Raw genomic sequence first — 58,171 nt, 5'->3', positions numbered from 1 at the left:
CCGTCCTTCCTCCACACGCCCTGAGGCCTCGCTCGCCCGGGGCCTCTCCGCCGGCGCTGGTCGCGGCGTGTCCGGCATCCCGCGCATGGGCCCCGCTCGCCCTGAGGGGCCTTGCCCCCCCCCCCCGCGCTGTGTGCAGCTGCTGGGGCCGGGCAGGTGTGTCTTACCCTGAGGCGCCGCGTCCTTGGGCGCCTCTTGAGCGGGGCCCTGCAGCTGGGCCACCCCCGGTGTCGGTGCAGGCTGGGGGTGAAGGGATGGAGAGCGGCCCTGCCGAGAAGGACTTGGGGGTGTTGGTGGGTGAAAAGCTGGACGTGAGCCGGCAACGTGCGCTCACAGCCCAGAAAGCCAACCCTATCCTGGGCTTCATCCCCAGCAGCGTGGCCAGCTGGTCGAGGGAGGTGATTTTGCCCCTCTGCTCTGCTCTGGTGAGACCCTCACTGGAGGTCTGCATCGAGCTCTGGGGCCCTCAGCACAGGAAGGACATGGACCTGTTGGAACGGGTCCAGAGGAGGGCCACAAAAATGATCCGAGGGCTGAAGCGCCTCTCCTGTGAGGACAGGCTGAGAGAGTTGGGTTGTTCAGCCTGGAGAAGAGGAGGCTCCAGGGACACCTTACTGCAGCCTTTCAGTACTTAAAGGGGGCCTACAGGAAAGATGGGGACAAAACTTTCAGCAGGGCCTGTTGCAATAGGACAAGGGGTAATGGCTTTAAACTAAAAGAGGGGAGATTTAGACTAGATAAAAGGAAGAATTTTTTACTATGAGGGTGGTGAAACACTGGTACAGGTTGCCCAGGGAGGTGGTAGGTGCCCCATCCCTGGAAACAATCAAGGTCAGGTTGGACAGGGCTCTGAGCAACCTGACCCAGTGGGAGGTGTCCCTGCCCATTGCAGGGGGGCTGGACTAGATGACCTTTAAAGGTTCCTTCCAACCCAAACCATTCTATGACTCTGATCCTCTGGGTACAACCACAGCACTACAGAAGTAGAGAGAGCAGATGGTGCTGTGCCAGCCGTGGAGATCAAGTGCTAGCAGAGGTGCAGCAGCAGCACAATGATGCCGATTTTTCAGATGTTAACAAAACCGTAGAATTGTGATGCAGCCTTTATGCTGGAGATACAGGGTGTACAGCAAGCAGCATTTAGTCATAATTATTTTCTACTTACCCAAACAGTTATGTACAGTTCTGTATTTCCAGAACAACATACCTTTTAATTTTTTTTTTATTTTATTTTTCTGCAGGGCTAGACTTGAAAGGAAACCAGGCTTAGAATCTCATGAACTTTTCAGCCATCTGCATGAAGGGTGGCCTTTAACAGCTTAAAAGGGTAAGGTCAAGAACAGCTTAGGAAGCAGGTGAGGTATTAATGTTCTTTCATAACTATGTATCAAATGTTTCTGGCCCTGCTCACCAAAAGTGGAGTCATACACACTCAAAATCAAATGAAGGCTTAGTCTGCAAAGACCCGCACCCCCCACTTGACATCACTCTGCTGATTTGTCTGTGATGCTCACCTGCCTGAAAGGTGGGCACTAAGTGCTTTACAGAGCAGAATCCCCAATGGTTTCGGCAGCAGAGGCCATCTCCTCTGTCACATTATTGCTCTTTTGAGGTCTGCACCCCATTTAGCACAGAGCAGCCTTTTGTCTTCAGGCAGATGGAAACCTGTTCACTCTACAGCGCACACCCCGGGAGGGGGCTGGGTGTCCAAGGACCTGGGCTGTTCAGTCTAGATTTCAAGCCCCCAGAGAACAAAGGTCTTTCCAGGAAATATGTCAAATAAACAGTGATTTTAAATAGACAAGGTTTTTACATATGGACTGTGAACCCTCTTACTACTCTTTGCTGTCAGGCTCCATTTCACTGCTCTGGCCCATTAACAGGAAAAGCTCACTTGGCTGGTGTGACCAGCCATCCACGCGGGCACTTTCCTGGCCTTTGAAGCTTGTCATGAGACTGGATCATAAGAGTTAGGTATCCATCAAAAAATATTTGAAGAGGCTCATGGAGAAGAGAGTTATCAGCAGGTTTTAGATTTTCACGTATGCGCTCCTGAAACTAGGTAAACATGAGTTCATTCTTTTTTTAAAACAGTATGTAAATATACTGCTATTTTAAACCTGACCTCACGCGAAGTTTCAGTGTTGCGTGTTACGGATGACTGTTAGAGAGTACCCCTCAGCTCCTGCTTGTCTGCTGTGTTGTGGTAAGTGGGTAGGCGTTTACTAGACACCCATGATATTTTACTGATACTGGAGACTGCAGTGTTCTGTAGGCATAATATTATTTGGAAGTACAAGAAGAAAGCAGAATGGAAATAACTGCAATTACTGATGTAATTAATTAACGCTATGATGTAGATCTCAGACAGACTCTGATGATCCTGCGTCACCCACTGGTTGGTCTCCAGAGAGCAACCAGTCTCTGAATATTGTCCTAAAGGCTTCCCAGGTCCCTCTGTAGAGTTGCTGCTGTAAGGGGAGGTCTCCACAGTGCCCTACAGCAGATTGTACACAGAATGCTTTTTCTTCTTTTTCAAGTGCCGGTTTCCTCTATTTACTAGAGTTCCTTCACTTCCAGAAAGATTATTTTATTTTTTTCAGATTGAGAGAAGGAAAGAATAGGTTTCCTAAACTCTGGTAATAACAGCTTGGGTATTCATAGTCATCTCTGTATAAGAGGTCTACCAGGACAGGAAAAATAATGTTTTTGCAGTGATGTTGTGTGTAACTTCCTGACTCTTCTGTCAGAATGAGCTATTCCCAGATTAGACATTCCTTCATAACTCAGACCTATATTTATGCTGACAGATGTTGTAGTTCCTATTTGGTGTTAGTCTTACAGGCTTACAGAGGAATTCCTGGGTTGTTTGTGAATAAAGCAGGCAATAAAACATTTAGCAAATGTCTGTGTTTTAAGGCATAATTCATTTCAGTTTAGGGATTCTCCTTGGAGAGCTATTTGCAAACCTCCTAGCATCCAAAAGCAATAAGTGTGTATATAATATATATAGGTGACACAGCTTTGAATTTTATTAAAATATTATGATAGGATGATTATTTTAGAGACATAGAGGCAAACTTTGAAAATGTTTTGCTAAACTTCGGTAGATGCTGTTCTTAAATTGGTACACAGCTAGGAGAAAGGAAGTGACTGGCAATAGCTGATTCAAAAAACAGCTTTCCAGAACAGCATTATCTCCAGCCTTTAGTGGTTTTGGGGTTTTTTCTTTTTTTTTTTGCCCTTTTTTTTTTTTTTTGTAAGCGTATGTGTGGGCTGGAGGGGAAGAAACAATAGAAAAAAGAGAGAGGAGCTGATCTGAGAACATGAAGCCAAAGTGAAGGAGTAATGTAAATGAGACCAAAGGAGAAAAGAAAAAAAAAAAAAACCCAATCCTTCAACAGTGGGTATTTTTGTTCTCTTATCCTCTCGAGCCGAAATGAAATGTGTATGTGGAAGAAGAAAAATGGTCTGTTATTTTGCCTGAAAATTCAGAGCTTTAATTGCCAAACAATAGCCATTAGTTTGCCTTGACACAAGGTTTTTTGTCAAATACCACAGCTCAGCCTCACTGATGGCACAATTCCAACATGATCCCATGTGAAGCTGCTTTCTTCATCCTTGTTTTAATTGTTTCAAGTTATTTATAACAGATATTGAACAACACAACCAAAAGTACAAAGAATTTTTAATAGTCTGAAATAAACCATCCTACAGTATTTTAATCATCCTGATTTATATTTTCTTCCCTTAAAATCCTCAGTTTGAGCTTTTATTCTAAATTATATTCCGTAACGCTTTGTCAGTGGTCCTGTCCAAATGCATTTTGTTGCTATGGGCTGTGAAATAAGGGGTCATAGGAACGGTGGTGCGCTACAGTAGAATTAACTTGTGTCTGGCTTGGGAAACGCTAACCTCGACCTCAGCCTCTGCTGACGATGCTGGAGTGTGAGCATCAAGCAGGGCACCGAAAGGCTAACCTAGGGCTCGCTTTGTGTGCGCCTCCCAAAGTAAAAAGGCCACCGTTACTGTCTTACTGTTATCGTGGGGCATCTACGATGAGTATTAAAGGTGCTTGGAAGGTCTGGATATTTTACTTCACTGCTTCAGAGGCTGAAATAACTTCTTGACTTATGATAGGTTTAGGAGAGACCACGCAAATGTAAACTTAGTTTGTACCAACACACCAAAGCAACTCTACCATGCAGTGATCTTCCTATATTTATTGTTACTCTTCCCTTTATTTTGCGTAGTAGCAACATTTTGATTTTGGCAACGCTTAGACCTTTGGCCTTTACATCTTTGAGTGTTGAAGGACTGCAGTTTTTTTATGTAGTGGTTTGGTATCAAATAAATACTAATTCTTTGGTATTATAATGTACTAAATTTTGGGCCTAGAAGCATATAATTTATAAAATGTTTGAGAAATGAACCACTATAGATTTTTTTTTCCTGCTGTTTTGAGATCACAGTTGCTAAATTACTTCCTTTCAGAAATTCCTGTTAGAAAACAGTCTGTACAGACTGTATCAACCGCAGTATCAACTGACTTTAAACTTTATATAAACTCCTTTCATACATTAAAGCAGACTTGGTGATTTTTATACTCATTCATTAAAATAGAAGACATTCCTTATTGGAAAAGATAATCGATACATTCAGAGCTGTAAGTGAACGTAAATAAGATTTAATTTTATTTGCTATCTGAAAAAGCTTTCTTCTGGTAACAGAAAATGCTTATTATAGTCCACTTGCTTGTTATTTGAATAGTGATAATTTAGATTAACTTTATCAATGCTATTGACATCTGGAAAAATGTATGGAAGGATATATCAGAAGTGTTCTGATGCAATCTCTTAAAATAACTTTTTGTTTTTGAAGTGAATATATAGTCACTGTTAGCAACAAGTGTCTGCTGAGCTCTTTGATGGTCGCAAACAGATCCCAGAAGCATTAACTGTACAAGAAGTACAGGTGGCACTTTGGTTTGTGCCGCAGAGGAACAGGGAGGCAGAAGGGGAGGTTTCAGGGTTTTCAGCCAGTTCAGAGCCTGGGCTCTGCTGCCTGCGCCAGCCGGGAGCAGCAGGCAATATTCTGCAGCAGAAGCTGATCATCTTTCCTGGCCACATTGGCCTTATTTTTACTGGCAGGCACAACGGGTCGTACGCCCAGGGCTCCACTGCTCACTTGCAACTGCACCAGGGTGTCCCACCAGACTAACCAGTAACAACACGTATGGAAAGTAATCCATGTATGTAGTGCTGGAACTCTATATTGGTTTATTTCTGACTATTGCAAGACACCTTCACTATATAGCTTCTGTCTAATGACACCAAGAAGTGCTTTAGGCATTTTTCTAAAAAAGAGAAGACAATTTTCTCACAACTATATTGACTATAAAGTTTGGACTGAGACAAAGTCCAAGCAGCTGTATTCTGTACCTGAAATGGAAAACAAATTAGGAGGACTTTGACTAGAGGACTCAATATTATGCAAAACATACCAAAAAATTACACATTACTTTTTTTTTCCTTCTCCAGTATTACAGAACAGTAACCTGTTAAACCTATAAAGTAATATATTTAAAATTAATCCTATTAAGTTACTTTTTAAATTGTAGATTCCACTGCCTAGGAAATAAAAAAAAAAAAAAAAAGAAAGGAAAAAAATAAAGAGAAATAAGTTAGATCATTCAATACATGAGATTTGAGCCAGACAATCTTTCATAAGCACTCCTTGTCTGAGAAGATAACAGTATAAATTGTCAAGGTCTTTTGGTTGGTTATCTGGTTGGGTTCCTTTTTGTACTGGATAACCTCATGCACCAAAACTCAAGTTATTCAGATAAATATCTACATTAAATACAGTATCTTTATAGAGGGAAATAATTTGGCTTCCTTAATCTCAGATGCTTCATGTTTTATACAAGATATTCAGTGTATCAGTATTTAATATGCCTTACTGCATAATCTGTTGTACCCACCGGGCCTGTCCAGCAGTCCAAAAACCACCACCACCCCCCAAAACAAAAACACAGCTGGGGAGAGGTACCATATGGAGATGATCATCCCTGCTGACAGGTAACAAACAGTTAGTAGAAAACCGTTGTTCATTTCTTTGTACAACAGACAGGACCAGAGACAAAGAAACTTCTCATGTGTTCATTGTCTGTACCACTTTTGGCCTATTTTTGACAATATCTATCTTCTCCACCCCAGTTTTGGGGTTTCTTTGCTAGTGTTAGCTACAGGCTTTCTGTAATAGCCAAAAAAAGTCTCCCTTTAAGTCCAAACTCCAGTCAGTTAGTTTATAAAGTAAGTTAAGTTTTTTTCTCGTGTTTTTGGGATTACTCATTGTTGCAAATACATGACTAAAATGTTTTTAAGTGCAACATTTTCCATATTTGTAAACTATTCCTCCCATAAAATGCCATGGAAATAATAATAAAATCGCATTACAACTTTGATTTTATTAGTAGTACTTTACTATCAAAGACTGAAAAATTCTCATGGTGTTGAAACAGGGCTAAAGGGAGGTAGGATGTAAGGATGTCCCCTTGTCACGAGGGAACACTCCTGGCTACCACAGAATATCAACTGACAACCAGGAAAATATACCATACCTCAACTGAGGAGTTGAAAATGCTGTGTTTAGATTTTCATGGAAATCAGCATCTGTTCCTGTGGTGCATAAATACAGCAGCTGATTTTGAGAAACGCGTTAAAGCATGCTGTTGAGACTTCACTATTATCATTATAAAACTAATTGGTAAAGATGAACTGATTTGCAAAGTCAGGATCAAACGTCACTGCGCTACCTGTCCAATGGTCTCATGAGCTCCTCTTTAATTTTTGACTTGTAACAATTGTTTTATCTTTGTTAAGAAAAAGCTTTGCTAATAAGAGTCTTGCAATGGCTCACATCTGTCGGTAAAATGGAGCTCCAAATCAAATTAATTCAAAGCAAGATTTTATGTTAGAAATGCAATCATACAAGAGCTGAATAGCAAGACGCTTTGAAATTCACTTGAATTTGTTTCCACTTCTCCTCAAGAGCAAGGAAAATTTGTTCCTGCTTCTCCTTTCCTGCTCCTATTTTTAGACCTAGAATGACAAAGACCTGATCTGGCAGCCTGCGCCCCATTTAAATTAAGGAATGTAAAGTTGAGAAGTATTTACTGGATGGAGTTGAATAGTTATAAATGACATTTTTATTCTCTTTTTAATTTAAATTTCAAGAATGTCAGTTACCAGTTCTTTGACTCTGCTAGACGAGCAATGATTTGTACTATTGTGAAAAACCAAACCGTATCTATGACGGTACAAGCACAGAGGTAAAAAGTTTTTAAAATTGACTGTTTCTGCAACTCAAGCATCTTAGAAACTGTATGCAGGCTGTGTGAAAGTTACTGATGTGCACTCAAAACTTGAGGATGTTCATTACAAATGCAGAGAAATGCAAATTATAAAATTTGGTCGTGTGTAATAGGTGAAAAAAATAATTTAACCTGTGAGTGCTGTCAGGCTGCTGATAATTTTGCGTATGTTCGTGTCGGGGTGAATGTCTAAAACTCTGACCTCTCAGTCACAAGCCTGCTGCTCGATAGCTGTGACTGGTACAGGCTGGCTGTGAGGATTGACAAGACCTGGGCTAAACACAAGCAGCACATAATGAGTCCTCCAGTTAATAAGGAGATGTGAGGCAGAACAGGTAATTAGGATGGCGCTCGCTTGTGCTTCTACACTTAGGCTGTTTACACAGGGGGAACTCAGCGGGGCTGGGGTTCTGGAAAAATGAGGTGATGCCAAAAAGAAGGGGTCCTTGGGCATCCCTTGAACTGGCACAACTTTCTGCCCCAGGTTCCCAGGCCAGCAGCATCCTCCCTGATGTGGAGGGAGGTCGGGGCACAGCCAACGTTAGTGCTGGGGACAGGGAGCCACTGAGGGACCGAGGAGAAAACAAGCAGGTTAAAAACTCTAATCTCAGTTTTCATCTTAACTCCAGTATCCACATTAAGTAGGGACTGTTATTTACCTGTGACACATGAGGAGGTGCTGCTTAATTGCTGAGAGGGATGTGATATTTTTGTGTGCTTTCTGCTGTAATGTGGATTACAGGTCAGTAAGCAAGATACAGTGCTGCACCTTCTCCCTCTGCTCCTTTGAGCTCAGTTCAGATCTTGTGCAGCAAAGTCTCTACTGTATTTTTGATGTTTTTATAACGATAAAGATAGTATGTGCTATTCGTGTTACTGCATTTCAAGGTCTAATACTATGAATAGTGTTCTGTTATGTGTTGCCTAATATACAATTATCATTTGAAATGGTAACTATTATAAGTAATCTCTAGTTTAAGGCCTAGCTTTTCAAAACATTCATTTGACATTTTGTAATGTTAGTAAACCATAACAGAGACTCAGTTAAGCAAGTCAAAATGATTCAATAAACATTATTTTTTTGTTTGGTTAAAAAGTTGTCTCTGATGACAACTTGTTGCAACCTAATTTGATTGCTCACTTTATCTTTGTGCATTTAAAAATGGTGATAACTGTCTTTCAATATAAATTAAAATATTCTCAGTAGTGTTTTTACAAAAACCCACATCATCTGTTTCTGCTCAGTATTTAACAAATCCTAACAGTTCATTTTAATAAATGATCCTGAAAGAGCAACACTGGGTGAGATTTGCAACTGTAATACTTTAAAATAAAAATTGTTATAAACAGCATAAACTTAACGCCTTTCTATTTGCTATGTCTGGACCAGGCCACTGTTCAGAAAGCCTCTCTGCACAGGAAAAACAGTTAAGTAAGTGTTCGAATGGTTTCCTGACTCAAGGCTAAAATCTCTCTCAATTATGTATATACCCTGTAGCAGAAAGAATCATTCTTGTCTTCTGCTGTCAAATCAATCGCTGACAGTCCTGACCAGACAAAAACTATCTTGGAGAACAGTGAGCTCTGCTTGCTTCTTGCTGGCTGATTCTTGAAGCTGTGTTAAAAAAATGCACTATAAATCTGGTATCGATCTGGATATTTCTGTGGACTCTTCCTGCATCTCAGTCTACACTGCTCTTCCAAACTTTCAGTCACATTAAAAAGATGAACCCGTTACCAGTTTTCTCAAGAAAGAAGAGCAGCCCTTTTGAGCAGCCTCCTCATCTGTCCTTTCAGCCTCTGCTTACTTGGGATTCCATCCTTCTGACATTTTCCTCCCCAGCAGATGTAAGGGTCTAATAAAGTTACTCCAAATCTCTTCCTCATTCTTTTAGAATTTTTGTGAAATATGCTTGAATAAATTAAATACTATTTTTGTTATCGGTAGCAATTGGTAAACAAGTAGGATCAGTGTATCCTACTGTTTTACTGATTTGCATTGGACTATAGCTTGCTTCTTCAAAAATTTGAAGGAAGTGGAATTATTTTTTTCCCCAAAATAGCCTTAAAATTTCCCTGAGTACAGGCAAAGAAGATTCTTAGCAAACCAAATGCTTATAAATCCAGATTCATTTGATTTAGTTTTATTAAAAAATTTAAAATACTTCCATCCTTAAGCATAGTAAATTCAGACAGGAAATTGCATTGGCAGGGAGCTATGAAAATGGCACATGTTGCAAATGAAAATCAGTGCTCACATCAAACTCTTTCAACTACGATCATGTCAGGAGGGAAAGCCCAGAACAGCTGAAAAATTATATAAGGCTTTAACAACTACTTATGCGACCTGCAGGATGCAGAAAAATCAGAGTGGAAACTGCAATGTTTGATTGATATCCAGATCTAGGCTGAGTTTCTACAGGAAAAATCTGTTCTACATTCTACAGAATTAAAATCTGTGGCTATATCACGGGCTAAAAACTTCAAGTTTGGCAGTCCAAAGTTTCTTGAGTTGTTCTAAATGAGGCAGAAACGTGGGGAAATGTGTTATATCCTTCAACCAAACTTGTTTCATTTGCGTCTGAACACAGACTGGATCTGTTTCACATCTCTGAAGCCTCTTAAATATGCAGAAGGTTGATTTTGGCATTTCTAAACCTTTTGTTGCTGGGAATTTGTTGAAATTAAAATTCCAAGCATTTTTGGCTACTGCCAATTGCACGTTTAGAGCGAATCTTATAAACAGATTGGTTAACAGCGAGAACCCAGCGTTAGAAGTGCCAAGGGGTTTTAACAGACACAGCTTTTTGTGGCAGGGGATGCGTTAGCTACAACCCCACAGGATGATCTTAAAGATCTTTTCCAACCTAAAAAAATTCTGATTCTCTGACTCTATGTAAGGATAACTTTCTCTTTTCATAACAGCCTTAGAGCTCTGGACATACCAGTCACAAACCACGCTGTTTATTAGGTACCAACCCTACCTTGGCGTCAGAGGGTACATGTGCATTAACTTCTCAGTCCAGATCAGGACTATACTTTTGAAGTGAACCTCTGTTCTTTAGCTTCAGATTGCCTTTTTTTTTTTTTTTCATGTTGCAGGGTTTTTTATTGCAGGGTTTTTACACTGCGCTTCTCGGTGAGCCTCTCTGCGAGCCCTCACATGATATCTTCTGCATGGCCTGCAGCCGGCAGACAGGACATTTGTCTTCTGCCTATTCTGGCCGCTCAGTAGCTTGTCCATTCACAAGCTTCAAGAGTGAGAACCTTGGGAACCTCATCCTGGAGAACAGGAATAGAAGCGTCCTTGTCTCCTCACTATCTCAAATCCTTCTGTCCCTGCAGACTTCAGCATATGGAAAAGTCTCTTGTGGGCAAATCTCTGTTCCTACCTGGATCAGATCAAACGGGGAGTAAGGGAGCAGCGGAGTGACAGCAGAGAAGACAGACCACACATCTGCTTTTTGCAGTCATCTGTTGACTCCTTGTCCAACAGATGTAGTGCTAGTGTGGTATGTAGTGGCTCCAACCACATTTGGCACCAGTGTTAGGAAAGATTAAAATCTTATGTCCCTGCAGTATTCAATAATAAGTTATTTTGCAAACATAATTCTAAAACTAAGGCCCTAGATGTGTTGGCTTACATTCCCTTCTGTCTTCCAGTTAGAGGAGATTATGAAATACATAAAATCCTAGTCCCGCTACAATGGACACGCTTTCCAGCAGGGGACCTCTATTTCTCTTTTGAGACAGGCCAACATTTCTGAAGTTAAGAAATAATCATAATATCTGGTTCTGTTAATCTCTTGCAGGGAGGATGAGAAAATGAAGCTTTTTTTTCCCCCAAAGTCTCTAACTTTTTGCTTTATTTGTATGTTGTCTTGTAAATAGAGGAAATTTACGGTAAATGCTGGGCTAACCTAACTTCCCATAGGGCCTTCTGCTGGTACCGGGTTGATTGGACCTACCCTTTAACTACAGACTAGGCAAGAACAGTGACCGCTTTTACCTTCATACCCCACTCACCTTTTAAAACACACTATCTATGCACAGATATACTCATAGTTCTAACCATGCAAACAGTAGTTCTTTCCACTACATCAATATTGTGATAAAATAAGCATTTTTTTTATTCTGAAATTTTGAGATTTGCCTATTGGCTATACTTTCTCTCCATTAAAATCAGCAGAGGTTTATCAGGGACATAGTGGGGGGTGATCTAGGTCAAAGCTGAGTGTCTTGTGAAAACCCAATGCATTTTTATATTTGGGAGCCAATAAAAAAAAAAAAAACAAAACAACAAAACAGAAACACCTACTGTAAACATCACTATTTATTCAAAATATGCACATTACTTGCTATCAGTGTAATGGTTTAAACCTCTACAAACTTCTGTGCTTAGATGATTAAATGGAAAGCTTTTCTCGTGGCAAGGTAAAAATGCATTTAAACCCAGTTATCTTACTTGTTACTACACATTTGCTTATATCAGCAAGGACAGAATCAAACTCTTGGTCTGATACCGAATGACAACAATCATTACATTGTCATTGATTTCAAAAGTTACTATTTCTTAACTACCTTGAACACGCTTTTCTTTCATTCTCTTTTCTAATAGAGAAACCTGGAAAGCTATTTCTTGACATGTAAAGTATAATTGCAATGCTCTTAAATTATTCATACCATTATGGATTTGCCTGTAATCCATATGAAACAGCTTCCAGATGAGATGAAGTTGGATTTTTATGAAATGTACCTTATTAGCCCAAAGTAAGGAGCTAATTATTTCAGATGAGCTTAAGGGGAGGTGTACTTGTCTGTACTCAGGTAGGCAAAACCTTTTTTCTTAATTTCAGAATGTTATCAGCAAAATGAACTTTCATAACAGCTCAAAAAATATGTTTTTAGCAAGAAATTTGTTGAGATACCATGCAACCTTTTATAAAAACCAGGTAAAACCAAAAAATACACCATGAAAAAAGTATTCACCTTCTCAAAATCCATTAAGAGTATGTATCTCTCTATCATAACTAGCAGGTTGCTGTCCCAAAGTATTAAAAATAATATGAAATGCAGCTTATATGAACAACTTGATAAATACCGAAAAATATTTCATTCACTGTCTCTTCCAGATATACATTAGAAATATATTTGTGCTTCCGTGTCTTCTAAACACTGCTTCTAGATAAACAAGTTACAATATTGTGCTAGGGATGGGCAGACCCAGGCTATTGCTATTTTGTCCATATTTTTATAATATCTTTTTGTACTTTTGCTAGCAGACTATTGGGATATTTGATTTTAGACCAACAAATGTTTATTAATAATTTATTCATGAATGTTCCCACTAACTTCAGAGGGGCTACTGAAATTATATGAAGTTAGATGCAGTGGACCTGAACAGCGTACATTTTCTTATTAAGGTTTTAGATACTTTTACATACCTTTAGGGAATCATAGAGTTCTTTTTCAGTAAGACAGCTTAGGCTGAAAAAGTCAAACTGTTCAACTCTCTTCAGACAATCTGCACCGTGTTTATGGGGAACTTTGCCTGGTGCTACCCAGGAGCTGGTGCTGCTGAACGTGGTCTCTGGTATTTTGTTATAAATTTACCATTGTAGCTGCAGTGAGAGACACAGAGCTTTTAGGTGGGCTGAGTTTTGAAACAATGCATTTCAAAATTGTATTTTTTTTGAACTTTCAACAGTTATAGTAGAAAGATCCTTTTTAGATCTATTTTGAGGCTTGTATTATTCATATAAGATTGATTGTAAAACATCAAGGAATAGAAACTTGCTTTTACTGTATGTTTTTGAGAATTACTTAGGTCCACGTGAGTGTACCATAGAGATTCATGTGCATTTTGCATGACAAATTGTAGATGAAACCACATAATTTAAATATTACGTACCTCATATTCACGGGACAAGATTTTTTTAAAGTTCTATCACGTGAAACAGGCTAATGAGTGCAGATTAAAATCTGCAACTTCACAGTAGATTTTCTGAGTATCATACCTCTGGAAAGGCCTGTAGAAATATTACAGTAACTTCCTTGTGCTGCTGTAATGACTGGAAGGATACATGAGATTCACCCTCCCCCCATCTGTCACAACTCAAAGCACAGGCCAGGTAAACTGTGTCATCTCTGCGGATATTTCTAAAAATTTCTGCCAGCCTTTTCTAAAGCTATTGCCTGTACGTTCAGGTGAGTCATTTGTTCCCTTTGAATTCACTTTCCTCGGGGAAGCCAAGTGCGTAAGTATTTCTGGCACCGATGGAAATCATCATCTGCAATATCACTTTTTTTCCCCACACGGGAAATACATTTACTCTCTAATGGGACACTGAAACAAGATTGTCACCATCCTGACTAATGGCAACACAGAACAAATAGGAAACACTTCAAGGGAAATATTTACAAAAATAGCATACACAGAAGACATAAGAAGCTTTCATATTATGAATGAATACTTGAAAGCAATAATCTATTTCTTACCAACATTCATGAGCAGGAAGGGAGTCAAAATTAGTTGTATTAGGAAACACTTGTTAAGAATTTTTCATTAAGCTGCACTTAATGCAGGTAATTGTGTAAGGCAACAATAATTATGAACTACGTATTTTTTATGCAGAATCTATGTCCAGTAACATTGGTGACAATAACCATTAGTGAAGTTTTTCACAGGAATTAATGGCTGAAACAACACTGACTCATACTGGAAGCCTAAAATACACAATACTTTCTGCATCCACTGGTTATTTCAGCATCACTTACTATCTCGCTCACCTACCGTACAGCAATGTTGTCACGGGGCTTTTCAGGTTAGAAACTGGGCACTTCACATCTCCCAGTTGAACACTGTTGCTGAAGATAGCTGATGAAAAGAAATTCTTAATTTAAGGAAGAATAAAAAAAAAACCACCAAAAATCTTGACGCCTTGGTTGCTCATGGCAAATAAAGAATTCCCATTTACAGATATAAAAAATGGGAAAAGGACTGGAAAAATTTACCGTAAGTTCCATTTTTCTCTCCTTTTCTCATAGACCTCTCAATAGAAAAAAAGCCCATATAATGGGCTTAATTTTCAGTGCCATTTATTTTAAAAGTATGCATTCTGACAGTTGTGTCGTGCCAGTGAAGATGACCATTATGTCACAACTGAGCCCCCTCTACATACATAGCTATATCTCTTTACTGCACGTAAGCATTACACAACATGGCAAACGTTTGTACCAAGAAAAAGTCACTCTGTTTAGCGCTTGTCTGAAACCAGGACAGGATCAAGTATGACATCCAACAGTGAAGGTGTTTAAATTGCAATACAGCACTTCATATCCCACTTTTTGTAAAATGAGAATCTGCGTTTGGGTTTTGGCAGTCTGACTCTCTTGTTTCTGAAATCACAGACTTTAATGGAAACATAAAGCTGATACACAAAACAACATCTGAAAACAGCTAAACTGGATCGTAAGTGACAGGAGCAAGCTTTGGTAGAACTGGATTATTTAGAATAACCGTCACAACGCTAACAACGAGTCACTCGGGATTTACATCCCAACATTTGTAGCAAACAGAAAGTTATCTTTAACCATATAAGATTACAAATAAAGACAAAAGTAGTGCTGACCATTTATGCTTCCACACAGAACACGACCCACAGTCTGATCGTTCTCCCAAATACTGTCAGTGTTGTAAGCACAACATTTTTGTATTTCACCTTAACAAATTCTGAGGAGATTTTCCTTGTATAGTTTCATTAACAGTAGAGTTTTAGACCTATTTTACTGTGCAAGTGTTGTTTACACATGACTTTCAAGGTAATAGATTTATTTGGAGTTATGTCATGGCAGTGTCCTGTGCATGGCAGTGTATCCAATTTGGAGCTGAGAGGAGGACTCCGACTCACTGAACGTGACTGCAAACAAAATCTCTTTACTTGAATTCAGTCTAAAAATGCTCTACAGCCTATTTTGAACTCAGAAGAGGAATTACGATTGTACAAGATTGTACTTTTTAACATTAGTAAGATGTAGGTGATCGAAAGTAAATTGTGTGAGATGAACACTCGATTGCCATACAGCTTATCTTGTATCAAATTTCTCCCCATTGTGCTAAAGGTAAGAGAAGTTAAGACTAATAGAACAAACTCTCTTCTCATTAAGACAAGACAATACATTTTACAAGACTTCAAATGTTGAATCTCAAGTCCTCTATTGAGTTACTTAATGTTTGATTCCAACCCAAGATACAGGCTTTGGTAGCGCCAACGCCATTGTAACACTTCCCATTTGACAGCGAGCTCAGTAATTTGGGAGCCTGTTTCCCCTCTCCCTTCCATATATTTTTTGTGCTTCCTGCTTAGATCAAGTGGTCGTACGCTAACAGCCACTATAAAAGTAGCAGTTCAAGTACATTTTCCCATCCAAGAAAGCTGTAACACAGGATGGTTAGTCTAAAAAACAGCGAGAATAAAGTGTGAGGCCATTTGCAGTAAGAAGTTGCCAACTGGAACCATTTGCAAAATGGCAATCTAGAAAGAAGTACTGGAACTACAACTCTTATCCAGCTTGATATGTTTTCTGAAAGGGGAAATCACCAACTATAGTCTTCAGCATGAATAACACACTTTAGAAACTACCAATAAAAGGGTTTGCCAATTTAAAAGTCAGTTGTTGATTGTACAAAGAACGAGCCCATGGACTTTCCATTCTTTGCATCTTTGTTTCCCTCAGGAATCCATTACCTTTCACAAAGAAAATTTTAGCTATCAAACTTGTCCATAAATTTTGCCGCTGAGTGTGAAACCATCCAGTTAGCATATACACTATCATTTGCATATCTTGAAAACACAGAGTTAGTGCCATCGAATCTTGTGAGTGGAACGGGGCTCTCCTCAGGCCAGTTCGGGTATGACATGCCTAAAAATGAAAACAGATAATTTTTTCTGCACTGAAGAACCATAACTTCATGTGCAGACAGTAAGGCCCTTGGCAAAACTCCCTTCAATATTTCAAGCCAGTCCACTGGATTTTGTCCCAAATCAATTCGTATAAATGATGTTTCAAAATCCCTGAAGCACAAATTCAGATGTAGGCAAAAACCCTGAAAAAATAAAGTGCTTACTTGATAAAAAAATGTGTGTGCGCACGCACATGTGCATAATAAAAAACTAGTAATTTTTCTTCTGATGAGCCTCCAACTTTCCATAATTTTCTTTTTTAACAATCATGTAGCAATATATTGCTTTGCAAGAGGAAGTTCTTGCTGTACAGGAAGTGCTCCAAGAATTAATAAACCTATTTGGGACAGGATCCAAAGTCCATTCCAATGACTGAGAGTATTTCCATTTACTTAAACGGGCACCTTTCCTTTGGCTTCAGTGAGGTTTTGGGGACACTCTCACACCCTCACATGTATTTCAGGCATGTAATTATTTAGATTGAGTCCAGTAACTGCTTCTCAGTTGAGGCACAAGTGATCACCAAGACGGAAGCAGAGTGCTTAGCACCATGTTGATCCAGCTGCACAAGCAGAGAACCAAACCGGGGTCAAGATTTTCAAAAACAGAAATCTGATTTTGTTGCTTATTAAGCATTCAGCGTCTGCCATCAACCTCGGTGGCAACTTTTTCTGTTACTGCATTCTTTTAACAATCTGCCACTAAGTGCCCCAAAGTGAACGTGAGTTGGGGGAACCTATTAAAGAAAATGATAGCTAGGGTATAGATCAAAAATAGACCCAAAGCCATGTTGTAATGGCAACTTTTAAGCTAAAAGATGCAACTTTTCAGAAGTCGTACTGCTTGAAGAATGAAAAAAAATATCTGTGATGTTAGTAGATATCTAAACCCATGTAGAATATTTAATCAGGAGACAAAATTGCGGAGTTTTGGCAAGAACCATTTTTACTGTCCATCTCACCATCACAATATGAAAGCATATGTTCTTTTTAAAAACACTTGCTACATCATTCAATCAAGGTTTAGTACTGACATCTTCATAATAAATCAAAGGACGTGAAAACAGCTGAGTGTATTTTCAAAATGCCCATTGTTAAGTCAATTCTCAAAGAACTTTACATGTTGATTTAGTCTGTATATAATACTTATATACAGTATTTCTACCTTCTGTATATAATACTCTGGTTTCATTCTATGATACATTAAATAGACATTTCAGCTTATGGATCTGGAATGCATTAACAGCAGCTGAAATTTAGAAATCCATCTTGACAAATGAAAAAAGTTGCAGATGGGTCCTATCATTGAGCTATGGCAAGAAAACAGTATTTAAAAAAAAAAAAAAAAGTCTATTGCTTAAATTAGAGGTGCAGAATCTAACATACTTTAAATGTTCCTAGCCTCCCCCAACAGGATAGTTGAATTAGATACTCATTAGCATTTTATATTTCCCCTGAGAATACTTCCCTGATCTTTTGTTTTCTTTTACTGTATGATATCTAGTCATTTTACTTATTTTCACATCCTTTTAAAAACGTTTATTTTAAACACATCTGCAAAATGACTAAAGGATGATCCTGATGCAAACTTTGACATTTACCAAAAGAAAAAACAAACAAACAAAAAAACCCAAAAGAAGCTTCCAAGCAAATTTTGAGTGGCTTCATTCAGACAAGAAACACTGTAATGGGGTTACAGAGTCTGAGAACAGTGCAGAAGAAAAATCATTTTTTTTTTTTGTGTTGCTAGAATCTAGTAAATGCATGTGAAATTCTACCATAGAGTTTGTTTTCAATCCATGTGGAAGGGAGGGTTCGAGGGAGGGGAGCATTATTACAGTCCACGAGTGGTGTCTCCTCTTCTGAGAGCCCATCATCATAAAGTAAGGAATCGGAAGGTGTGGAAGCTGCAAGATCTAAGTAGTCCTAAGAAGTGGAGACAGAAAAAGCTGGGTTAACATAGGCGGCAGTGTTGCTGGTGAGGTATAGATGCTAAAGGTGCATCTGGTTTCTTGAAAACAAGTAACTACAGACCCCACTGCATTTGTCCTTTGATAGTACCTCTGGCACCTGAGCGGGCTCTCCCTTCCTGCAGCTGTAGCGTCTTTGGAAGTGTCTGATTTGCCAGAACACAAGACGTGCTAGAGACATATTAATACTTCCCTTAATTCTGCACCTCAGTAAAATAACCAAGAAGTTTAAGGGCTGTGCTAACTGATTGGTTTAACCTTCAGTTTCTGTTATGCCTGATACATATGTATGCCTGAAATATATATATAGATGCATATGTAACTTAAAGGAGAAGGTACTCTGATCTTCTCATCATTTTACAAAAACTATTGCATAATCACGTATAAAATTAGCTGCATAAATATTGCCAAATAAAGCTTTTGCTGCTGTTTTTCTACAACTAATTATTTAGGACAACCACAAGAATTCTTAAGTTTTCATCTATGCTGCTGAGTTGCTTTGATGTAAAAAAAACAAATACGAAGCATTTTCAACTAATCTAAAATATACTTTTTCCTTTCAAAATGGCTTTTCCTTTGGAAATTTACTGAAATTAAACTTTAAAGAGGCAAATTTACCCAATTTTATAAACTGAAAAATCTTCACAATTTTTCATTCAGAAAGCCAAGAAGAAAAATGACTAATTTGTTGAGCTCCATTTTGGATTGGCTTTGGTTCAAATTATGATGAAAATTTCAGAAAACTTGCCAGCCTCTGTATTACAAGTCTGGCACTGGACATGCAGATCATTTGCATACCGATTCTCAGCAGCTCTAAGCTAGCGGTTGATGAGTCAAAGTTATTTAATGTACAGCCTAGACCTTTCATTTTGTCATTTTTAACTTAGAACTTACTTTTAGATTCACATTCTGAATAAAATTATTCCCATTTGTTTATTAGTCCTTTTTGCACCCAATGCAAATGCCACCACATTCTCAAATCAGTGAAATCTGATAATGGTCACTGTATTTCCTCTGTTTTTCATTTGTAACTGCCCCTCTTCCCATAACTAGTAGATTTTTAGAAAAAAATATTATGTCTTTATATGCAAGTAGGTATGTATACATTTTATAAATATATGCAATTTCAAATTATTTTTAGACCACAGCATCCATTAATTCAAGGAAAGTCTATACAGAATTATAATAGTTCTAAAGTAACTCAGAATGAAGGAATCATACAGCTTTCGTATCTCTGTTGCTATCGTCATATAACTAAATCGGATTCAAGGAAATACTAGTTCTAGGCTTCCTAGGGTTATGTATTCAGGAATGCAACTTAGAAGTAACTTTTCACAGTAATTTTTTAATGGTGGTTTTTTTTTTTAATTTAAGGAAGCTAGACAGATAACACATCTGCATTTAGGGTTGAAGTCACCAACGCCACTATATGAAGTAGTACTGCTTTCAAAAAGCTGAATGCATTTGGAAGAAACTAGGTATTTAAATGCTGCAAAATTTGATGAAAAGTAAATTACTTTTATTTTATAAAAAAATTAATTACTTTTGTATATTGAAACTCAGATGATCACAAAACCTTTCAAAACCTCACACTTTCCCACACTTACCCTACTTTTCACCATCATTTTCTCTAGTTCCTTGCTGATCTCAGCAAATGTTGGTCTTTTATCGGGCTCTTGCTTCCAACAGCGCAACATCAGGTTGTACCTGTGACCCACCACAAAGTGAAAAAAATAATAAATTGTTAGAAGTGGGTCATGCTTCTGCTCAAATAATTTATTGCACTGACGTTGAACTGTGGCATGAAGGCCATCTACAAGTACATTAATCTTCGTTGTGTGTTGTGTTAAACCTTGCCTTGAATCAACAAGTGACATTCACAAGAACGGGCTTTTATTTTTATGAGTCTTCATGAGTTTAAATGATGATATGCTTGGCTGTCCTTGAAGGACTGTAGTCTTAGGTTTCTTTCATTACGTTCGCTTTCCCAAAGGCCCATCCCATGTGTAGGCAGCATGCCAGATTTCTAATTGATTTTGTTTGCATATGACGTTGAAGAAATTTGTGTATCATCACTGATGTGCATCTCTCAACATGAAAACTCTGCTGTTATATCAGAAAGCAGAATTCTGTTCTTCATTTGTTTAAATTCTGAAAAGTTTCTATAAAATTTTCTTCAAAGTGAAGCTCAACCTAAGACTACTTGCACAAACTAACATTCTTTTGATTACTTCTATTATTGTTATTTTGATTATGACTATCACTATTCTGTCTTTAACTGCCTTCTATAGCATGCAGCATGGAAATGAAAGGCAGCAGAATTAAAGCTTTATAGCTGAGTAACTGTCAGACAGACATTGGCCACATTCCAGATGTGTAACTCTCTGACCTGTGCCGTTCATGGTAGTTTGCTAGCTCAACTGTTTTCAGGATTAAGTAATCTAGTCACAAAAGTGCTCTAATTGTGGTAATAGTAGGCTACAAGAACTACAGCAAGCTATTGAAAAGCACTGCATTTTTTTTCCATCATCCATGATCTCTCTCTTACTTGAGTGGAGAATGAAATTTAAGAAAAATGGTCCTTAAAATGGGCTCTCAAAGGCTGTCAGAAAAATTTCCAAGTAAAACAGAAAAAATCTGAACCAGTCAGAAAACCATGATGTGGCTTGAATAAAAAAAAAGAAACTCAGGCATAGTCAGCTTGCCTAACATAATAATTATCAGATATAACATGTTTGAGGAATGAAGTCTTAATCCCTGTTGAGATGAAACAAAAAAAAAAAAAAGTATTTGCTAGAGGATGTTTGCAAGTGACTCTTGTAAACTTCTACCCTGCCCTGAGTTCAGAAACCCTTAATGTTTTTCCTCTGTATATGGTATTAAAAAAAAAAATAATTACATTATTTATACTGTACTTTCTCAGCCCAGATGTGGCCAAAGCATCCTTCATATTGAAAATCAATCGAAAGAGATGTCATAGTGATTATAGCCTGGTGACTTCCTAAAAAAATCTGACCATGGCCAGATTTGGAGGCTGAACATAAAATCATTCCTCATCTCCAAATGCCATAGAAGAACCACAGAGAGAAGATACTTCACATTGAGAGTGTTTTAATAAATCAGCCAATAAAATATGAACCGTCTCCAAATAGAAAAGAAATTGCCATGGGCTTATCAAGTCACAGAAAATTTGTGTCTTCTAGGGTATAGATTTCTGGGTCAAGGTATCATTTCTATATAATGCCAGGGCAACGAGCAGATAATGACTGTGGATGGAACATCTATCTCATTTGCAGAAAAGTACAGAAACATTTCCTTGAGTATTTCAGCTACCACTGCGTTTTGAGAAACTCTTCTCCTCCCCTCACCCTCAAAATTTATGAATATTCAACCTTTCAGTTGTTTGGCAAGTGTTTTATTCGATATCCTACAAATAGTTTGGATGTAGCTGCAACTGTTCACTGATTTCATTACATTCTTTTGAGCATTACATATTTTGATTATACCTCTGAGATATACAGAATAGTATTTACGTGGTATTTATTTAAACCTTTTTTGAAAAAAATGTATTTATACAAGAGATGTTTTATGACTCTAATCAGATCAAGAGCTACTTACATTTCTTCACTGCAGTTTTCTGGTCTCTCCATTCTATAGCCTGTTTTTAGGAGGTTAAAGAGTCTTTCAGGAGCAATACCTGGGTAGGGATTGCCTCCCAAAGTTACAATCTCCCATAGGAGAACTCCAAATGACCACCTGAAAATGAGAAAATGAGCTTTTAGAGTGGTAGGTTTCAAGAGCTGAGTGTGGCTTTCGCCCAACAAATCTCTTTCCAGTGTTTTGAGAACCCAACCAAATTCAAGACATTGCTGAGCCAGAGGGGCCATACAGATGCACACAGGGCCATCCTTGTTCCCAAATACCATTCATTAAAAAGATTAGCAACCAAGACAGTAGAGACAAAGGATACCTCTCTTTTATCCATTGACAAAAGCTAACTGTAACCTGGGAAGGCCCATCTTCTCTAGAAAGCAGAAAGAGTATGTCCTTCCCATGGTGACCCAGCCCAAAGGCTCGTTCCTCTTCTGTACAGTGCTCATGGAAGTGCCTCTCTTTTTCCTTTGGCTACAGAGGGAGTGTAACCTCCCTAATTAGCCTTTATAGTCCTATTCAGAAAGAATTGTCTAAATTTACACAGGGTCGTTCAACCAGTTACCAAGGGACTGGTTTACTGTCTTGACTATGAGGTTGTGTTTCTTTATATGTACAATGTGTTTATTTCAATCATAAGCAACACCTTTGATTTCAGCTTGTCTGTTGGACCGTTTCAGCAATTCAGGACTTAATTTTCTTCTTAGAGTTGATGAAAGAAGAGGAAAGAATTTATTCTGGAAATGCCAAATCCTAAAATATAGTTTAACACAGGACAGAAGAAACTGTTTTCTGAAATGAACAGCAGAAATGGTGACTTTTTTAACCTACTTTCTTGACGAGCTCAAACAAAAAGACCTTGCTCAATGAGTTGGAAATATTTAGATGGATTAAATTAGTCCATTTTTGGAGGGCAGGTCAGGAGAAGAGAAGCAAAAATGTTTTTCTTTCCTTAGTGGAAGGCTTTTTTTGAGACACAAAGAAGCTACAAACTAATCTGAATCTGCTCAACTGACAGAACTGCCAAAATTTGGATGTTCAAAATGAAGGAAACCAGCCAACACTGTTTCACTTGAAGGGGATACTCAATGGAATGCATCTGGAAGCAAAATTACATACAATTTAGGACAAATGTTAGCTTTTGTGCTCTCATCAAGGGGCAATTTCTGTGAAACCTCCACTTTTAAGAAGATTTTAGGAAGTGTTACACACCTAATGCCAAACCAAACAGCAGTGTCTAACTCCCTTTGAAAATTCCATCTCAAAATGTTAGTCACAAACCTCTCCTGACTACATTCCACCTGTGCTTCTCACATTTTAAAGAACAATTGTAACCTCAGAAGTCCAGCAATAAAACTTCCAAAATGGGCAGAGAAGCCAAAGTGAGTCTCACGCAGTCCTCAGCGGTGCGCTGCTGGTTTGCTCCCTGATGCCATTCATTGAATTAATTTTTAATCACTCTGCACATTCTTGAAAGCTAATGAATATTTATAGCATTTTCATATACTTTATTAATATACCTCTTCGTACCCTTTCTGAAGCCAATTATGCTGTGCTATCAGGTTATAATTCTGTCCATGATTAATTCAAATAAACTTCTTAGTGTGGCAGGTTTTATTTTTAAAATCCACCTCTTCTGCTTAAGAGGAATTTATAGAATATAGAAGGAGGGATCAGATGAATAATTTCTTAATTAAAGTTGTTTAGTAAATGGGCATATTAGAATAGAATGCTGTAGAATGCTGCAGAGCTTTCAAATCATTATACAAATTAAGTACTATGGGAGGAGAACTGGGAGATGAAAAATTTCCCATTGTGCTATGTTTATTGCTGAATAAAAACGTGAACAGAAAAAGCCAGGAAAGAAAAATATGTGAAGAGGAAGACAGTAGGCTAGCTTTCCACTGATGTCATCGACCTCTGAAGCAAAAAGGGGTTTTGTAAATGCTGGCAAGTGGTACTTCTATTAAGCACCGCTAACCACTAACTATACAGAAAGGCTTTAGAAGGAAGAGGCTGGAAAATAAAAACACAGAGTATCAGAAAAAGAGAGCATATGGTTGTTGAGTACAGTGACCCAAAATATAACCGCATCACCACAAACAACAAAGAATATTCATAAAATAATATTTTCAGTGAGTGTAATTACCTAAAATAAGAATAAATGCTGCAAAGAAGTTCTTCATTTATCAGTTTGCTGCTGTTGCAATGGCATTCGCAGAACCTAGTGCTGGAGAAGATTTGCTTTGGAATTGTCCTTGTGTGTCTCAGTACTGCTCTGTAGGGACTTGGCTAAATTAGGAGCTGCTTATAACACTCTTAGATTGCTTCATGTATAATGACATGAATAGTGAAGGTGACCTCACCAGGGAGTCAAAGGCACTGTGTAAGCATGGCAGATATTTAGACCTTTTATGCCATTGCATTGAAGTGGACCTACAAAGCACAGTGCAGCGCTCTGTTAACAGAGCACCTGATGCATCTCCAAGAAAGCTGGTAAATCAGCGTGGCTTTACATGGAGATACTAATCCACGTCTGGGAAGCAGCAAAGCTACACAGCATGGCCGTGCTGTCCGGGACTCTGACACCAGCTGGGCAATCTCTGCCTGACGTCGTGTAGCATGTACAAGAGACGGGCTCCAGGACTTAATAGCAGCCCATCAGGAAAACAAACAGGGAGGAATGGTGTTGGATCCAGAAGATCAATCAACAATCAAAGAAAAGGCAGTTATATGACAACACAATCTGTTCTGGCCCCAAAGCACAGTGACAAATCTGTTTTGCAGAAAATGATGAAATGAAAAATATGCTAAGAAGTTTTTAAAAGATTTTCAGCAATTATCTGGGAAAAGTCATTGTAGAGGAGCAGGTCAGCACGATGGATACTCTGAGGAGGATCAAAAGAGACCCAGAAAAACTTGTAGGCAGACATATGTAAAAGTGACATTCTCCCGAGAATTACCCCAGTCTTTTTTCTTGTCTTACTCCAAGTGCAACAAAGTAAATGAAAATAGTTTGGTAATTCATTTTGTAAGCAATCTCCAAGGCAAGTAAAATATTTTATTTCAACTAAAACTGCTCTGACCTGCAGAGGCAAGTGTAAAAAGTGAATGTAAATAATTTTAGAAGTACAAGAGGTTCCTATTTGCACATAGTTCTATTGTCAAAGTGTTTGCCCCTAAAGTGAAATGTCATTGAGATTGATATATTTTACTCCATTTGAGTTTAATGAAAACATTACTTTAGTCAGATCCTCTTTCAAGGGCAACTTGGAAAGTATCAAAATGCTACCTAGCAGAAAATTAGGCATAAGTACTGCTGCTTTTGCAGTCCCTTAGACGTTCTTCTCCTAAATAAACAGTACTTAGTTTTATAGTGTCTGCCTGGTGACTAGTCACAAGCATCATTCATCCCAGGCAGAAAGCAATGAAAGTATCTGATCCTGAGTTAAATGTATACAAACACTCCTCTGCCTGGCTCCTGGCCCATCAGATGTGAGAACAGCATAGCTGTAGTAGCTTTGCCACCTTATCATCACAGGTGGGGAAGGAGTATATCCGTCTTCAAGATCTCCGCTTCCCTAATCATGCAAAGGAACTTGCATCTTGGCACGGGAACTGGTCTATTCCCCTAACGTCTGAGCTGGCTGTCATTAAAATTAATTGGAGTTTTGTCATTGATTTCAACAGGAGTGAGGCCAGGCATTAATTGCTTCTTCCCTTCTTCCCATCTCTCATCTGCCAGAAAGTGTTACAGACAAGTGATGAACAGGAACTGGGAAGTTCAGGTACGACCATTATCTTTAGCAAAGACTAATAATTTGTGTCTATATATTCAAAGGCAACCATGTCACATGAACAGATCCAACCCTTGCTGATTTCAACAGGAATTATGTACCTAAATACTTCTGATAATCTTTCCTTCAGATTTAATTCAACAGCAAAAATCTTATGTATCACTGCCAGCTGACGGCGTTACCCAGGCTGTGTTCTTCATGTCTCTCTGCAAGAGTAACAGCTTTGGCTACTGTGTACCTTGTTGTGCTTCCTCCCTCATCTCCTTGAACAAGTACATAAACCATAAAGAATGCAAGAATTTACACTTACACATCACTTTGTGTTGTATAGATATGATCAAACAGGGACTCTATGGCCATCCATTTAACAGGTATCCGACCCTAGGAGGCAAAAAAAAAAAAAGCAACAATGCAATTACTGGTCAGAAAATTAAGTTTCCAAGTGGAAAATCATGGTATTTTATCTTCAAAACTGTAACATACTCTATCCATACTCTAATATTTTCCAATGGACTGAATGACAAGCATTGTCTTTTCATAAGAAAAACAGTGAGGAGAGCAATTGTAAGAGTTTTAAAAATCACTCATTCATTTCATTGCACACAATTCAGTAATCTAATTATGGACAAGAAAGTGTTGTGGATTTTTTCCAGATGGTCACCAGTTTAAGTCAGATAAACTCAACTCTCCTCTTAACAAAGACCTTCATCTAAAGCGTTCTGTTCTTCAGACATGAATGCCTGTCTTCTAGCAGGATACACCCCACTGCTTTTGGGAAATATGCAAATGCAAAAATGATGGGGAAATATGATTAAAGAGGAAGAGCTATCCATTTATGTCAGGGGTGATGCATAAGTGGAAGCACCTAGATGCTAAGATAGCTTTGGTTTCAGAACTGTACCTGGACAGTCGTATTTGGTTACTGGTTACTAAATTGAATCTACAAGTTGCTGCTTTCCACTGGTAGAAATTCCCAGACAAACTTGGAGAAATCTGCCCCAGATATTTCAGGAAAATCTAGCTTTGCAAAATTTCCAAGATGTTTCACAACCTTCACAATATCACTAGCATTCGTATGCCTTGCTTCTTGTTCTCATGAAATTCATATATATATATATATATATATGTATATATGCATGCAACAACTGTTTCAGCAGGATTTGAAACTTATCCTTCTCTTCCTCTTGACTTTTTTCTTTTCCCCATTTCCCTATGCAAGCAGACAGATGCTTGTTAGGCTCCGAAGAATACTACAGCAATGAGTGTCTCAGAAGAGAAAATATCCATTCAGTACATCTACACACCGCCAAATAAAATGGAAGCGCCTTTATGCAAATGCACCATTCTTAAAATACAGAGTAACTGGTATAGATCACTGTAAAACACACACATCAGAAGATAGCTAAATGAACGTGGCAAAGCCCTTTTACATATGATCATGTCTTCCAAAAGGTGTTTTTTTTTCTTCACGACTTATCTTGGCTTATGAAACATTCACACAAACTGGCCTAAAAAAAACCAGGGAAAGCTAAACTGAAAATTCACAGTATTTATGGAAATCTTCTCATACAAATCTAAAATTCTCACATGCAAAAACTTCTGTTGGCAACTCTTCCATATTAAGTCATAGAGGGAACTGAACCAACACTACTCATCTCAGAAAGAGTCAACAGAAAGCAGTGTTAGCGAATGTCACAGTCTGGCCTGGGACTGACTTGTAAAAGTTTCGCTGATGTCAGTGACAGGTGGATGCAAACAGGCAGAAAGGAGGATTTGGCCTGCTGTATTTGACAGTATTTTTTACAAGAATAAGTAAATGACAAGCCTTAACTCATCTTCTTAGTCTCAAAGTTATTATGCTCAAGCGTTTCTTTTCAGGAAAGCGGTGATGTGGCTCAACAACTCGTCTTTCCATCAAATTTCCTTTGCACAGTCCAACAGGTGACACGTTACCGTATGCTGAATCCTGCCACGAGCACTGGGAGCAGACAGGACTGTATCTACGCGCTCGACAATAATTTACTGTGGCAGGCAAAACCGAACTGCTTTAAATACCTCTGGCAGGTAGCATTAGCTCTTAATCTACCCCGGCCTGTGGTGTACCATTTTACTTTCATACATTTGGAAGTATTTGTAGGAGGGCTTTGCTTCAAGTCTTCTGCATAGATGTGCTAATTCCTGAAATTAGGATTTTTATAGAAATTGTCTGCATTTTTTTCAGCTCCTTGGGATTTTTTTTTTAATATTTTTAATTATAAATAGGAAAAGAGACACAGAAAAATGATGGGGTTTTTTGCTTGTGTTTTCAAGCAGCGTGATGAGGAACTGGATAAACGAGAGGGCACACCTCCTTTAAAAATGGGCTGCCCTCTACCTCTAAAAAGGTTAATAATTAAAAGCTCCTGCAATGAAAAAAGGTGTCATTCTTCTGTATTTACATTAACAGAACATGCTATTTTTAACCATCCTGTGTGAACTCTCTAGGCTTAAGAAAAAGAAATAATTTATTACAGACTATTTGGCATATTGCTTTTAAAAAAGAGCCGATCTCATCCTACTCTTTACGTGTTGTCCTGCAACTTTTCACAGGACCACAGATCCGCTGGGGTGGGCAGGGACCTCACTCTTCTGCTCAGAGGGGGCTCAGCCACAGCAGGTTTCTTGAGACCATTTCCATCCAGGTTTTAAATGTCTCCAGAGATGGGGATTTTCTGAGCAGCCTGATCCAGTGTTCGATCACTGTTACAGTAAAATGTTTTTTTCTTTCCTTTAAATGGAATTTCTCGCATTTAAAATAGCGCCCATTGCCTCTTGTCCTGTCATTGGGCCACACTGAGAAGAGGGTGGCTCTGTTGGCTTTACTCCCCCCGTCAGGTATTTATACACATCAATAATACCCTCCTGAGCCCCCTTTTCTCCAGGCTAAACAAACCCAGCTCTATTAGCCTCTCCTTGCACGTCAGATGCTCCAAGACCTTAATCATCATAGTGACCCTTCTTCTACTTTTATTAATTTTTACATATTAGAAATAAATCGATTTTGTTGACAAGTCAAAAAAAAAGGTGGAGGAAGTAATGGTGACTTCAATATTATGCCTTTTTTTTTTTTTACACATATATATATATTACTATCCCACTGATTATGCTCATAATTTTGCTTCATTTTCATTTTTATTTCTTTAAAATAGGCAATTATTCTAAGTTAATAAAAAATAGGTATTATCTTTTTCTTCTGTGCTCAAGTCTTGCAATATAAATTCCTTCTCTTGATTAGGTAGTAATTCCCACTACTGTTTTTAATAGGCACCGTACCTTACTCCTCTTGACATAGGAATCTTCTTCGTACACATCACGGGAGAGGCCAAAATCAGAAATCTTCATTTTCCGCCCTTCTGCCACCAATACATTTCTGGCTGCTAAGTCACGATGGACAAGCTTTTGGAAGAAACCAACAATAGTGTTTAGTCTTCTTGTGGAGGAACCAACTGCTGACACGTCCATATATCCCAAGGACATGCACTATTCCACTGCCCTACCTTCATTTCTGCAAGGTACTGCATTCCCCGTGATATCTGCCATGCAAATGAGATCAGATCTCCCATTGTTAAGGCTCTCTCATCAGGGTTATCCAAATAACTTGAATTTCTATTGCCATCACTACCCACGTAGCTGGGTCCTACTTTTCGACTTTCCCTGAGAAAACTGCGCAAGGAGCCATATTTAGCATATTCCACAATTAAATACAGTGGGCCTGAAATAAACAAACACACCATTAAGTAAACAATTAATAGATAACCATTTCATTTTACTTTTAAAATAAAGTCTATTCTGATCAACACATTGTTTTGAACAGTCAGAGACTCCAGACACCTCTGGTCTTTATATAAAAGGCACTGAACAGCCATGGAATCATAGAATATTTTTAGCTTTAATCCTCTATGCAAAGTGAGTGAGTTTCAGCCTAAGTCAAAGCAGAATTTAGGCTCTTGTTACATTCCCTCATCTAGATAATTTGCGACTAAGAGACAACCTTACATATCAGATCTGTGAAACAGGCCAAGTTAGAGAAACTTTAAAAAAATATTTTAAATCAAAATACTTTCCTGGAGTGTGTGACACTGTGCTCGCAAATCATCTGCTATTTCCAGTGTTGTATTTAAGGTGCCTTTTCAGAGCACTTAGAAACATTCTGACATTTCAATCCATTAGTTTCTCCTCCCCATTACCCACATGAATAATATCCACTCAGTGCTTTAATGCTAAATACATTTGTCTGCTGTATCAAAGCCCTCGCACCCCATACGCTAATGAATTAACTTGATCGTTATTAAAAGCCTGTGACTCAGAAACAATTCACTTCCTTTGGGATGAAAAAATACATTGTACTGAAAAAAAATACATATCTCCCCTCTCCCCGCTGGTTCATTACTTTACTAAGACTCAGAGATGACTCAGCCCTGAATTATATTCTCTGTCTACAACTAAAAGTACCACTTGCAACAGAACTGGGTTGCCCAAGGTTGCAACATGCATACTGTGAGTTTAGGCTGCTTAATTACAGATGCAAAAGGAAGACGATGTTGCGATGCAACTTCATTTAACATGAACAGAAATTATACAGATCAATTCCTATGCACAGCAATGAAAATCTGCTTCACTGGCAATTTCTAATACATGCGTCTGAAAATTTCCCCCCTTGAAATAGAGCTTTCCGTGAGTGAGGGTTTTAGCAAATATTTCACAAGAGGGAGACAATAGTTTTGTGACAGAGGAGGAGAATGATGTATCAATCTAACTATCCAGCTACATTTTAACAAAAGGATGTGTAGTTGTCTTTTCTGGTTGGGTTTTTTTGGGTTGGTTTGTTTTGTTGTTTTTTTCCCCAAAGGGAGATTTCACTCCCTGGCTCAAGCCTCAAAGCATTGTTTTAGTATGAATAATAGCAACAATAATGAAAACCCCATTAAACTTTAAATATAACCCATATTTGAAAAGACTTACTGAGCATCAACATAATATAAATATATATATTGATTGGAAGAGAACTGGTTAAGAGATTTGTTAAATACAAATAGCTTCATAATCAAAACGTATATTGAAGAAAACCACAGGAAGAATGCTTAGTTACACTGAATTAGCATTTCCCCTTCCCTTCAAACATTGCTTTTCTTATGGGTCCCTCAATTTTACAGCTAGCAGCAAATTTAAAAGGTCCTCAGTAGTTATTTAAGCAGTGGTCCAAACCCATCAACGAACTGCTCTTTATTTCCTTGCTTGACATTTTCATCTTAATAATGAGTTTCTAATACTTACCATCTTGACTGCAGGCTCCATAAAGTTTGATGACATGGGGATGGTTCACCTGTTTCAAAAGGTTGAACTCTGAAAGTAGATCTCGCAGCTCGCTCTGGGAAGCATTTTCTGCAGAAAGTGTCCAAACACACAGTTGTGGTTAGGAAAGCATTACTTGAGAGTTCTCTACATACGTCTGAAGTATGAAATCTACTGTTTCTCCTGGAATTAGCAAGAGGTTGGAAAACTCCGTACTTCCCTACAGGAGAGAAGTTTCCGCATCTCCACATTCATATCAGAACCAAGTGAATGGGATTGCTGCCGTTCTGGCTCGGTAACCTGCTATAACCATCACACTGCCCTGGTACAAATGACTACAGAAAGAGTAGGTCAGCCAAGAATCAGGACCAGAGACTGCAATGTCTTAAAGATGCCATGAAATTATTACAGACCTTTTCTAGTGTTATAAAGCAACGTTTTAGGGTGAACCATTGCAATCGAAACTTCAGAAGCATATGAAAGCTAAGATTTTATGTTGATCAAACAAAAAAGACTCGTTCGGTGAACTCCCATGACATAGCCCTCCTCCTCCTCAATACATTTTCTGATGGAATAAAAATTCACTAATCCACTCACACTTGTAGCACACATCCAGGTTTAGAGTTTGGAAGCTAAATGTACAGTTCAGATTGATTTTACTGGGAGACACGTATGCAGACTTCGCTGAGGTCACTGGGAATCGCATGACAATATATAGTCCCTAGAGGCTTTCTTAGCCTTTCAAGCATTTTGTTTTTGCAGAATTCTTCTGACTGACAAACTTCCTCTTTGAACGCACTGAGGCTTGAAGGAGATCTTTAGTCATAAAGGCACCATAGGTCAGAGATAACCCTTTTTCTACCTCATCCTTAATCTCTCTGACACACGGAACCTCTCTGGACAGTTCCTACAGAGTGTTATTACTGGGCAGTTGACGATTATGTAGTCACCTTTACTTAAGGCTAATAAAAAACAAGCTCAGCTTCTGATCTTTGGTACCTTATTGTATGTTTCTCCACAAAGGCTGTAAGCACCAAAGGATTTATTCACATATCCATTTAAAATACGCATGCTGTGACAATAGCTGGCTTTAGATGACCTTTTACTTCCATGCTATCCATTAAAATCCATTCAGAGGTTACAACAAATAGTTTTCAAATCATTTCAGACCCAGATGTGAATATACCTTTCAGCATTTTCACTGCCACAGTGGTATAGCCAGCTCTTCCCTTGAGTCGGAACGCTGTTGCCTTAACAACCTTTCCAAATTCTCCTTCTCCAAGAGTCTTGCCCAGAACCAGGTTCTTCCGAGGGAATTCCCACTTTGGATCTTCCTGCAGGAAAGAAAAGGAACCCTATAAGATGAAGCAAGAAAAGGAGTGGCTAGCTGCCCCCGAAGCATTAACGTTCAACAGAATGTTCTTCGGGAATAGGTACACTTGTTTGTACGATGTTTGCTTGCTCTTTTCATCAATATCAGTGTATTCCTATAAAAGCTTTTGAATCTCTAGGTATTTTGAAAGTGTTTTTCCATTACCTTGAAATCACCTAATTCAAAACAGGCTGTACAAGTAGTCTATGGATAATAGATTATATTACAGGTCTGGGAAATCGGATACAAATGAAACATGAAGTGATACAGGATTCACTATGAGTATGTGACCTTGGACTTCACAGAGAAGTAAATCAGTTTTACTCATGGAACAAGGCTTTCCCTTAAGAGTTCATCAGAGACAACAAACCTCCTCTTATGAAATTAGTGCTATTAAGCCTTACAGTTTCAAAATAATGACAGATGTACAAACCAGACAAGAAATTAAAGGAAATGGAACACAAGGTCTGTGAAGACCTCAGTATCTAACATCCAAATAGATTTGATGTTGCCACGTATGTCATATAAAGTGGCAGTGTTTCTCTACCGTGTCGGTCTATGAAGACACACCAGCTGGCAGGCATCCTAGAGTATGTGATTCAACACAGAAAAAACTAGATTAAAGGTATGATAGTGTGAGTGGGAAAAATCCTTAAAATGTGGGTAAAACTTAACTCCAACTGACACCTACAGTCTGTTTTGTTTCAAGCTTACCCTTATTGTGATACTATGGCTTATCACAGAGACTACAAACCTACTAATTATTAGTATTTGATTGGACAAACTAAAATCACAGTACTGTCAAATGTAGAGTTACATTTAGAACAAAATGTTGGCTCAAATTAGTCCTAAAATGTTACATTATATTAAAACATAACAAAAATAGAAGAATATAGAATAGAATATAAATATAGAATATATATAGAATATAGTAGTTTATCCAACTACTCATAAAGTATCTTCAGTTCCTTGCCCGTACACATAATTTCTGTTTTAGTTATTTGAATTGGATATTTCTATGAATAGATTGCATTTCTGTAACATTTTCTGCATGCGTAAACAACACTTTAGGAATAAGATAGACATAGAAAAAGAGCATGCAAAATGACGTCAGGCTTACTGGTATTTTAAAGGTGTCTACAGACACCTGGTTCTCCATGGAATCTAAAGAAGGCCGGCGGACGTTAGTGGAAGAATAACTGATGGGGTAGGACTGGGCTGGGCGCCGGAACGTCATTTCTGCGGAGGCAATAGGTGGCTTTGGAGAATTCTTGTGGTAACGATGGATGAAATAGGAGGAAAGCAGCACGGAGATGAGGAAGGACAGCAGCACTCCCCCTGCTATCACAGTCTTGCACATCTCATCACATAGTTGCTCTGTGGACCAAGAAGACTTTTTAGAACTTTGCTTGTTGTCTCCTACTTCTGATTTGGCAGTTCACGTGACACACACAGATGTGACAGAAACAGAACTCAAAATCATTTAAAAGCCTAGAGGAAAACCTAATAGCTAATTCTCAATGAAATTTGAGATTTTGCAAATATGCTCACTGCACCTACCAAATCTTTTTTTATTTTGGATACCAGCAGGTAATTTTTTGCCTAACTGCCTGTGTAAATGTAAGGGTAGGTAGCTTGACCCCATATTCCTTTTCTTTATAGACATAGGCTACTTCAGACACTCTTCTTTAAGACCCAGCCTACTATATATTGATCTTCTGATACCACTTAGCTCTCCGGAGACATATGACTGAATTTTGCTTGTGGAAAACAGTTCATGTTAGAGCCATTCAACCCATCAGATAAAATTTTCTTCAAATGTGAATTTATTTCATTATGTCAGTTGTTAGAGATTAAAGAATATTTATCTTCAACTTTTTAGATTAGAAGGAGACTTAGAATATTTCTGGCTTTGTATTTAACAAAATAATTATTTCTGAAAATATTGCCTAATGCTGCAACGGCTTCTAAAGTAATATGCACTTTTTCCTCCCCATTTACTACTTCCCCTTTTGCAGAAGCACTTTTAGTGTCTTACTTTGGAAACTAAGTTTCTTTAAGCGTTATGTGCCCCTAGACAATGAGCGTTCCAAGGGAGTCGCTGCTGGAAGAGAGATCCAAAATACAGTCCTTACACTGTTGTTCACCAGATAATCCTGACTTCAGATACATAGATAACTTAGCTACATCTGCAAACTGTACCCCAGAAATAAGTGGAAAACAGCACAATATCTTTCTAGAATTTAAAAAAAAAAAAAACAAAAGCAAAAGAGAAGCATTATGCTTCCTCTTTTTCTGTATGTCTACAGATAATTTACTCAAAATAGTAAATTGAGATATGTTCCAAACAATACAGTTTTAAACGAGGCTGAACCTGAAAGGAGGTTGTAGCAAGGTAGGGGTTGGTCTCTTCTCCAAAGTAACAGGCGATAGAACAAAAGGAAGTGGCCCCAGGTGACACCAGGGGAGGTTTAGGATGGATATTAGGAAAAATTTCTTCACCGAAGGGGTTATTAAGCCTTGGAATGGGCTGCCCAGGGAAGTGGTGGAATCACCATCCCTGGAAGTATTTAAAAGTTGGGTAGACATGGCACTGAGGGATATGGGTTAGTGGTGGTTTTGGCAGTGTTATGCTGATGGTTGGACTTGATGATCTTACGGGTCCCTTCCAACCTAGACAATTCTATGATCCTAAAGATGCACATATTTCAAGTTATATTATTAGCAATAATAAAAATGTTTTTTTATTTAAAAAAAAACCCAAACAACCAAACAGTATTTAACCCTCAACAATCTTTTTCCAACAACTGTGTAGAGCTTTTCTGTTTAAACAAAGGTCAATGAAAAAAAGTAATCCATTCCTCATCCTAACACAATGGGGGCTGGCTGTCTCTGACATTCTGAAGCTGAGATTTTCAGAAATGATAGAAGTTGTTATTCTAATTCTCCTAGCTATCTTTGCAAATATCAGGTGAGTCTCACTGAAATGCAAATGCTGCTGGAAATCAAAGAATGACCAACCTGTTTGTCATGTAGTAATGGATAAAAAAGAATCTTTAGCCAAGGACAGAAATAATGCTTCTCTGGAGATTTTCAGGCTCCATAGTAGAAGTCAAGGTGCCGGTTCTTAATTAGTTTTATATTTGCAGTCTCTGACCAAAGACACAGCTTAGTAACATGCCCACAAGTTTAGATCATTGTATATATACAGATGGTAGATGCAAACAGAGGAAAAGATTAATATAAGAACAGCAGATAATGTTTAGACTTACCCTTGATATCATCTTTCTCACAATAACAGTTCTGTCTTGGGAAGCAGTAACAAATCCCATGTCCTGACTTAATTCCAAGATTGCCAGTGCCTTTCCCGTGACCACCAATAATGTTTCCACCTAATCAAATACAGACACGAGATAAGATTCTCACATATAGTTAAAGGAAAAAAAAATAAGGCTCAAAGTTTTCCATGGGTTTATGCTTGTGCGCATCTGAAATTTAACAGGGCAGCAGTGGCATGATAAATATAGGGATTCCTGAGAATTCAGGGAGAGTCTAAATTCTGGAATTTCTGAGATCCTGAAAGGAGAGGACCTTGCACTGCTTGAACATTAACCCTGATTAGCAGCTATTTCCATTATGGAAGACTCTGGATTAAAATTTATCTATAATAAAAGTATAATAGTTCTCTTTGCATTGCATAGTTGGGATACTTTCCTAATTTCATGTATCCCTTAAAACCTTATATAGAATCCTATTACTTAATGCCAAACATCTACCTCATATGATCACCTCATGACCGTCCTGATTCAGTTTCTTCAAAGCATTATGATTCTGTATCAGTGAGGTCATCTTACATTTTAAAATACCTTCTCTAGTCTACTTATTTTAGTTTCTCTCCATCATTGTTTTGGGCATTTTTTTTACGCATGAGATGATGTACAGTCCAGTGGTATAGACCAGCGGTCTACAAACTTCAGTTCTGTTTCTGGTTCTGATGCCAATTTCCTCTTACCTTGGAAAAGGCAGCATACTGTTCCATTGCCAAATGGAGATAACAGAACTTAATCGCATCTATAAAATGCCATGGGATAGTCTAGTGAAAGCACTAAGAGTAAGTGCCAAGTGTAAGCGAAAAAAAACCAAATCTTTATCTAAAAATGCATTGTTTAATATTACGAAAAAAGTGCAGCAACTCATACAGAACTACTCTTGATTTCAAGCAGGAGTTCTTCATGCAGAGTAATTGCAATTCTCTTTTCAAGTAGACAACTTTTTTTCCAGCATATATTATAAAAATGACCATTAGTTGTGACACTATTCATCTATAAACTGCCTTTAATCACAAACAGGATCGTGTAGACAGAAACCAATCAAGTTCTGCAAGTTTAGCTGCCTTTCAGAAAAATCACCTAAACCATAAAGGGATTCAAAACACAAGCAAGATGAAGTTATTCTGAAAATTGTCTTCTTTTTATTTCAACTCATTTTCCTCCACCCCATCTAAGTCAATAGGAGAGTGAATGACTGTTTCTTTTACATTTCTTTGGATATGTAACATGAATTGAGGAAGAGGATATTTTTGGCCACGTAAAAGTGAACAGCCTTTTTTAGAAGTGAAATGGGGACTTGAGTATGTATTTAGCTGTCTGTATCTGCCTGTGCTCGAGGACCTGGTAGAAGGGGGAAACAGGGTTGAGCAGGTCCTATTCAAATTGTTCTTGAGTGAGAGATTAGAAGATTTTACAGAGCAGGGAAGGTTTTTACACAGCAAGGAGTACATTTTCACTGCAGGTGTACACTGGAAACGCAGAGCTTCCTCTATGCATTCCAGAGACCCAAAGATATATTTTTCACCAATGCATTTCTGGTAGGGAAATTCCAAGAATTATCAATATTGTTTTGAACTGTGTCATGTTTCACATGCTCCTGTTCTAATTCATCAGCTGTTTCCATTGCCCTGTGGTGGGAAAGAGCTTTCCCTGCTTCAGGATCATTTGGAAAAAGGAAAAGCTGTGGCCCTGTCCCACATAACATGTAAAAACTACAGAAAATCAGAAAGTAAAAACACTGGTTGTTGGCCAAAACCAAAGATGGCATCCAACTACCAAAACAAAGACATGCAAAGCAAGGTAGAAGCCCAAGCACTATATATTTTTTTTCCATTATCAGAAAGCCAAAGTTCAGAGGAACCTACAAAGATCAATCCTTTACAAATGTTTAGCCAGATTCACACACTACAACCAGCTCTGAAGCTGCTACTTACTAGAAGAAATTTTCTTGCTTAGAAGGCAGTTAGGTTGCCTCTATTTGACAGGCACAGCCACAGCACAGCCACTCAGTTGTTTCAGCTGAGTGCCCTTGAGTGTAATATTCATAGTGTTAGTGTGAGAGAGCAATTTTGGGACTCAAGCACATAGCCATCATAATGATAAATGATTTATAAAAATAAGTATTTTAGCAACTTTCTGTACTTAAAAAAATATCCTTGATCTTAGCGCGCGTGGGACTTTGTATTTATTGCTTGCCATTCCCAAAGAAATGTCTCCTGCCAGTAAAAGCTGGTACAATGATACTCCTGCACCTCTGAGCTCCGAAAACACACTCATTTCTTTGTCTGTAAATATACCGCTTTTGGGCACCAGCCCAGCTTCTGAATTGTGTCAAACCATGTATAAAATTATCCAACTCAGGCATTAAAAAGGCATACATAACATCTTGAAAGCTTGTCTTACTTGCCTGCTTCTATTATCTACTACGACAGTATTTATTTCAGGCTTCTGTTCAGCAAAAACATCTGATGCTGCATATGTTGCACATTACATGTTTGAGCATTACAGCCTCTGGCACGAATATTTCCACCATTAGAATGACAACTGATTGCGGTTATTACCAATAAAGAATCCCTTTCAGATGACTGGAGAAGTTACTTGCATTCACTTCAGGCATTTCTGCCACTTTAAGGATTGTTTTTATGCACTCTAATGGATTAATTCTCTAATGGATTAATTATCTTTGCGGTAAAAGTAATTTACAATACACAATCGCATTCTTGCATGTAAGAAATACAAAGATGCCTCTTCATTGATTCATTTTATAGAAGAAAGTAAGTCCCATCCTGTAAGAAAACGCTAGTTCCTCTAAGACTCCATTTTAAAATGTAAACTTGGAGTATACCATGTCAGAGCCAGAAGAATTATTCAAGAAACACCTATGTCTTTTTTCCTGCATTAGATACTGATAGAGAAAAAGATCCACTTAAAAATCATCATCTCAATTGCTCAAGTGCAATACACTGTTTTTCTAACCTTTATACCTTTGTTTCTTTGGGGTGATTGTGAACTTGCAGGAACGAGCAGGTATAGGAGTGGAATGCAGAAAGATGCGTTCAAGAAAAAACACAAATGCATTTCAATTCTTCCTTCACAAATGCTGTTCATATGAATCCCTGCCTGTATCTTCAAATAGATAAGGTATTGGATCATTTTGACGTTTACCGGTCAAATAAGGCCAGGTGCATTTCCCTAGATGATCCTCTGTAAGCACATTTATTTAAAATTGAAATTTGTTCCTTCTTACTTATATTAATTGTAGTTCAAATAGGCATGGCTTCTATCATACTGTGCTCAACTTTGGAAATAGTGCATTAACTTGCCTAAAACCTCTACCTGTTTCAGGAAATACCTCCACTGAAAGACTCTACCTGTGAATTAACAGCGGGGAGCAAAATGAGAATTACTGAGGAAACCTGATCTTTTCCATCACTGTCAGGCAATAGGTGCTGGCTGACTGGCTTAAAAAAGAACAAGATTAGTCCCTATAACCTCTCTTGCATCATTCAAATGCAGGTACGACAATGCAGAGATGCTAAGTATGTTGAGCTTGTAAAGGTATTTGGGATCAAGAAAGTGGAACTTGAACAGCGATCAAGCACCGACACAGAAAAGCCCATCCTACAACATTTCCATACTTGTGCAGTCCTGGGGGCACACGGCCGGGTCTTTGCTCTCAATCACATCACAGGTGCCATCCGGGCAAGTCTTGATACTCGGGGTGCACGTGGAATAGTTTGTGGTGATCCCTGTTGACATAGAAACAGAAAGCTGCCCAAACACGACAAGGCTTTGAAGGAAAGCTTATTGCATCTTCTCAGTGCACGCTGACAATCAAAGCGCAGGTTACTTTTTAAAATAAACATCTACGAATATAAATATCATCTGCTAAAGTAACAGGCAAGACAACAGCTAAAAGCCACTAGAAGAAATATATTTTCCACCGTTTTCTGCTTTTGACAGCCCTTTGGGCACGTCACTTGCAGTTACAGTGAATATTACTTGAAGAAGAGCTAGTTGACCATTTTGAGACTGAAAAGTGGCTTTCACAACTAAGGATGTCTCTACGAAATTTCACACATCCTTGAATATGAAGGTTACAAGTAGCCAAAGAGAACGTGTGATAACTCATGCAGTTTGAAGGGATAAAGCATGGGCAGATAAGCACTGTTCTGGAGGAGTTAAGAGCACTGTCATCCGTCAGATCTGTGCTACAGACCACAGAAACAGAGACAACAGAGACACAGCTTCTGTGCTGTCTGCTGGGGCATACCTGCGCAGAGGCTCATTGGTTTGTTCCAAACTCAATTCAAGATCGCAGAAATTATCTTGCGAGTCCAATTATTATATAATTCCAGTTATACAGCTGCAAACCCAATTCACTGCCTGATGTTTTATGTATCGTGTTCAACATCACCAGGGACAAGATCAAGAATCACCGTTCCAACTGAACCTCATTTTCCTTCCTAGCGCGTGTTTCATTTTGGCACTTTGATTAATCCTTTTAGCCCCAGCTTCTGTGTAGTTTACTATACCATGTTGTCCAGCCAGAATAAATCAGTTTACATCTATGGAAGTCAAATGCACAATTATGACTAAACAGAAACTTGATTTCACACAACAGAAACATACCTTTTCCACTCCCTTGTCTCCACTGGCATCTTCCTGTCAGCACCCCCAGGCCACCACACTCTTCGCATTCAGCACGGTGCTTACTCACAGCACAAGAGTCAGGGCAGTCCTCCTCCTTCTTTAAAACTGTTGGGAAGAGGGTTTGCTGTCAGTGCAGGACGAGGGAGACGAATACACAAGCAAAACTCAAATCAGAAGGAAAACTCCATTCTTAGGAGTAGATAGGAAGGAAAGAAAGATGAAGAAAGGAGAGAAAGACTGAACACTGACTGACCCAACTATCAATAAACTTAGATAATGACTAAAGAAAAGTCCAGGTGTTTCTCTTCTGTGAAACAGAAGACAAACATGATGGCATGGTTACCTTTGCTTGATAGCACACTGCCAATGTCTAGAACTGTAGAGATGTGCTCACTTACTGGTAAGAGAAAAATGGGGACCATAAGTACTTATGGCTTCATACAAAACTTTTAATTAAGGGAAAACACCTAGTACTTGGGCTAATGCAGCAGCAGCCCAAAGAGCAATAGCTAGGAATGTGTGATTTCAGACAGCACAAGGCTCTTGCAAGAAGACAAGTCCACTGCAGGCTTTTGTTTCTTCTTCCTAAACCTGCTTGTTCTCGGCACAGGAGCTGTGATATGATAGAAGGGAACGGAGGCAATTGTCAGGTAGAATTGTAGGTTCTGCACAAAGTGCGATATGGCTTGGAAAGAAATTATTATTTACATTTCCAGTGTAATCCTCCTCTGCTGTGGCTGTTGTAGAATATTTCTAACATTCTGGTCTTATGAAATTTTCAATAAAATGAAGTCAATACAATTGCTACATGAATGTTAAGCAAATAATTTTTTTAAAAAAGGAAAAATTGGAATGAGAGGTAGGGGAAAGATGATTGACTAAATACACTTAGGCCAGAGATTTGTGGTTTCATATATATGTATATACGCACACATTTTTTTTCTTGCACAGGAACATCTGAAATACAAAATAAAGGTCACATAGACGGGCAAAAAAGATTCTTCTAAATCAAATGTCATCATGAACATTAGGAATTGCATATGATATACCACCTTTCTGTGCATTAGTTCTTCAAACAAATACCTGCTACAGGCAGGTCTGATTCAGAACTCAAAACACAAACTTTGCGATCTGTATCTTGTAACTCGGACTCATTTTCATCGCTGATGCCATCAGTTTGTAGATACCTTACTAACACATCACCTAACACTCGTAACTCTTGTAAACAGTTCTAATTGACTCGAGTACTTACGAGTTCCTTCCAAAACAACAGTGAGAAGGGTTTTGGTATGTTTCCTGCTCTGCTTGTCTGTAGCTTGAATAGTGTATTGTATTTCCTTGCATTCGGGTCTGCGTAGCACAGAGGAATCATTCACATAAAGGCTTCCCCATTTGCCTTCTCGGCCTTGAAGTATGCTGACAGGATAGCAGCTTACGTTGGGGGACAGTAGCTTGTAGGAGATGTTCACGCCACGGAATTTCATGCAGTTTTCGATGCAGATTTTTCCTATCTAGGCTCAAACACCAACAAAGAAATCAAAGACAACAGACACAAAACTATACATCAATATCTGAAAGAAAATTGAGCATATTACACCTGCATATTACACATGCAGAGTTCAACATTTATCTTGGGTTTATAAATTTGATAATTTACTACCAATGCAGTACGTAAATGCTTCACATGTGGTTTATTCTCAGTAAAAATGAGAGGTAAAGCATTACCATTGTCTTCAGACCAACAGTGGAAATACAAAAAGCCTTGGCCCAGAGACTCAGTGATATTTGGTGCCTACTGCTTATGGTCAGCAGTCTTCAGTGAGAACAAGACCCTGTGATTTCGGAAAGTCTGAGTTCAGTCCCTGCTCTGTCCCAGTGAGAAAAACTTCATTTTTGCTTGAGAAAGCAAACAGCTCAGTGGGAACAAAGCTGAGGCTCTTTTCAAATAAGATAGAAATAGAAATTGCTAATACACAATTTTCCTAGTATTACAGTTGAAATGTTTCTGGCCAGCAGAGTTCTCTGAAAGCCTTAAAAGGAATAAGAACCTTATTGTTTCCCATTTGCAATTTTTTAAAACATTTTTATCTAGAAATTAAAATATGTTGGTTTGCCATATTTGAACTTCTGCCTGCCAGAATATCTATACTAGAGCCCTCTTCAGTCTGAAACGATTTATCTAAGAAGCCCAGGAATGTAAAGCCCCATCTCCTGTCCAGCTCCTATCGGAACTGATCCAAAGCTCACTTTGGTTTTTCCATTCACAAGAGTGGGATTCGGATCAGGTCCAGATGCATTGGCTTTCCTTGAAGGGAAAACCACAATGTGAAGGGTGGAGTGTTATTTAAGGGAACTCAGTGATGGATTCTTTTCAAATGCTGCAGTTGTGTTTTCAAGTAACACCACTGCTGGTAAAAGCATATATGTACATTTTGGTTTTAACATTCTTATTAAAGATTGTTTAAAAAAAAAAGGAAAAAAAGTTGTTTGTACTAAGACCTCTTCCTATGAACCTGGACTATTTAAAGTCATAGAGGAAGCTTCTGCAGTCCTAGAAGCATACTTTGTCATAGGATAGACCCACTTCATCTAACTTACTCCCATTTACATCACTGACTGGTCGCTTGGCACCATTTGCTGGGGGGGGTGGTGTTGGGTTTTTGGTGGCAGGACAACATACGAAGAGTATTAAAGCAATCAGAAGCTAGGCCGTTTCTTCCATGCTGTCTCCCCTCCACAGCATGCAGGGACTGGCTGGAAGAAAAAGAAGTAAAGACTTCAACTGTTCATAAACTGTCTAGACGCAAGGTCTAGACAGATCCCTTCCAAAGCCACGTCATCTCAGCTTTGGTGCTGCATTGCAACTGGCAGCGTTTTGCAACTGCTTACAGGGTGCTTCTTTGAGGCAGCAGGAGAACATAATGATGTTCCATGGCATGAACCTTTATATAGACTAAGCTGTCCTTTCTGCCTACTCTTATCATAACTGCTTTTTCCAGGCACCTTTTCAATCAACAGAAACTTCCTGCAAAGGGGATGGAGAAGACTCCATAAATTCAAGGTCCCTGAAGAGCAGATTCTCCTTAGGGTTGTGCGTGGGCCAGTTTTGCTTTCTCTGTATAATTTAAGGAGAAGCTAAAAACACCCCCCTCAAGAAGTTTCTACAAGAAGGGCTTTCTCTTTTTGCCTGCTTCCACTAGACAAAGCCCAAGCTGGTAACTTTGCCCTGCACCACAGGTTCTGGAGTCAGCACAGCTCTCGGATGCAGCAGAGCAGAGCCCCAGGGGAAGAAGGTAGAAGCAGCCAGTTCCTCTTTCTCATGAGGAGGGTGAAAAAGAGCCTGGTAATCAGGATTAACATCAACATACAAGGGAGGAACCTACAAAGGTGCATTTGGCAAGACACACAATAGTTAACACAGAAATACCATTATCAGAAATAGGAATGGAAAAATCCATCTTTTGAGCTCTATAGAGTCTAATATAAAGTCCGGATAATGATAATGTTCCTCTTCACTGAATTCCAGGGACATTTGGACATATAACCTTTCTAAAAATCTCAGCCAATGTTATTCATCATTTGTCTCAGTAAATGTCAATAGAGCTTTAAGTCCTTTGATAAGTTAAATGCCACTGGGCAAGTCTGTACCGTCAAGGCCATGCTTCTGTTATTCAATTCATTTAGCTGCTCAAATAGACAAATGGCATCAGCCCAGCAGTTAATCATTTCTTCACGCTCTTGTGTTTTCCTTAGGGCAAGAGACAGTTCAGCCTTCATATTGATTTGGCCCAGTACTTTTCCTCACTGCTCTGGCACATCACAGCTAATTACGCAGACGATTTTAATAATGTGAAGTGCTGGGGACTAAGTTGCTTCCACTGACTTGTGCTCCAACCCAAACCCACTGTAAATTCAAACCCAGCCTCAGAAGTAAGTGGATGACAGTAACTGTTCGAGACCATCTCCAGAGCCAGGATGAGTTTTGCATTTTCCTGGTCAAGAATCAGAACAAAATCTCTTTGTGAATTTGTGTCTAGGCAGCACAAAGAGAGATCTTTTCCCATAGCCTTGGAGACTTTCTTGATGAAACAGTTCTCCCTGCTACTACTGCCACCCAGTGAAACTGCACAGTTAGTGGGAAGCGCCATCGTTTTCAGAAACCCTAATATTCCCTCTCAGACGTTTGACTGTCCTGACAACATGCAAAACCAGCAGCTTTAGGAGTTAACTTGGTTTTAGGTGCTTTTTTTTGGTTGCATTCTGGAACTAGAAAACTATATACTCCCAGACTTCAACCAAATGCATTCAGGCCATCTAGGGTATGCACAGATAAGTATGGTTTAACCAAATTTAATTTGGAATCATTCATAATATTATCGTATGCATACACCTATATGTAAAATACATATATAAACACACACATAAAAATCAATTAATTCATATATATTCATACACAACTTACAGTTAAGTTTCCACACTTTTAAAATTACGGTTACGTTGTGATATATATACAGTTGGGGCCTATTTCTAGATGCTAAGACATAGATTATGAGTACCTTGCACATCTATGCTGTTATTTCTTTTAGGGAGAAACCCACTGATTTTACCCCATTTCCAGGCAAGAGTTTTTTTACACCGCTGAGAATAAAGCTTTCACAATCTGGTGCTACAACAACCCCAAACCTAACATCAAAAATACTGCAATCTGCACAAAAAGCACAGAATATGCTCTGAAGTTTCTGATGGACTGCAATTTGAAAAGGTGCAGCAAGAAGGTATCACAATATGTCATAAAGAAGTAGCTTTTTGTAGGGAGCCCGATGTAAGCACACTTGGTATCTATTCCTTATTTAGGATATTCAGTGCAGACTATGGGTATGATGTCCCTTGACTAAGTAGCATTTTTATTGTTCATGTAAAGCCTGTTTCATACTATCAAGCCATGGTGCATTTCATCTGATTAAATGTAAAAACACGCAATGTATCTAACTTTCCTTTTTCTTTCTTTTTACTATTAGCCAGAGGCTTAAAGATGAATAAAACTGAATTCTTCCTTAGAAGACTTCTAATGAATTGGTTTCCTCTGCAGCTGGGATGATCATATTTTAGTCTCAACCCTCCTCTCTGCTACAAATACAGCAGCAGTTTTATAGCTTTATTTAGTTACGAGGAATACTTTCCAGCAGCTCCCCCAAAATGGCTCATCACTGATGTTTTTAATATTCACTTTCATAACATTAATTATATTGAACTAGTTCCTTATTAATGTACATGTTCCATAGGAATTACATTGTAATTTCCACCTGATTAATGTCAACCTGTTACGAAGTGTTTCTGGAAGGCATTATTAATGGCAATGGTGGTGATTAAGCTAAAATGAGGGTTAAATTAAGAAACACATTAATTACTAACCAGCCATTATCTAGCGAAAAGCCATTAATATACTGGAATATGTAGAGCTGGGACTCCAATAGCTGAGACAAATTTCTTTTTTTGCTCTTGATATTTTTCCACTTATTTATGCCTAAGCCACTCATGGTTGCAAGTCCTTCTGTCTCTATTTCTCTCTATTAATACTTCTATGTGTAGCCCCTTGTCTGCTATTAAGTGATGGGAGACCTGGTGTCCAGTCTACCTGCTATCCAGAAACAGTCATATTGACTTGAGATTTTTCATCGATGCTACTTAAAACAGCTACAACCCATGCTTTAACGCGTCTCTCCCCAGTGATCCACCTACTGAGCTCCACCTCTAACAGGGAGTGAAAGTGTAATGAACACAGTTCTTACTTGTGCAAAACGTTCAGCATTTCTGTTCACTGTGAACTGGTAAGTCATGTTTGGAAACTGAATGCTGACAGGGAGGATGGAGACATTGAAATGAAGCATCACCGATCTTTCTGGGCCATGAAATTCCGTGTCATTCACCAAAACATCCAACTGGAAGGAACGATGCTCTGTGACTGAAATACTTTTATTCAATACCAGTTCTGTAAAAAGAAAAGATTAGTCTATTACCAACCCACATGATCTGCATATGTATATTTTGATACTGCAATCCCAACAAAATTACATCAAAACTATACCTATCAAAGTTAATCCCAACAGGAAACAGAAGGTGAGTTAAATATGAAAATATGCTCCTAGGGAGTTATGCTCTGTGCCATTCAAGATGTGTGGAGAGGTTTTCTTCTCTTCTAAATGCCATGCTGACAATCCTACAATCAGGACCACTTGCTTATCAATATACACAACACCATCCCATACACTCCCTTATCCCAGAGATGCAAAGAACACCATGTTTTCAGTACGTCTTTAAAGCTTGGCATGTACTTAACTTGAAATTTCTCAGCTTTCTTTGGCTCAATATTTACAAAATGCTTAGAAAAGTTCAAGAGCTTATCAGTCAATTACTAACGAGCAATTTCTCCTTTATTTGAAGAAAGAGACCTTACTGTACTCATGCTGAGTTCCCCTCACTTGGCTGCCATTTGGGCTGAAGTGGATTTCATCGAAGATGTGCTCTACCCGAAATGTTTCACTTATCCAGGGATCGTCGGTAATGATGGTTCCTGTGTACTTCTTTCTGCTGCTTTCAAGGGGATAAATAGGTGTGGTGTCTGCATCGTAAACAGTTAGCGTTGCAAGGACCGTTCCCTAGAAGGAAATAATAAATGACATTGCTGAATGACTTTGAAGCTTTCTTCCCTTGTTACATGTTAGAAGATTGAAATATGGGTCAAATAAAACCTTACAACTTTCACTCAAGCCCACTTTCATTCACATTCATTTTAAGCTTAGGCCACCACTAAAACTTTTAAGCTTTAGGCCACCACTATTTCACACCTATTTGGATCCGAGTTAGAAGCTCAAAAGAAGATGGCAGTGAAAGAGTCTACATCTAAATACAGTGCTAAAGTTTTAAGGTAGGAAATGAGTGCACATGCACAGCTCCTGATTTATTTTTTTTCCTCTACAATACTACTATAAAAGCAGATGATATGTGCACTTAGAAGTCAAGGAAATACAAACAGGTCAAATTCAGTACCTGAAATGACAGAAGTGGCCTGGGTTGGCTGTCTTCTGCTTAGTCTACCTGGACACTGAAGCCACAAGGCTTTTAAAATTTTCATTAGCAATTCTGTTGTTTCAAGTTTGTTTAGTTACTAGAAAAGATTGACATTTTCCAATATAATGCTTTTTTCCCCCACTGCAAAATGACAGTGAAGTTCACTACGTTCTGAATGCTTTGCAGGCATGCAATTTCAAAGAGAATACTTCACTTCATCAAATAGTTTTATGAGACCTTCACTTTCTATCATCCAGAGCTAAATCAAACTTCCAAATTTGAAAATTTTCAAAAGTTAAAAGGAATTATGTTATGACCAGGCAAACGTGATGTGTTCATAGCTGTCTTGTCAACACTTGTTCTAGTCGGGAGGTGGCAGCAAACTCTCAAAATCATTCTTTTCCCGTCCAGACAGAAACGAGGAAAAAGTATTTTGAAGGGAAATTTGGCTGCAAAAAAAAATGCTGCTGTTGTGAAACAGAAGTCCTCTCACAAAAATGGGGCATCATTTTTGCCCCAAAAGAAGTGCCTTCTCTATACCACTGGCCTATAGAGGGTTGTTGCTCCAGTGGAAAGAGCCAAAGAGCTCGCTTGTGTTCTTTCCTACGGAAGCAAGGGCTGTACGTGTGCAGGGGGCAGACACAAAAGGGGTTTGGGCCTCTTGAAAGATTGTCTTGGGGTGGTATGGGAAAAGCAGGAGGGCACCATTAAAGCAAGATCCTGGAGCTCCCCCTTAACAGCCCGACACTGGAAACTTAAAAGCCTTTGCAAGTACAACGTTTGTCTGCAGCAGACAGCCGCTCCTCCTGAGTTTCTATTAACTGGCACAGCATCCTAATGAGTGTTCTGAACATAGTTCTCATATCTTATATAGATTTGCATATACGGGAAGGACACACACATACAGTTGTTGTAACAGCTGCCAATTTTAGTCACCTGGGGAAGGAGCCCTGTAACAAATACAGAGCAGAGCTCAGTACAGGGAGATACCAAAATCCTGACCACAGTCCTAGCAATGGTGCCTCCAGACCTCAGGAACTGCTAATGTGTCTTTACGCCATTTAAATCTTGACCCAAACTCTTCTTACTTTGGGATCTGAGTAAAATACAACTCAGGGGAGAAGAAATCTACAGTTTCAGCATTTTACAATCACAGCTCTGAAAAGCATGGTGTGGTCATGTGCTTGATGCTGAGGTCCATTGCCCAGAGCGTGGCATTTCCCAGCTGTCATGCCTCCCACCACTGCGCTCCTACTGCTGGGACTAGGTAAAGGAGAACGTTACCTCTTTCCTGTTGAACTCCACGACAGCATCTGCAGTATCAGTGCCGTTGGGAAGGAAGGGAGGAGAGTCATCTTCATCTAACACATTGACCAGGAAGGGCACCTCAACCTGCATCTCCCTGAAGCCCTCTCTCACGGTACATTTGGCAATCAGCTCGTATCTCTCTCTCTCTTCTCGATCTAGGCGCTGCATCACACTCACGCCCGTGGTGTTCTCATTGTATCGAAAGGGCATACCTTCAGCTGAAAAACATAGCCACAGTATAAATAGGGACAATCACTTCCCATTATAACACTCTGGTAGTTTTCTTCTTTAATACTTTTTTTCAATCCAGTAAATCCATTCGGACATCATGACTGCATGATAAAAGGCAAGCTCAGAAGTGAAACAGAAGGAAGCTGTGGGGCTATATTAGGGCAGGCAGAAAACATGGAATAGATGGGAAGGATCCTACAATCTAGAAGAATCACAATTTAAAGCTCAGGATACTCCCAATCTGCTCTTAGCAGGCACAAACTTCTAAAACCAATCTTTATTCCCATCCTGTCCATATATCTTAAAGGCAAAATCTTCAGGCTCAGTTCACATTTGCAATGAAATTTCCTTTACAGAATCAATCTAGATCTACTACAAAAGAGATCTTCACAGTGCAGCTGCTTACATCTATTGCTAGGATGTGAGTGGCTCAGTTCCAGTTTTACCTGCCAGCAGTTTGTAGGAAATGCTGAGGTTCTGACACAGATGATGAACTGAGGGTAACTGGAGCTGATGAAATGTGCCGGGTGGTTTATTCTCCTTGATGTGAAAGGAGAGATCCATTTCTGTGAAGCAAAGCTGCCTTGCTGTCAGGGAACTGCAAGCCGGTGCAGTAGCATTCATCAAGGAGAGGAAAACGGTGGTGCGCATAGCAGAGTCGCATTCCTTCTCTTGGAAAGGGTGGGACGAAAGGAAGACATACAGCATCACCTTTGATAACGGCATCCAGTTTCCTACAGCTTCAAAAAAACAACACCATAAGAAATATTTTGTAGAAGACAAGCCAACATTTCTTTTACCCGTTTTGTGCTCTAGTCCACTGTTACGCAAACAACCATATAATCCTACTATGTAATAAACCAGCTCTTGAATACATCATCTGCTGATTGGGAGACTTTAAATCTTAATCTTAATAACCCCAGTAAGCCAAAATACGATAGGTGTTACCACCAATTCTACATTATAGAACCTCACAGAACAATATCGGCGTTCTGTTGTTAAGACACTGACATAAAACAGGTCCCTACCAGTAATCAGCTTTTTGATAGGACTGTTTTTTGAAGCAGAGTGGGGTGGCAGCAGGGAAAAAAAGTGTGCAAAACTGCAATAAGTATTCAGGACAGACACACAACAACTGCTAATTCATTTAAGCCCCAGTGTTCTGATAGCTTATGCCAGTTGAGGATATGCCCAAATTGTTTATGCTTAGAGGAAAAATTGCTTCACCGCTTTGAAATATAAAAAGCTGGTCAAAAGATAACATAGAAGTTAAAATCAACCTGTGGCATCCACTAATACAGCTTAAAGCCCTAATTATTTTGATTACCTTGCTTTGACTACAGACAGAATGACAGCATCTCTGTAACAGATCTAACACACTTGAAAAGATGCTTTAGGTCACTTTGATTCACATGAACAAAACAAGACTCTGGAGTTCTGGATAGCTGTTCTTCCTTTGTTCAGTTACAAAGAGCTATCTGATATTCATGAACACTGAGTATCAAAAATGCAGCGAAAATGGGTAAGATATTTGGCTCTTAAAAAATAAAGCAGTAAGTGTCTGAAGTTGAACATTCAAACATCAAGGCACCTAAGTCAAAGGGTAGTGCTGATATATGGCTCTTACAAACTCAAGACAGTTACTACAGGCTCTCTCTTCAACAGCAGAATTTCTGCAACTGATCACAGTGGTATGCCATTAACTCCTCACCCATTTCCTCCTCCACCATCTAATGATAGCTAATTTCCTCATAGATCAAAATCACCCAAACCAATTTACTGCTAGAGCATAAAAGAAGGGAGAAAACCTGAGATAATTCATTTCTGTACTTCAATAGTAAGCTTCTCTAACAAAGCCAAATCTCAAGAGAGGGAGAGAGGTACACTTAACCATTTCTTCCAAGAGCTGTTTGGTGTTACATGCAAATGTACTTTGTGAATCCACATTACCAAAGTTTGAGGACCATTTATATAAGAGTTCGAACTAATCTAAGTGCATTGGTCTGGGCACTAAGCACCCAGCATTAACACAACAGAATTGGCTAAATTCGCATTAGTAGATGAACAAACTGCAAATCTCAATGTAAAGCTGTAACTTATACAGCTGTGAAAAGCTGAAAAAACATTTCAAGTAATGCAACTTTCCCACTGTATTGGAGCGCACAGTGTGAGCAACTATATCTGCCCCAGGTCAGTGTTTGCTTTGGCATATGGTTCCCTGCGTTTGCTGTGGCTTTTGCTGGGTCTGGTTCCTCTTTTTAAAAGAGCAGATGTGTTTTTTCCAAGTTTGATGCTCATATGCTGATGGATAAATCTCATGATCTGAACATACTTTGCTTTAACAACAGATGCTTCAACAAGAAAAGCTAGTCTTCTTATACTTACACAGTATGTTAAAGTCTTCTCTATCCAGGCTTTTGCTGAGATAGAGAAGTCCTGTTTTTTCTCTGATTTGAAACCAGTGATTTTCATGGGATCTTGCTCGAGAAATGATGAGATTCTGGCACAGATGGAAGTGGGCCACTTCCCCATGTGAATCCCTCAAGGCGTGGATGCGCAGGAGCGGCGTACCTGCTGGCTGATCAATGTAGACATTCTCTGAGTACTCTTTCCTGGGGAAGTAGAGACCAAAGGCAGCTGCCAAGGAAAGAACATAAGAAGAGAGTTGCTCCCAGTTAAATGATTTTTGCACTGGCATTTTCTTAAGAGATGCATTTCCAAAGAACCAAAGGCTTCCATTCTCTAAGGATTAAAGAAGCATTAAGAAAGATGTGGGAAAAGGCAGATTCTCATCTGGTGTAAATAAATATAGTTTTACTGCACTCAAGCCAGGACATAGCCACCAAAAATTTGGCCTATAGTTTACGTTCAAGTTTGAAAGCGTTTGAAAGCTTTTTGAAAGCAAAACTACTTTGTTGTAAACACGGCCCAGTTTAAGCAGAACACTTAATGAAGCTCTGCTGGCTGAATTTTACTTAAGTTCATACCTGGAGCTCTCAGATGTAATTCCATTATCTCACAGATAATATTAAAAAAAGGAAAAACCCTTTAAGGAAATCACACACTTTAAAAACCTAAACACAGCCTCTGTTGAGAGAAAACACACAAACGTATCAATGGCTAACACACTTTTCCTTGGACTGCGTAAAACCTCTCTTACATATGAGTCCTTTTATGGTTCCCTCCCCTTCTAAACAGGCCAGCAGGATACTTTTGGTAAAGAAATTGGGAGCTGTTTAAATAAAATTCATATGAAAGTCTTACTAGTATTTTAAATACGACAGATGGGAAAGCTGAGAACTGACTTGCCCGAAGTGAGGAGGGAAATGTACATTTATTTTTAATACAGTGTCTGTGACTGACCCATTATTCTTCTCCAATTTTTTTCCCCACTCTGACATTGCAGACATTTACATACAGTAGGGCTCAACTGTCCCTTGATGCCTGTTTCTTGAGCTGGTCTCATCTTACCAGGTCACTTTGCAATGTCTTCTCTACCCCTTTCCAACTCTTCCCTTCCAGTTCTACCGCTTGCAGATACGATCACAGTGGAACGCTCGACAAGCTCATTGCACGCACGCGCACTGAAATACTGGAACCATCACTCCTGTACTTCACCTGCACTGACAGTCAATATTTACTCCACATTGCAGAATTTTGCATCATTTATCATTATCACACATCTGCTGAACAAATGAAAATAATAACAATTTCCATATGTTACTAAAACAAGACTATCTTAGCTTAAATCAAGCCAGATACAACTGCAAAGGATGGTAATACAGCAGCAAAATTAGGGATATAATGCCAAAACATCTTCAAAAGAGCATGAGAGCACATATTTATTTTTTATTATTATTGGATCCATACACTGTTCTACTGAATGGAGAGGACCACAAACAAACTGTAAACAAGAGACCTCTAACTTCATTTGGAAATACCACAGAAACCACTGTACCTTGCAATGATTCATGACATCATCAGTATCCCTGGATGCAATTATATCCAAGAGATTTACAGAGGCCCATTATTTTTTCTATATATACTTTGCAATATATGAATAAAGTGGTAAAGTAATACAGTAGGTGCATTCACTCCGAAGTAATTCATTCAAAGGGAAGCCAACAATAATCTTTCTGAGTTTTAGAAAAGCACTAACTCCTGACATCCCCTGTCTGGAAAAGAATTATTACTCCTGATTCTACTGCTATCACCATCTTCTTTGCAAGTCAGATTCCTGAACATTTAAAATAAATTTCAAATATCTTTCTAGTCCCTCTTTCTGTCTTTTTTAAAGTGCAGGAAAACCTGGTAAATATGCACCGCTAGAAGTCCTAGCAAACAGGTTTGTTAACAAGAGGGTGATATCCAAATAGCAAGTCCAATCTCAGTGCAGGCAAGTACATTTCCTTGAGGTATTTTCTATAAAATCCTGATTCTAGAATTATGAAAACTTCCTCACGAGAAATTCAACTCTGAAAATTCACTGCTCAAGACTAAAAAATTACTTTTAACCCACCGACGCATACAAATGAGGCGTATACAACATTAGCAATGAGACAGAGGAATATTTCCTTATTTCTAAGACTGGGGTGAACAGTTCTAAAGTGAGCAGTGCTGCGTGCTCAGCATCACAAACACATCACGCGGTGCAAGAACTCCGGCACCATAGGAGAAACATGAAATCACCTCCAGTAAAAGGAGTATATAGAAAGTAGGGTATACATACACAGTATTATAGCAGCCTACCAATATCTGAAGGGAGCCTACAGGAGAGCTGGCGAGGGACTCTGTCAGGAAGTGTAGTGACAGGACAAGGGGTAATGGTTTTAAATTGGAAGAGGGGAGATTTAGATTAGATACCAGAAAGAAATTCTTTACTGTGAGGGTGGTGAGGCACTGGAACAGGTTGCCCAGGGAAGCTGTGGATGCCCCATCCCTGGAAGTGTTTAAGGCCAGGCTGGATGGGGCTTTGAGCAACCTGCTCTAGTGCGAGGTGTCCCTGCCCGTGGCAGGGGGGTTGGAACTAGATGATCTTTAAGGTCCCTTCCAACTCTAACCATTCTATGATTCTATGCTTCTATGTGTGAAGTTGAAAAAGTGAAAAATGGGGTATTTTGAGTTTTAATTATTTATTCCCTTGTCTTAAACAAGCGTGTTAATCTTTATACAGTTTGTTGTACAAATCTGGACCCACACTACGTGCCAGCATGTACACAGTTGTGTTTAACAAAGCACATGAATAATTATGACAGACATTGCCATTTAAATGTCTGAAACTCTGCATGCAACTACACCTCAGCAGAGCTCAGCCTCCTGGCTGCTCTGCATGTGAAAGAAAAAGTTAGTATTTATGCTGCTGATCCTCTGAAATTCTTTGGCATGAGTTCACAGGAGCAGCCTTCTCCATTCTCAGAAAAAAGGGGGAAAAAATCCTGTAATATAAAAATTTGATTTCTCTGTAGATAACAGAAATGCAAATCAATGCTTTGTATTTTGAAGAGAGAGGACTCCTCCTTAATAAAATAATTCAGAATTTGTATCACTAATTAACCAGAAATGTTTTTCACAAATATAAAGCTACTTGAAGAAATGAGGAAAAGCTGATGTAAAAAGTTTATGTAGAAGCGAGATCTTTTTCTTCCTAATTCAAACCTAAAAGCTGTCAAAATTAAATTCTGTCCATCAAAAGTGTTAGCTTTTAGTACATAATACTTCTATATTACGGGCAACACCTAAGTATAGTTTTAAGTGACACCAGTGGATCTGACATACATTTGTGTTTTACTCAGAAAACAAGTATTTCAAGTGAAGACACTTTACAACACTGTAGAAACTTAGATGGTAAAATATAAAAAAAATATAAATTTGATTTAGCCACGTAACAAGATTCACCCAATGCTGCTGATTGAAATTCAAATTGAAATTACTGGGATTTTGTAAAGTGGTTTGTGTTACTCTCTAACTCCATTTCAAGCACTGAAAGAGATGAGAGGTATGCAAGAAACTGCCCAGGTCACAACCACGCTCTGCATATAAATCTTTGGAAGCTGATTTTGAAGGAGACCTTTGAAGTAGAAACGTAGCACCCACTTCTTGGAGATGCATTCATTCCTTTAAGCCCTAGTAAGTTAAAACCAGATTCAATAAACTTGCCATCTGGCAAGTATACTGCAGGAGGAAGAGGTTCTAATCCTGGCCACAGTTCCTTGTGTCCTGAATAAAAAAAAAAGAAAAAAAAAAAAAAAGAAAAAAAAAATCAATTTCCAAGGACTTGTGCAAGCTTCCTATGGAAGCCAGATGGAGTTTTTATTGAATCTGCCATTTAAATAAAGAGGAATTGAGATGGTTACACTCAAAAACTGGTGGTTAAAGTGCTTTTGCTTAGGAATTAAAAGCAGAGAAACATTTCATGTTACAGCCTTAAAATACACCATGAGAAGGCTGTGCTGTGTAATATACATGAGTAACACAATATATATAGAGAAAAAGAGACTGAGTTATTGGAATATTTTGTAATCTCTGAACTTTTTTTTTTTTTTAGAGGATGCTTCAGCTCTCTTCTATTTTACAATCAGCGCAGAAAACACGGCAGCCTCTGATGGATGAGCAATATTATGTGATAATAGCGTATCGGTAACATACAGAAGAGAAAAGTGATCATGTTTAAGCGGATGTAATGCTACTGACTAATAGCTCCTACAGGAAATAGATACAGTTATGACAGCAGTTTTCCAGTTCAGGGAGAGAAAGCAGATAAAATGAGAGTGGAGAAATGAGATTATATACACTTTGAAGCCTTCATGATCGCCTTTTGAAATAAGGTAATTTTTCATGTGGCTTTTTTCAGTCATGAATGACTAGGTAAATAATGCCTTTTTTGATACAAATTGACTTTTTTGTGCAAAACTTGTTGTAGAAAACTTCATATGTTTTTAGTGCTTTTTATGCTTACCCCTATAGATTTGAATAGCATCAGTGGACTACTCTTGATGAAAACTATTAAACTAACTATAGCAACCATCAACCATGATGAGCAGAAACATAATTTAACTTTTTAGTCAGAAAAATCAAGAGGTGTGAAATTTTTTTAATGAGTAAAGAATACTTCACTGTGAAAGACAGTCTCCCAAACAATGCTTGCAACCATCTTTCATGGTAAAATTGCAGACTTCAGAAAATATGTTTGAAGCAAATTATCCCAGTCACAACATTTGCTCCGGGAAAGATGCACTTTGGTAACTGGGAAACCATCTCAGGTCCGTGTGGATCACCTGTAGAGTCTCAAAGCACATAGATGTTGAGAAGAGAGGACAACCAGCACATGATGGGGCCACTGCTCAGGAGCATCCTCTCTCCCTGGTCCACAAAGCAAAGGCCCTGTCCACAACATCCTCTTTTAAAGAGAAGCCAGCGCAGGTTGAGGCAGCCAGAGAACTGCCCGTCAGGGAAATGCAGCAGCTACTCGCTCTTGAGCCTGGGATTGAGAACCTAAGAGCTAAACCCACAGAAACAGCGATAGCGGGGCACCGTTCAAACTCAAGGCCCATCACCTAGCCAAATCATCTGCCCCAAGCCAAGCAAGCAGGTGTCTTACGTAGCTCAGAGTGAAAATTCACAGCTTAAATGACCACAGCTTGGTTTAAGTTACACCATGTATTTGAACTAAAGGCCCAGTCCTGATTTAAAGACTTGAAATGACTAAAATCTAGCATATCTCTTTAAAGTTATTTTGGGTTTCATTACTCACTCATCCAAAAAATGTGTCTCTAGCATAAATATTTGCTTCTTTTCACCAGATCATGTTTTAAGTAACACTTTTTTTCCACTAGATGAAAACTTTCGCAGATTTCATGGTGTCTGCTGGATGACCACGCATTTAAAAACACAAGCACTGGGTTGTGTTTTTCAGAAACCATTAAGAAAACAAATCAGCAAAATGGAAATGGAATGAGGGTTGTTCTTCATTCAGCAAGTAACATACAACTACATAACCCACGTCTCGCAAAAGTTACTCAGAGCTCCCCAGCATTTTGGAGGACAACAAGACAATTTATTGAGAATAGAACAGACCTCATGCAATCAAAATCCTTAATCAAGAACTGACGTGCATCTCCAAGAAAAGGGGTATGCCTTTAATGCAATGATAGCACTATCATTGTAATATACAGGATTTAATGATATAACAGATGAACATGGGAGTCTGCTGTTAATAATCTCCCATTTGTTGCACAGCATCAGATTTCAACAAGCACTTATCTGGCAAGGTTAGTTTTGTGTTCCCAAAATAATTATCTTTACTTTTGATGAGTAGCCATTATGTTCCATTACTAGTATTAACATACCCAATGTTTGATTTATCAGAGAACAAGAGCAGCAAGGCACTTGTATGTTTTAAATTAGAGGACTTGCCCGCTTAATGCCCTTCTAGCCCCTACATAATTAAGAAATAAACTCGCCATCATAAACCAAAAAGTCAGTAATTTAGAAAAAACACTGTCATGTGACAAAGATAGCATGAAACAGCATAGCTGGGAACAACGCTATGTGGATTTAACATCCTGCAAGCTATTCAAGACAATATCCACCATTTAACACAGGCTGATCCATCCCAGAAGAATAAAGATGTTTTTGCCAGCATTTAGATGAATGTCTCTTCAGTCAGAGATGGCTTAATTTTCACCTTATGCAGTGAATCGCTCCAACCTCTCCTTCGGTTCAGCAGCAGGATTGTAAATGAAGAAATCCTCGCTGCACTATCCATCATTGCACTGAGACTCATTTAAAAGGTAATCACCGAAGAAGAACTATTTCCAAAAGACCTGGCTGCACATCGCCAGAGATAACCACTCAGAGAACTAATATTCACCAGGCCAAAACATCACCACAGTTTAAACAAAGCACCCTGAAAAGCTATTTGAACACCTCTGAAAGGGACCTGTCAACAAGGATGGGCTCTGGAGCTCAGCTGGAACCCACGGTTCATGGCAGAGCACAAGCTGACGGTTCCCTTTTTAAGCCAGGGTGAGAGCTTCAGTGTCAGAAACTGCAGGGCGAGGAAGAGCCCGTTACCGGGCAGCACCGCTCCCTCATCACCGCCCTCTGAGGTCCCTGGGTGACCACG

The 58,171-nt window shown here is 38.8% G+C and overlaps 1 protein-coding gene across 1 annotated transcript; it reads right to left on the bottom strand.

Annotated features, from left to right (window-relative positions):
• Positions 1-16,139: 16,139 nt before the first annotated feature.
• RET (ret proto-oncogene) lies at positions 16,140-52,059 on the bottom strand. Its single transcript, XM_074154957.1, has 20 exons — positions 52,035-52,059; positions 51,433-51,684; positions 49,494-49,787; positions 48,793-49,034; positions 46,895-47,096; positions 46,230-46,429; positions 41,693-41,951; positions 40,420-40,545; positions 39,426-39,536; positions 35,731-35,850; positions 33,579-33,835; positions 32,273-32,420; positions 31,069-31,176; positions 29,292-29,506; positions 29,068-29,190; positions 26,066-26,136; positions 21,926-22,063; positions 19,915-20,014; positions 18,116-18,263; positions 16,140-16,297 (listed from the first exon to the last, which is right to left on the bottom strand). Exons 1-20 carry the CDS (start codon positions 52,057-52,059, stop codon positions 16,140-16,142), a joined length of 3,297 nt encoding a protein of 1,098 aa, XP_074011058.1.
• Between the last annotated feature and the right edge of the window lie 6,112 nt (positions 52,060-58,171).

Source organism: Numenius arquata, chromosome 10, assembly GCF_964106895.1.
Source record: "Numenius arquata chromosome 10, bNumArq3.hap1.1, whole genome shotgun sequence".
Lineage (NCBI taxonomy): Eukaryota > Metazoa > Chordata > Aves > Charadriiformes > Scolopacidae > Numenius > Numenius arquata.
This window is presented reverse-complemented; position numbering and strand designations above follow the sequence as displayed.

Coding starts and splice junctions, on each gene's coding strand:
- RET (XM_074154957.1), bottom strand. CDS start 52,059: ATGGAATTACATCTGAGAGCTCCAG. Junction 51,685..52,034: donor ATTACATCTGAGAGCTCCAG/GTATGAACTTAA, acceptor TTTCCTTGGCAG/CTGCCTTTGGTCTCTACTTC. Junction 40,546..41,692: donor TGTTGTTTTGGAAGGAACTC/GTAAGTACTCGA, acceptor TCTTCCCAACAG/TTTTAAAGAAGGAGGAGGAC.